Source organism: Saimiri boliviensis, chromosome 7, assembly GCF_048565385.1.
Source record: "Saimiri boliviensis isolate mSaiBol1 chromosome 7, mSaiBol1.pri, whole genome shotgun sequence".
NCBI lineage: Eukaryota > Metazoa > Chordata > Mammalia > Primates > Cebidae > Saimiri > Saimiri boliviensis.
The window spans coordinates 65,060,430-65,130,713 of record NC_133455.1 but is presented as its reverse complement, the minus strand read 5'-3'; the positions used below and the strand labels follow the sequence as shown (position 1 = coordinate 65,130,713).

Sequence of the window (70,284 nt, the reverse complement as noted above, 5' to 3'; positions counted from 1 at the left end):
AGGTGGGGGTTGCAGTGGGCCCAGATCGCTCCATTTCACTGCACCCTTGGCGACAGAGCAAGACTCTGTCTCAATAACAATAATTTTAAAAATTTTTTGGCCGTGGTGGGATCTCACTATGCTGCCAAAGCTGGTATGGAACACCTGGCCTTCAGCGATCCCCCTGCCTCGGCCCCTGAAAGCATTGGGATTACAGGTGTGAGCTACCGTGCCTGGCCCAACCTTTTTAATTATTTATTTATTTTTAATTTTAAATTATTTTAAGGTAATTTACAGAACCCAGCCCAACCTTTCTATTTCCCAAAAAAAACTTCCCTGACCATGACCATATGGTGATAGTTGTACTTTTGTTATCTTTTGACTGAGAAAATACATAATGATTGAGTTCTGGATTGCATCATTAAAGCTCATTTGGATCTCATCTCCCAGTAATCACACAGTTACACAGTCAGTTACACACAGATGGGCTACTCAGACTTTATGGAGGCCAGGGGCTGAGTCTCTCATGATCACTCCAAGGGTACTACAGTTTGGGAACCACAGATCTATATTGCTTCTATGTCACAGATGAGACCTAGAGAGAGGAAGGGACCCGGTAAAATTCACTCAGCTAGAGAAGTTGTGCCAAAATTTGAATTTAAGGTAGATGTTTGTCAAAGGGACTGCAGGGGCTTAAATAGGAAGGAAGGTGCAGATAGGGTTGGGAGGAGGGAGCAGCAGGACAGGGTTGTCTCCAATAGGGGCAGGGAGCCCCCACCTTATTTCCTTACCATTCAGATTCAGGCAAAATATGCCTGAAAATATGACCTATGGGAAGGGGATGTCAAAAGAACAAATACAGGGATGAGTGGAGAGGAGCATCCAGCTCTGCTTAAAGCCCCTTCCCTACATATTCAGGCCATGCAGGTCATTTAACCTCCAGGTTGAGAGTCATTTAACCTCTAGGTTAAATTACCTCTAGGTAAGTTTGTTTGTTTGTTTATTTATTTATTTAGAGATGCAGTCTTGCTCTGTTGCCCAGGCTGGAGTGCAGTGGCAGGACCTCAGCTCACTGCAACCTCTGCCTCCCAGGTTCAAGCAATTCTCCTTGCTCAGCCCCTCGAGTAGCTTTGATTACAGGCGCCCACCTCCATGCCTGGCTAATTTTTGTATTTTTAGTAGAGACAAGGTTTCACCATGTTGGCCAGGCTGGTTTTGAACTCCTGACCTCAGGTGATCCACCCATTTAGGCAAGTCATTTAACCTCCCTGAGACTCAGGCTTCTCAATGGTAAAATGGGAGAGAACCATAATGTCTTTCTTACTCCTCGTGACTGATGTGAAAATCCAATTAAATATGTATGGAAGTTTTTGTTCACAGCAAAGTGATGGCAGGTGTGGTGGCTCACCCTGTAATCCCAGCACTTTGGGAGGCCGAGGTGGGCAGATCACCTGAGGTCAGGAGTTTGAGACCAGCCTGGCCAACAAGGTGAAACCCCGTCTCTACTAAAAATACACAACTTCGCTGGGCATGTTGGCGCATGCCTGTAATCCCAGCTACTCCAGAAGCTGAGGCAGGAGAATGGCTTGAATCTGGGAGGTAGAGGTTTCAGTGAGCTGAGATTGCCCCAGTGCACTCCAGCCCGGGTGACAGAGTGAGACTCTGTCTCAAAAAAAAAAAAAAAAAGCAAAGTGACTGGGGAAAGGAACTTGGCGCCCATAATCTCTTTTTTTGAGACAAAGTTTTGCTCTTGTTGCCCAGGCTAGAGTGCAGTGTCGTGATCTCGGCTTTTTGCAACCTCCGCCTTCCAGGTTCAAGCGATTCTTCTGCCTCAGCCTCCAGAGTAGCTGGGATTATAGGCATGCATCCCCATGCCAGGCTGATTTTGTATTTTTAGTAGGGATGGGGTTTCTCCATGTTGGTCAGGCTGGTCTCGAACAACTGATCTCAGGTGATCTGTCTGCCTCGGCCTCCCAAAGTGCTGAGCCACCATGCCCAGCCCCATAACCTCTTTCTTTCTTTCTTTTTTCTTTTTGTTGAGACAAAAAGGTGTCTCTCTCTGTCACCCAGGCTGGAGTGCAGTGGCACGATCTTGGCTCACTGCCCTCTGCCTCCTGGGTTCAAGCAATTCTTCTGCCTCAGCCGCCTGAGTAGCTGGGTCTAATTTTTGTATTCTTTAGTAGAGACAGGGTTTCACCATGTTGGCCAGGCTGGTCTCAAACTCCTGATCTTGTGATCCGCCTGCCTCGGCCTCCCAAATGTTGGGATTACAGGCGTGAGCCACTGTACCAGCTATAACTACTTATTTAATCTTCAGCTCAACCCTGTGAAGTAGGTTACGTTCACACTGGAGGTAACAGAAGCAGAGGGTAACGGAGGGAAGCTGAATAGGGAGGGAGAGAGCTGAATTTGACTCCGGGTCTGACTGGGGAGAACTGGCTCCTAGCTTGTCTTTCAGAGTTAACAGTTAATAGAAGTGGCACTTGTTGCAATTTACATGAATCTCTGGTCTGCTTCTTAGAACCAGCTACTTTCCTCTCACTCTTGGCAGCCCATCTCTCTATAGTTTCAGCCATTGTGAACCCAGAGCAGCAAAGTGTGTCCTGAATACAGTGCAGACAGGCGGTGTGGCCTTTGCTTGGAGCAGGAGTTAGCTGAGGCTGGCAGAGTACAGGACTGTGTGTGGCAGTAGAACGCCAAACCTATTTGCACATCAGAATCACCTGGGAAGATAATTTTTAGAAAATTCCTGAGTTCCACACCTCATGATTCTAAGCCTTGGAGCTGTATTTTCAATGCTGATGAACAGCTGAGCTTGGGAAGGGGATGGTGAGGCTACTTTACCATCTCGGATACAGCCATTCAACATGTTATAGAGCAGCAGTTCTCCAGATGCGGTTCCCAGATCTGCAGCATCAACATCACCTAGCAATTCATTCAAAATGAAAATTCTTGGGACCCATGGAAGACCGATGGAATGAGAAACTCCATGATGGCCCCCAGTGATCTGTATGTTACCAAGCTCTCCAGGGGATTCTGATGCATGCTAAGGTTTGAGAATCGCTGGTATAGAGCAGGGACTTACTGTGGGTGAGACACATTGCTAGGTAGAGGACAGGATGGGATGAATAAGCTACCATCTCTTTTTTTTTTGTTTGTGTTTTGTTTTAGACGGAGTCTCACTCTTGTTGCCCAGGCTGGAGTGCAGTGGCACGATCTTGGTTCACTGCAACCTCTGCCTCGCGGGTTCAAGTGATTCTCCTGCCTCAGTCTCCTGAGTAGCTGGGATTACAGGAGATATGTGCCACCACATCTAGCCAATTTTTGTATTTTTAGTAGAGACAACGTTTCTCCATGTTGGTCAGGCTGGTCTCAAACTCTCCACATCAGGTGATCTGCCCACCTCAGCCTCCCAAAGTAGTGCTGGGATTACATGAGCCATTGAGCCCCACCATTTTTTTTTTTTTTTTTTTTTTTTAGATGGAGTCTTGCTCTGTCACCCAGGCTGGAGTGCAGTGGGGTGATCTCGGCTCACTGCAACCACCACCTCTGGCTTCAAGTGATTCTCCTGCCTCAGTCCCCTGAGGACCTGGGATTACAGGCATATGCCACTATACCCAGCTAATTTTTGTGGTTTTAGTAGAGATGGAGTTTCGCCATGTTAGCCAGGCAGGTCTTGAGCTCCTAATCTCAGGTGATCCGCCCACCTTGGCCTCCCAAAGTGCTGGGATTACAGGTGTGAGCCACCACGCCTGGCCTACAGTCTCTGCTTTTATTTCTTTATTTATTTTTGAGATGGAGTTTCGCTCTTGTTGCTCAGGCTGGAGTGAAACGGCAGGATCTCAGCTGACCACAACCTCTGCCTCCTGGGTTCAAAGGATTCTCTTGCCTCAGCCTCCTGAATAGCTAGGATTACAGGCATGTGTCACCACTCCCAGCTAATTTTGTATTTTTAGTAGACACAGGGTTTCTTCATGTTGGTCAGGCTAGTCTCAAACTCCCAGCCTCAGGTGATCTGCCCTCCTAGGTATCCCAAAGTGCTGGGATTACAAGTGTGAGCCACCACACTCAGCAGTCTCTGTGTTTAAAGAGGTTGATCTCTAGTAGAGATGAGTTCAGCATGTCAATAACTACACCCCTTCCTCCAAGCAGGGCTCCCCAGAGCCTGGACACCCAGGAGAGACACAGGTGTTTTCCTGAAGGGGAACCGGTTTCTATTTGTTTCTATTAGAGTTTTGTTGCTGTTGTTTTATGGGTGATTTGTTTTGTATTTTTTGAAACAGAATCTTGCTTTGTCTATTATGGTTTGATTGTTACAGATTGGCTATTACAGTTTGATTTAGTTTGACACTTTATTGAGTGTGAGAGGGTGATTCCTAGGGGTAGGGCAGGGAAGCCAGATTATGAAACATCGTTTTTTATTTTTATTTTTTTGATGAGAGAGAGATATTATCAAAAGAAAGAGGAAAGAAACAGAGAGGAAGACAGAGGGATACAAAACAATGATAAGTAATACTCATGGAATTACTAGGTGGCAGGCACTGCAGTAAGAGTTTTGCAAACATCATCTCATTCATTGCTCCTAACAGTGCTTTACACTGTTAGTGTTATCCTGTTTGATAGATGTGGAAATGGAAGGACAGAGAAGTTAAGTTGCTCACCACACAGGTCATAAGTGGTGGAAGGGCCAGCATAACTCCAGGCCTGTGTGTTTACCCACTATGCTTACTGCTTCTCTTAGAGAAATAAGAAGAAAACCTTCAATGGGTCACTAGTGCCTAGGAATTACACTGAATTTATCTGGCCTGGTATTCAAGGTCCCTCAGCTCTGCTCTCAAAAGTCCTTCCAGCTGGTGGGGTGTGGTGGCTCAAGCCTATAATCCCAGCAGTTTGGGAGGCTGAGGTGGGCAGATTACCTGAGGCCAAGAGTTCAAGACCAGCCTGGCCAACACGGTGAAACTCCATTTCGACTGAAAATAAAAAAAATTAGCTGGGCGTGGTGGCGCACGCCTGTAATCCCATCTACTTGGGAGGCTGAGGCAGGAGAATCGCTTGAACCTGGGAGGCAGAGGTTGCAAAAAAGCCGAGATTGTGCCACTGCCCTCCAGACTGGGCTACAGAGCGAGACTCTGTCTCAAAAAAAAAAAAAAAAAAAGTCCTTCCATCCTTACCGGCCCCCCAACCAAGATCCTCGCGCTCCAGTCAGGATGGACTGACTTCCCCATTTCTCTCAGCACTTCCTGCCTACTTCAGTCCGCAGCCTCCTCCCTGTTGGGGTCCTATCCATTCTTCAAAGCTCAGCTCAGAGGTCTCGTCTTGGACAGTCTTGATTCCCAGCCGGAATCCCTGAACCGCCACAACACAGCCCCCGCCTCCGCACTCTGCGCTGCAGGCCCTGGCCTAGCACCCCGCCTCTCCCCACATCCGCCCCAGGGCTTAGCGCACAGCCTGGGAGGCAGAAGGGCCCGAAACTTCTCGGTGTAATATGCAGCGGGAACGATAATCCTGGATGGGAAGTAATGAGAAGGCCCTGGGAGGCAGAACCCAGCGAAGGTGAGAGAATGAAGACACGCACCGAGCTGTGGCCGGACGGGTGGCAGCCGGGGACCGAGCCGAGCCTCCCAGTCCCCGACGCCCGCGTCCAGGGACCGACGATGACAGTTCCTCCGTCGGGACATCGGGTCAGGCGGCCTCCCCTGGGCAGATGGGGGCACGGGCGCGCTCGGGAGGTCACCCGCCATCCCTGATCAGCAGCAACCTCATCACGGGCGCGGGAGCAGGTGGAAGGAGGCCGCCCCCGCTTGCCGCCCCTGTTGGTGATAACAGCAAGTCCTCCGACGGCGCGTTCCAGCCCGACCTCTCCCGCACCTCGAAAGCACCCAAGGGGCGGTCTCGCCAGAACCCAAGCTTTCTGGCACCAGCTCTCAAAGCTCTCAAGCTTCTTCGGTTACAAGTGCAGCCTTAGGATCCCTCCCTACCCAGGGAGCTGCAGTTTGGGAAGAAAAGGAGTTAGGAACCCGCGCCGCCCCTCCCGCCCCTCACTTCCATCTTTTCCTTTGCTGCCATCTCGCCTCCCCTGCCGGCCAGTGCAGCAAAGGAGATTGACAGGGATTGGAAGGGTGTGGTGGTATTTTGGGAAGAGGGAGGTGTAAGAGAGACGGCGTCTCCAACCCCCATCCTTTATTGGGGATGCCATCCTACTGAACTTAACTCACCTCCGTTGTACAGCTATTTATTGGAGCTGCAAAAACAAGACTAGTACATGAAAGGAGTACCATCCCTTCGTCTCTGGAAGTTCATAGTCTTGTAGAGAAAATAGGCATTGAAGGGTGCTTACTGTGTGCCAGGAACTGTGCTAAGTGTTTTATAAGGATAACTCATTTATTCCTCTCAACAACCCTAGGAAATAGGTATTATTTTTTCCATTTATCAATGAGTGAGTCAGGCCACAGCTGACTTGTGGAATGCCATGTGATAGTGACTGGAAGAACCAGGAAGACTAAACGAATGAGGAGGAGGAAAGGGAGAGAACGCATTGCTGCGGGAGTTTATAGCAATGGCACAGAGCCAGGCATCGGAGTTTAAGCTGTCTAGAGGGTGAGTAGAACTTATCCCAGTGAAAAGGCAGTGGAGGTTCGGGAGAGTGCTGGGGCACATGGAAGGGTGAAGGGCCCAGGTGGAAATGGTAGGTAGCCTGGTGCTGGGAGGAACTGCCAACACTGGAGGGTTCGGCAGTGCAGCTAGAGGGGCGAGCAAAAGCAGCCTAGGAGGGCCTTGTGAAGGATTGTGGCCTTTATTAAGAAGGCAGTTTGGCCGGGCACAGTGGCTCATGCCTGCAATCCCAGCACTTTGAGAGGCAGAGATGGGTGACTCACAGCTGTAATCCCAGCACTTTGGGAGACCGAGGTGAACAGATCACCTGAGGTCGGGAGTTCAAGACCAGCCTGCCCAACATGGAGAAACCCTGTGTCTACCAAAAAATACAAAAATTAGCCGGGTGTGGTGGCGGTTGCCTGTAATCCCAGCTACTCTGGAGACTGAGGTAAGAGAATCACTTGGACCGTGAGACAGAGGTTGCAGTGAGCCGGGGTCATGCCATTGCACTCCAGCCTGGGTAAAAGCGAAACTCCATCTCAAAAAAAAAAAAAAAAAAAAAAAAAAGATATAAAATTGTATGTATTTATCATGTACAACATGATGTTTTGAAGTATAATGTATATATATTACATTTTTTGTTTTGTTTTGTTTTTGAGACGGACTCTCACTCTGTCACCCAGGCTGGAGTGCAGCGGCTCGATCTTGGGTCACTGCAACCTCTGTCTCACCAGTCGAAGTAATTCTCCTGCCTCAGCCTCCCGAGTAGCTGGGATTATATGCATACGCTACCATGCCCGGCTAATTTTTGTATTTTTAGTAGAGACAGGGTTTCACCATGTTGCCCAGGCTGTTCTCAAACTCCTGGTCTCAAGTGATCCGCCCACCTCAGCCCCCCAAAGTGCTGGGTTTACAGGGATAAGCCACCTTGCCTGGCCTGTATGTATATTATGGAATGATTAAATATAGCTTTTAAAAAAAAAAAAAAAAAAAACAAGGTCTTGCTCTGTCACTCAGATGGAGTGCAGTGGTTCAATCATAGTTCACTGAAGCCTTGAACCCCAGGGCTCAAATGATACTCCTGCCTCAGCCTTCCAAGTAGCTGGCCTACAGGCAAGCCCATTATACTCAGCTAGTTAGCGAAGAATTAGTTAAGTGAAAGCAAGTTTATTAAGAAAGTAAAGGAATAGACTGGGTGCCATGGCTCACGCCTGTAATCCCAGCACTTTGGCAGGCCAAGGCAGGTGGATCACAAAGTTAGGAGTTCAACACCAGACTGGCCAAGATGGTGAAACCCCGTCTCTACTAAAAATAAAAAAAATTAGCTAGACATGGTGGCAGGCACCTGTAATCCCAGCTAGCCAGGAGGCTGAGGCAGAGAATTGCTTGAATCTGGGAGGCAGAGGTTGCAGTGAGCCAAAATAGCACCATTGTACTCCAGCCTGTGTGAAAGAGCAAGACTCCCTTTCAAAAAAAAAAAAAAAAAAAAGAAAAAAGAAAGTAAAGGAATAAATGAATGGCTACTCCATAAGCACAGGAGCCTAATTTTTAAGTTTTTTTTTTTTTTTGCAGAGAGGAAGTCTTGATATATTGCCCAGGCTGATTTTGAACTCCTGGCCTCTAGTGATCCTGTCATCTTGGCTTCCCAAAGCACTGGGATTACAGGTGTGAGCCACGGCATGTCTGGCCAAATCTAGCTCATTAATTAACCTATGCATTACTTCACATAGTTATCATTTTTATGGTAGAATTACATTTTAATTTTTTTCTTTTTTTTGAGACAGAGCCTCAAATTGTCGCCCAGGCTGGAGTGCAGTGGCGCAATCTCGGCTCACGGCAACCTCCGCCTCCTGGGTTCAAGCAATTCTGCATCAGCCTCCTGATTAGCTGGGATTATAGGCACACACCACCATGCCCAGCTACATTTTGTATTTTTAGGATAGACGAGGTTTCACCTTGTTGGCAAGGCTGGTCACAAACTCCTGACCTCAAGTGATCTGCCTACCTTGGTCTTTCAAAGTGCTAGGATTACAAATATGAGCCACTGTAGGCAGCCAATTTTTAAAGTTTAAATTAAATTTTATTTTTTGAGGCAGAGACTCGCTCTGTCACTCAGGCTGGAGAGCAGTGGCATGATCTCGGTTCACTGCAACCTCTGCCTCCTGGATTCAAGTGATTTTTCTGCTTCAGCTTCCTGAGAAGCTGGGATTACAAGCATGTACCACCATGCCTGGCTAACTTTTGTGTTTTTAGCAGAGACAGGGTTTCGCCCTGTTGGCCAGGCTGGTCTTGAACTCCTGACCTCAGGTGATCTGCTGCCCTGGTCTCCCAAAGTGCTGAGATTACAGGCATGAGCCACTGTGCTTGGCCGTAATTGCATTTTTTTTTTTTTTTTATTTAAATGAGAGAGTCTCACTCTGTCACCCAGGCTGGAGTGCAATGGCTTGAACTCAGCTCACTGCAACCTCTGCCTCACGGGTTCAAGCAATTCTCCTGCCTCAGCCTCCAGAATAGCTGGGATTACAGGTGCCTGCCAGAACGCCTGGCTAATTTTTTTTTTTTTTTTTTTTTTTTGAGATGTAGTTTTGCTTTCTTTGCCCAGGCTAGGGTGCAATGGAGCAATCTCAGCTCACCTCAACCTGCAACTCCCAGGTCAAGTGATTCTTCTGCCTCAGCCTCCCGAGTAGCTGGGATTACAGATGCCTGCCACCACACCCAGCTACTTTTTGTATTTCTAGTAGAGACAGGGTTTCACTATGTTGGCCAGGCTGGTCTCAAACTTCTGTCCTGGTGATCTGCCTGCCTTGGCCTCCTAAAGTTCTGGGATTACAGGCATGAACCACTGTGCCCAGCCATAATTGCATTTTTAAAAGATCACCTGAGGAGTAAAGAATGCAAGGGAGGGTGAACAATTTCATTGGGGTTGGACTACCAAATTGGAGAAGGGGAGTGACAGGGGGAAGGAGAAAAGTGGGCACACACAAGAGATCTGTACTTAGGAGCTGCACTCAGTAATTGAGGTGTAAGCGAAGGAGGGAAAGCTGAGGCATTCTACACTCCCCTGCTTCTCTCCCTCACCGCTGAGGTCCAATCATTTAATAAGTCCATTTCAGTTCATTGATTGATTTCATGAATATGTTTCCCACCTGTCCCCTCCTTGTCATCCCCACTGCCACTGGCCTAAATAGAGGAAGATTTAGATTTTCCCCTCTCCAGACATTCCTGCTTGCCACTTTAGCATATGTTCTATCCAAAGACAAATCAGTCAGGTCAGTCCAAGTCTCACTGTCTTGTCATTAAGTTGCATTTACGATCTACTCTTAGCAATTTTCAAATGTGTTATACATTGTTATTAACTACAGTCACCATGTTGTACAATAGATCTAAATCTTCCTCTAACTAAAATTTTATCTTTTGACCAACATCTCCCCAATCTTCCTCCCCTAAATGTGTGATTTTTTTTTTTTTTTTTGAGGCCGAGTCTTCCTCTGATGCCCAGGCTGGAGTGCAGTGGCAGGATCTCAGCTCACTGCAACCTCCACCTCCCAGCTTCAAGCACTTTTCCTGTTTCCTGTCTCAGCCTCCCGAATAGCTGGGATTACAGACACCTGCCACCATGCCCAGCTACTTTTTGTCTTTTTAGTAGAGATGGGGTTTCACCTTGTTGGTCAGGCTGGTTTCGAACTCTTGACCTCAGGTGATTCACCCGCCTCGGCCTCCCAAAATGCTGGGATTACAGACACGAGCCACCGCACCCGGCTTCTTCTTCTTCTTCTTTTTTTTTTTTTTTTTTAACTTAAGGACCAATATGACAGTAAGTAGATCTTTCTTCTCAGATCTCCCTTTGGCAGTCTCTCTTTTTCTTTTTCAGGCCAAAACTACCTAAGAAGCATCACACCCACTGAACCCTCAACATTACCTGAAAATTGAGATAAATATTCCTTCACAGCCTAAACCTACATAAACTGCTTTCTTGTGTATTCATTAAATATATGCTTGCCTCATTCTTCAGAGGTCACATGATATTCCTCTTGCCAGTAATTTGGCACGCCCTTCTCTCCTGTAAATTCCTATTCACACTTCAAGACCCAGCTCAGATATCAAGTCTCTGTAGCCTTTTCTAACACTCCCACTCCACAGGTAGGATTCATTGTTTCCTTGTCTGTGATCCTAAAGCACTTTATACATGTCTTTGTCCTAGTACTTATTTCATTGTATTATAGGTGTCTAAGGAGGCACAGGCTAATGCAATCAATGAATACTCCTGACCTTGAAAGGTTGTTAGGAGGCTTAAATGGGATAATAAATGTAAAGTTAATATTTTCCTTCTTCATCCCTTTCCTAATAATACTACTAATAATTTGTATTACAGTTTACCAAGTATAAACTTTGATAGTATACCACATTGTGTCTCAGTTGATCTGGGAATAAACCTGTGAGATAGGAATGGGATTATTATTTCTATCTTATAGTTGGAGGAAATGAAGTACGGAAGCATTAAAAAGTGATAATATGGGTGGTTCAGTGGAATGCCTGGTATGTAAAAGTGCTCCATCGATATTTGTTCAAGGCCAGGTGGAACGTTCATGCCTGTAATACCAGTGCTTTGGGAGGCTCAGGTAGGAGGATCACCTGAGGCCAGGAGTTCAAGACTAGCCTGGGCAACACAGTGAGACCCACCTCTACAAAAGATAAACGAGTAAACAGAATTACCCATGAGTAATAGCATGTGCTTGTAGTCCTAGGTACGAGGGAGGATTTCTTGAGCCTAAGAGTCCGTAGTTGCAGTGAGCTATGATTGCACCACTGCACTCTAGGCTGGGTGTCAGAGTGAGACCCCGTCTCTAAAGTAAAAGTGAGGTCAAGTTTTCAGGTTACAAAATTTGTGATGTGTTTTTCTGATAAATAAAAATTTTATATATTTATGTTGATGTTTTGATATATGTATACACTGTGGAATGACTAAATCAAGCTAATCAACATATCCATTACCTCACATACTTTTTTTTTTTGAGATGGAGTTTCACTCCTGTTGCCCAAGCTGGAGTGCAATGGCACAATCTCAGCTCACCGCAACCTCGGCCTCCCAGGTTCAAGTGATTGTCCTGCCTCAGCCTCCTGAGTAGCTGGGATTACAGGCATGTGCCACCATGTCTGGCTAATTTTGTATTTTTAGTAGAGACAGAGTTTCTCTATGTTGGTCACGCTGGTCTCAAACTCCTGACCTCAGGTGATCTGCCCACCTTGGCCTCCAAAAGTGCTGGGATTACAGGTGTGAGTCACCGCGCCCGGCCGTTTTTTTTTGTTGTTGTCGTTGTTGTTTTTTTTTTGAGATGGCGTCTCAGTCTGTCATCCAGGCTAGAGTGCAATGGCATGATTTTGGCTCACTGTAACCTCAACCTCCCGGTTTAAGTGATTCTTCTACTCCAGCCTCCCAAGTAGCTGGGATTACAGGCACCTGCCATCATGTCTGGCTAATTTTTGTATTTTTGTAGAGACGGGGTTTCACCATGTTGGCCAGGCTGGTCTTAAATTCCTGACCTCAGGTGATCCGCTGCCTCATCACTGCACCAGGCCACCTCACTACTTCTTTTGTGTGTGTGGTGAGAGCATTTAAGATCTACTCTTGCCGGGCGCGGTGGCTCAAGCCTGTAATCCCAGCACTTCGGGAGGCCGAGGTGGGTGGATCACGAGGTCGAGAGATCGAGACCATCCTGGTCAACATGTGAAACCCCGTCTCTACTAAAAATACAAAAAAAACTAGCTGGGCGTGGTGGCGCATGCCTGTAATCCCAGCTACTTAGGAGGCTGAGGCAGGAGAATTGCCTGAGCCCAGGAGGCCGAGGTTGCGGTGAGCCGAGATCGCGCCATTGCACTCCAGCCTGGGTAACAAGAGCGAAACTCCGTCTCAAAAAAAAAAAAAAAAAAAAAAAAATCTACTCTTAGAAAATTTCAAATGTATTATACATTGGTATTAATTATAGTCACTGTGTTGTACAATAGATCTAAATTTTCCTCTAAATGAAATTATATATCTTTAGATCAACATCTCCCCAATCTCTCTTCCCCAAATCTGTGATCTTTCTTTCTTTTCTTTTCTTTTTTTTAAATTGAAATGGAGTCTTGCTCTGTCACCCAGGCTGGAGTGCAGTGGTGCAATCTCAGCTCACTGCAACCTCTGCCTCCCAGGTTTAAGCGATTCTCCTGCCTCAGCCTCCCGAGTAGCTGGGATTACAGGTGCCACCTCGCCCAGCTAATTTTTGTCTTTTTAGTAGAGATGAGGTTTCACCATATTGGCCAGGCTAGTCTCAAACTCCTGACCTAGTGATCTGCCCACCTCGCCTCCCAAAGTGCTGGGATTACAGGTGTGAGCCACCTCACCCGGACTTTTTTTTTTTTTTTTTTTAATTTTTTTTTTTTTTTGAGACGGAGTTTCGCTCTTGTTACCCAGGCTGGAGTGCAATGGAGCGATCTCCGCTCACCGCAAGCTCCGCCTCCTGGGTTCAGGCAATTCTCTTGCCTCAACCTCCTGAGTAGCTGGGATTACAGGCACGTGCCACCATGCCCAGCTAATTTTTTGTATTTTTAGTAGAGACAGGGTTTCACCATGTTGACCAGGATTTTTTTTTTTTTTTAACTCAAGGACCAATGTGACAGTAAGTGATCTTTCTTTTAAACCAAAGTGCTTCTTGTATGCTCCAGCCAGTGTTTTTTAAATTGCGGGTAGTCACACATTGTTGAGTAGTTCTGAGTACGTTGCATGTAGTAAGAATAAGCAGAGTTTTCATTAACTGGTTGTAACGTAAAATGTATTTCTCACTATGGGTCCAGATTTTTAAAAAAGTATGAAAGTTTTCAGAGGATGTCTGGAAAAAAAGAAAAAGTAAAGAAGAAGGAAAAAAGTATGAAAGCCCCTGTGCTAACACAATGCCATGTTCTAAATAACGTTTATTAAATGGAATTATAGTATTTTCACTTGTATTTATTTTTATTTCCTCAAGCTATCGCCTCCATTCGTAGCTACTGACAGCAGAGACCATACCATCTTTATTTTCTGATTCCCAGTGAAGTGCTTGTGATGATGTGGGCTCACTTAAATAATGAGTGTCAAATCGAAGTCTGAATGGATACATCAATGGAAGGGATAATATAGCTCAGTGAATGTGGTTGAAAATAACTGCTGTTCTAACTCCTGGCATTCTTCCTATTTTACTGAGCGATCTGACATTGTTCAGTTAATCGTTTCCAAGGGCTCTAGTCCCGCAAACAGTGAGGCTAAGAATAATTTGCACTCAAGAAATACCTCTTGCCCTTAGTCAATATGGCATCCTGAATGACTTCAGGAAAGAGCACGGAAAAAAACCCAAACCGTTGACATTAGTCAAAATGGCCGTCTTTGGCTTCGCTTTGTCAGAATGCGCATGCTCATTCCCGTTCTCGTCGCCTCCGCGTGGCCCTAAGGCGTACGTTCCAGCGTAGAGGGACGGTGTGGGAGGAATAAATTTCTCTGTGATTGGTTGGTGAAGGATTTCAAACCGGAGCTGGCGGCGCGGCGCTGCTCTGCCGTTGGGTGAGGCGCGGGGCGAATTGAAGAGCGGCCCAGGTGGGGCCAGGCTGACTGAAGTGAGTAGTTGGGGTGCCAGACCAGGTGCGTCTGGCGCTGGATTGTGGTAGGAAGCAGAGCGTTCGTGTGGTGAGCCGTGGCTGCCGCGGGGGTCCGGGACAGGCCAGCAGCCATAGCCTCTCCACTCGGACTTTTCTAGGGTGGGGGTCGTGGCAGGCCGAATGGACGGGGGCTGGGAGGGTCGGGGGCTTCTGTCTTGGCGCCGGGTCTTGTGGAAAGCCGGAGCCTCTTTTTGAGGTGGTGGCTGGACCTGGGCAGGAGTCATCCTAAAGAAATGTCTCTCGGTCAAATACAGACTTTGGGAGTGGGTGGAGTGACACCCCACGGTTTCGAAGGGAAACGCCCTGGTGCTTGAGAGCCCTGGGCCGCCTGCAGTGGAGCCCCTCTCCTTCGGGGGCCACGTCTGTCTAGGGAGGCTGGCCGAGGCCATGACATCTTGTCTGCCCTTCTCATCCTAAGTTTTTTTTTTTTTTGAGGCGGAGTTTCGCTCTTGTTACCCAGGCTGGAGTGCAATGGCGCGATCTCGGCTCACCGCAACCTCCGCCTCCTGGGTTCAGGCAATTCTCCTGCCTCAGCCTCCTGAGTAGCTGGGATTACAGGCACGCGCCACCATGCCCAGCTAATTTTTTGTATTTTTAGTAGAGACGGGGTTTCACCATGTTGACCAGGATGGTCTCGATCTCTTGACCTCGTGATCCACCCACCTCGGCCTCCCAAAGTGCTGGGATTACAGGCTTGAGCCACCGCGCCCGGCCTCTCATCCTAAGTTTTAGCCTCAGTAACAACGAGGTCTTACTTGTACACTTTTTTTTTTTTTTTGAGACGGAGTCTAGCTCTGTCACCTAGGCTGGAGTGCAGTGGCGCGATCTCGGCTCACTGCAACCTCCGCCTCCCGGGTTCAAGCGATTCTCCTGCCTCAGCCTCTTGAGTAGCTGGGACTACAGACGCGTGGCACCATGCCTGGCTAATTTTTGTAATTTTAGTAGAGACAAGATTTCACAATGTTGGTCAGGCTGGTCTCGAACTCCTCACCTCGTGATTCAACCGCCTTGGCCTCCCGAAGTGCTGGGATTACAGGCGTGAGCCACCGCGCACAGCCTTGCTTGTACACTTTGAGATACGTTACTCTTCACAGGATTTCATTCGTAGGCCGAGAGGTGGGTGTAGGAAAGTGGGGGTAGATGGGTAGATAAGCCTTTCCCCCCCACCCAAAGCATTATCTTTCTGTCGGGTAAATAAGCTTTCTGAGTTATTGTAGGTGTTTAGAGAAGGCGCCTTTCCTATAGCTTAATCATTCAATGGTATTTATTTTTTGGAGGGGATCTTTCTTTTAATTTTTTTTGTATATTTAGGGGGTACAGATGCAGATTTCTTACAGGTATATATTGCGTCGTGGTGAGGTCTGGGCTTTTAGTGTCCCCATCACTCAAATAGTGAACATTGTATCCAATAGTAGTTTTTCAGCCCTCAACACCAGCTTCCACCTTTCTGTCTTTCCTAATCTCCATTGTGTACTCTTCCACTCTGTATGTCTGTGTACCCATTGATTAGCTTCCACTTTTAAGTGAGAACATGCGGTATTTGACATTCTGAGTTATTTCACTGAGGATAATGGCCTCCAGTTCTGTCCATGTTGCTGCAAAAGACATGAGTTCATTCTTTTTTCTGGCTGAGTAGTATTCTGTGGTGTACGTCTATCTGTCACATTTTCTTTATCCAATCTGCCATTAATTAACACTTAGGTTGATTCCATGTCTTTGCTATTGTAAATTATGGTGTGATAAACATGAGTGCAAGGGTCTTTTTGATATACTGATTTCTTACCCTTTTATACCCATTAGTGGGATAGCTGGATCGAATGATAGTTCTATTTTTAGTTTTTTGAGAACTCTCCACACTATTTTCCATAGAGGTTGTACTAGTTTACTTTCTTTCTTTTTTTTTTTTTTTAAAGACAGGGTTTCACTATGTTGGTCAGGCTGGTCTTGAACTCCCGACCTCAGGTGATCCGCCCGCCTTGGCCTCCAAAGTGTTTGGATTACAGGTGTGAGCCACCACGCCTGGCCTAGTTTACTTTCTTTTTTTGAGACAAGGTCTCACTCTGTCTTCTCAGGCTGGAGTGCAGTGGTTGCGCACTGCAGCCTCCAACTCTCATGTTCAGGCGATTCTCCTGCCTCAGCCTCCGGAGTAGCTGGAATTACAGGTGTGCACCACCATGTCTGGCTAATTTTTTATTTTTAATAGAGATATGGTTTCACCATGTTGGCCAGGCTGGTCTTGAACTCCTGGCCTCATGTGAGCAGCCTGCCTTGGCCTCCCAAAATGCTGGGATTATAGGTGTCAACCACTACACCCAGTCTGTTTACTTTCATTCAACAAGTATTTCTTAAGTGCAAAGTGTAAGAAGAAGACAGTCTTATTTGGTCTTAAAGGAATGTGCAGTTAATTTGGGGTAATAGAACTTAAGATAACTGGTGAGTCTGGTAGGCCTATACACTGCTGAGAGTACTGTACATTAGTATAACACTTTTAGAAAACATTTTGGTACTATTAAGAGCCATAAAAGGTTTTTATACCCTAATATAGCATTCTTAGCCTTGGAAATCTATTCTGTGGAACACAGTCACCTGAAGAAAGATATTGTCCATAGGAATGCTCAATTCATTTATTCACCAAATATTTGTTAGTCATTTACCAAATGTCAGGCACTGTTCTAGGCATCAGGGGCTCAGCATTGAAGAAAACACAAAAATCTCTGCTTTCCTGGAACTTAAGCTAGTGGGGAAACAGACAATAAACTGAATAAATATTTAAGTATGTTAGATGGAGAGAAGTGCTTTGGAGCAAAGTAAAGCAGAGAAGTGTTAGAGAAAGTCTGCAATTTAAAATAGGATGGTTGGAAATACCTTATTGAGAAAGCAACATTTGAGTAAAGACCTTAAGGTGAAAGAGTGACCGTGCAAGAGATTCCAGGCAGAGACAAGTGAAAAACTGGAAATTACCTAAACGTCCAAAGAAGAGAATAGTAAAACAAATAGTTGTTCATCAACTCTTTAGAACTTAATGGAAATATGATAGGAAGAAGCAAAACACAAAATTTTATGTAATGTATGATTGTAACACTATGAAATATGAGTGTAAGATGGGCAAGATTAGATAAGGTGGTACATATAGTTGTTTAGGGTAGTGAGATTTTTGTTTTACTATTAATTTTTTGAACATAGAAAATTAAAAACAAATCGTATTTTTATATCTGCTAAATGAATGTTATAGATAATAATGGAAATCATTTTGGACTGAAATGGTTAGAGAAGGTTTCAGTGAATTGGTAAGACTTATTCTAGACCTTGAAGGATGGAAGACCAGAATAGGAAGAATTCACAGGGAAAAAAGAAGTATTTAGTATGCTGAACTGATAGTAATTTTCTGAAAAATCACAATTCAGATCTTCCCTTCCTTATTTTAGTCTTCATTCATGTTGGATTGAGAACATTTTGTTTACTCTTTCTGCAAGTGATTTGCTTATAAACAACATTTGGTTTCAAGATAATCCTTCTTCCCCGCCAGTTGTATTCACAGGGAATACAACTTTCGTTATGGTGAAGACGCTTTCATTACGGTGAAGCAGAAGCCGGACATTTCTGGAAAAGAATTGTCCTTACATTGTCCTCAAATGCGTTCATATGAAAAGATCTTAAAGTACTGAGATTATCTTTGAGAATGGTTTTCCTTGACAGCAGGGAACCTATATTATTGATTTCTTGGGAATCTCCAGATTTAGCAATGTTTGTGGGAAAGTTTTTCATTAAAACACTTTACTGAAAAAACTCAAGCAACCTTTCATTGCTTTGTCTTAAAGTATTTAACACCCTTGATGCATCTAAAAAAGCTGATATATAGGTCTCTTAATAATGTTGTTTGAAGGAGGAAGAAGAGGATAGAGACTTTTCCCAGGGTACCCTGCAGTAAGATCTGTAATAGTCTGTTATTCTGAAGGATGATGTCTGTCTCTTGGCTGGGTGATTGAAATTAAATTGGGGGCTCAAAGCAATCACATCCAGCTGAGATTCTTTCATGGTGTTGCCAAATTGCTCCCTTAGGGATACTCACAGATTGGGAAACTGTAACGTAGTGACTTCTCCACCTCTGGGGCTCCGCATCAATAACAGCTGAGATTCTCTAGCACCTTTTGGTTTAAAGTGCTCCACAAACTGATTTTCTTGCTGCACACAGGGATCGTTTCAGCTTTCCCGAAAGGCAGCAGTCTCTGTTGTAGAAAGTGACAGCTGTTTTACAGCTGCAAAAGCAGTGTACTACAATATGACTTTGTTTTTGTTTGCTTTCACATTAATGTATCTCCTAGCTCTGGACTAAATAATACATGGGGGGAAATAAACAAGTATTCATGAGGGTGAAAATGTGACCCAGCAGGAAAATTACAACTATTTTCAATTGACATTGAATAGGGTGAGTAAATTTTAGCTTTTTGAGTTACAATTTGGCTGAGATATCAGAGTTAGTACTGATATAGAAAGATATTTTTGTCATCTATAAATAATTCCTGAGAGTCACTTCTGTAGAATGTTAATAAAAATATATGGTCCCTCAGCATAAAAGAGAAGAGGATTATATTCTGCTAGTGCCATTTTTGGATTACCCTAAGTAAATCTATGTTAGAGGAAAAAATAACTCTCCAGAAGCAGCAAACCTCATCTAGAACAGCTTATTTAAAAGCCTAGACCAGGTCAAATTTTGCTGTTTCCTTGATTCTTCTCGGTTGATCTGGGTTGCAGCTATAATGTGTGTTGTAGATGTGTTGCTGTTTGGATGACATGTTATGATTTTGGGGGAAGTCTCTGGGTATGTCTGCAATATATATGGTCTAACTGATATTTTTGTAGCATATCATCTCTTCAATGTGTTGGGTTGGAGAGAATATAGATTTTGGACTCAGACCTGGATTTCAATGAGAGTTTGACATTTATTAGTCAGTTTAAGGTCTCTGGCCTTAGTTGTCCATTGTTTATAAAATGGAGACAATTAAGTCAGTGAGACCAGGTGTGGTGGTGCATACCTGTAGTCCCAGCACTTTGGGAGGCTGAGGCAGGCAGATTGCTAGAGGTCAGGAGTTCGAGACCCGCCTGGCCAGCATGGTGAAATTCCACCTCTACTAAAAATACAAAAAAATTAGGCAGGCGTGGTGGTGGGCACCTGTAATCCCAACTACTTGGGAGACTGAGGCAGGAGAATCGCTTGAGTCTGGGTGGCAGAGGTTGCAGTGAGCTGAGATGGCACAACTGCAATCCAGCCTGGGTGACAGAGCAAGACTCCATCTCAAATAAATAAATAAATATATACATAAGTCAGATTCATTTAAAGAAAAAGTATATGTGAAGTGTCTAATTTAGTGCTTGAGTCACTCCAAAGCACCTAGTAAATACTGGATTCCTTTCTTTCTAATTGTATAGCACTATTTTAAAAAATGGTCTAAAATTCTGAATTTAGTGATACTCTTATTGGGAGACAGCCTGGGTGGGGAAAAACACCTAGATTTGAGAATCACTGTTTTAGGATGGAAATAACAACTCTCAGACCAAAACCAAACCTAAATAAAATAAACTTACTACATGCCAACTAAAAGATATCTTGTATTTTGATAGTAAGATTCTTAGCTTACACATTAAAACATTTTTATGATCTATGAGGTAAATAGAGCAAGTGTTATTGTTTTCACTTCACTTTATAGATGAGTCTTGGAATTTCTAAGTGATTTACTGAAGATTATACTACTCGTAGATGGAAGAATTAAAGGTTCGTCCCAGAACTTTTTTATTTTTCTTTTCTTTCTTTTTTTTTTTTGAGACCGAGTTTTGTTCTTGTTGCCTAGGCTACAGTGCAATGGCATGATCTTGGTTCACCGCAGTCTTCTCCTCCTGGGTTCAAGCGATTCTCCTGCCTCAGCCTCCTGAGTAGCTGGGATTACAGGCATGCACCACGATGGCCAGCTAATTTTGTATTTTTAGTAGAGACGGGGTTTCTCCATGTTGGTCAGGCTGGTCTCGAACCCCCTGACCTCAGGTCAGCCACCCGCCTCAACCTCCCAAAGTGCTAGGATTACATGCGTGAGCCACCACATAGTTTTATTTATTTATTTTTAATACAAGAGGGTCTTGTGATGTTCAGAGTGGTCTCAAACTCCTAGGCTCAAGTGACCTCCCACCTCAGCCTCCTGAATAGCTGGGACTATAGGCAAGCACCACCACACCCAGCTTGTCCCAGGACTTCTGCTCCCTTTCCCCCTTTTAACTATTTTTTTTTTTTTTTTGCTTTAAGCTATATTACACATTGATGTTGAAGTAGAATGGAGATTCTTTTGACCATAGCGTCACAGATATGTGTGTGTTTGTTCTCTGACTTAACATTTATCAAATACTTTTTTTGTGTGTGAGCATCATATTAAATTCTACATGTTTGTGTGTATAATAGAGTAGCACCACATGTAAGATTTCTCCCCTCAAATTTACAGTCTACCTGGGACGCGGCAGAATCATCTAGTAAAGTTTAATTCAAGTACAAAGTGTATGGATCTGAGTGGCAACTGCCTGAAGCAGTGGGGGAAAGACTGGAGGCAGGGGGCACAGTTGAAGTGAGTGATGACAACCTACAAGTGATGAAGTGGTGGGTATGGTAGATACATGAGAGAAGAGCACCCAAGGTTTAATGATTATGCTGTGGGAAAGGGAGGAACCAGCAGTGATTCTGAAGCTTGGAACTGAGCCACTGAGACAATGATAAAAGTAGGAAAATCAAAATTGGAAGTCAGTAGGATATGGGATAGGGTAGGTCAGTGAGTAGGGTGGTTGATGGACATGAGCAGGAAGGGTAGAACAATGTCTGGAGGATGAGGCAGGAGAATCACTTGGACCAGGGACGCGGAGGTTGCAGTGAGCCGAGGTGGTGCCATTGCACTCTGGCCGGGTGACAGAGCAAGACTGTCTCAAAAAATTAAAAAATAGGCAAAAGAACAGGTTATATTGTAATTTAAGACTTAAAAATCCTCCTTAAAAAAATTTTTTTTTTAAACAACCAGTTTTCAATATCCTAGTACCATGAAATTTTCCTTTTTGAATTCTTGGACAGATATAGAAGTTTTGCTGTGGTACTGAGCTCACTGTCTTACAGTCTCACAATATATAAAAGAGTGCCTTTTATCAAATGAAATTACAATAAATATTGCCAAATGCTTTAAAAAAAAAGTGCCTAGATGATAGAAAACAATACCTTATATTAAAGCTACGAATTAAAGTCTTCCATTTTTACCTCAGGAGAGCCAAAGGAAATCAACATTTGAATCGACTACCCAAAGTCCTGCCCATGTTTCTGTCTTGTAGCAATTGGGACATGTTGCTTGTTTCGTTATATTGCTAAATTCATGGAGTCTCTGAATTCCACAGCTCTTCCTGCTGGTTTTAATGCTATTCTTTTTCTTATTTTTTGAGACAGTCTTGCTCTGTTGACCAGGCTAGAGTGCAATGGTGCGATCTCAGCTCACTGCAACCTCTGCCTCCTGGTTCAAACGATTCTCGCTGCCTCAGCCTCCCCATTAGCTGGGATTTCAGGCACCCACCACCATGCCTGGCTAAATTTTGTGTTTTTAGTAAAGATGGGGTTTTACCATGTTGACCGGCTGGTCTCCCAACTCCTGACCTTGTGATCCGCCCACTTGGGCCTCCCAAAGTGCTGGGATTATAGGCGTGATCCACTGCACCCAGCCTTTAATCCTATTCTGTTAGTTTTGTTCTTAGTTTAGAGAAAGATCTTTGTAATAAATTTGTTGGTCTGGTTGCTTAGCAGCTTGCTGTGATTATGTAGTTTGGAACAGATACTTGCCATTTGAAAATCTTGGTTTTCATCCCCGATTCAGGTATATGTTGCATCCAAGCTTGGAACTGAAACCTTTTTTTCTATTACAGCAATTATCATATGAATATAAATGAATAATTCTGCACAGCATCTAATAGAAAATATCTTTATATTCATATATTCTTTTTTTTTTTTGAGACAGAGTGTTGCTCTGGCATGCAGGCTGGAGCTCCATCTCAGCTCACTGCAACCTCTGCCTCCTGGGTTCAAGTGATCTTCCTGCTTGAGCCTCCCAAGTAACTGGGATTACAGGTGCTCACCACTGTGCCCAGCTAATTTTTGTATTTTTAGTAGAGACAGAGTTTCGCCATGTTGCCCCAGGCTCGTCTTGAACTCCTGACCTCAAGTGATCTGCCTGCCTTTGCCTCCCAGAGTTCTGGGGATTATAGGTGTGAGCTGCTGCATGCAGCCTATGTTCATATATTCTTTGTCCTTTATACTTTTGAATATATTTTTTTCTTGCCCTCATAGTTTGGAGTACAATCTTATAAACATTGCAAAATCACTAACCCTTCATAAGAGTTCTTAAAATTTTATTTAGGAAATAAGGGCCTGGACTAGAATGTTGAAGCGGTAGTTGAGAGAAACATAAGAATCCTTTAATGGTATTCCTGAGGATGTTAAATTTCTAATGAAATTTGACTTTTTATTTAATTTTCTTGATAGTTTTCATAACATCCAGTTAATAATGTCTTTCTTTCTTAACTGTTAAGTGAAGTTCTTATTTCCTCAAAGTGTTCCCAGTTAAAGTCTATTTGGAATAGAACCGCCTGTAAGGACACTGTTTTTACTACGATATCAGCAGGCCTTTGGGGGAAAATACGAAGCCTGAAATTCGCTCTACAGAACACAGTAGCAAATGATTTTTGCTTTGCCCTTCTGACTCTGAAGGTGGTGTATTGTCTCTCTGATGCCAGAATGTGGTACAACATGATCCTTTGCCTCTACTTAGTATAAATTTATTAGACGTAGTTCCTGCACACAGCCCAGCAGAGGCCTGCATTACAGAAATAATTCTTGTGCTGCTGAGCTGGCGATTTTCCCACTTAATCACTTGTGTGACGTCATCTGTGCTGTTGGTAGGAAATGTGCTGACCATGTCCTGCATTTTAAAAGGCAGTTGCAACGGGAGCATTAGCTAAAAATGAAATTAAAAATAAATATTTTAAGTTACATTGTAGGTCTTCAAAGCCCACAAGGAATAAACTGGAAAAAGTATTATTTAATCAATAGGCTTGACCTGAAGAACCATATTTTGTTGTTGATCAGTCACTTAGTAATCAACTGACGTACTCTTTCCTAATTGTTTTCTTTTCTGCTCCAAAGTGATTGGAAGGGATGTTATATTCAAAGGTCTGAAATGGTTTTCTAATTTTCAGATGAGTCCTAAACATTTCAAGTTTGTTTTTATAATAAGAATCACACAAAACATCTGTTGTTAGCTTAAGATTCTTATAATGGTGGTTATAAATGGAAGAGTCCAGATGTTGGTCACTGATGGCTGGATTGCTGTAGAATCTTTTGTCATTGGGTAGAAGGCAGGACCCCTAATGTATATTTGATTTCTTGGCAGAAAGATGGATACTACGATGCTGAATATGCGGAATCTGTTTGAGCAGCTTGTGCGCCGGGCAGAGATTCTCAGTGAAGGAAATGAACTCCGTAAGTCATTCTGAGCTGACCTGTACAAAAGGAAAAACAGATTTCAAATTTGGGATTTTTACAAAGCTGAAGTATGTTCCAATGTTAAAGTTGTTTTTCATTTGGGTTACCAAAAAAGAAACCAGTGGTCATTTATGTGGTCAAAGCCTAATGGGCGCTCAATCTAAATGGTCACTAAAATTCTTTTCTATAACTACTCTTAATAGGTTTTAGCCAGGCTTTTTTATTTTATTTATTTATTTGAGATGGAGTCTGTCTCTGTCACCCAGGCTGGAGTGCAGTGGTGCCATCTGGGCTCACTGCAACCCCCACCTCCCAGGTTCAAGCGATTCTCCTGTCTCAGTCTCCCAAGTAGCTGGGATTATAGGTGCACGCCACCACGCCCGGCTTATTTTTGTATTTTTAGTAGAGATGGGGTTTCACCATGATTGCCAGGCTGGTCTTGAACTCCTGACCTCAGGTGATCTGCCCACCTTGGCCTCCCAAAGTGCTGAGATTACAGATGTGAGCCACTGCACCCAGCTGCTTTTTTTTTTTTTTTTAAATCAAGATTCTTTTTCCACTAAATAGTTGGCACTATTTTCTGTGCCGTGAACTGGGGAAAATTTACTAGGATGTTGCTTTCTTCTTTAGAGTAGTAGTTGTCTATATTTTTTATCCTGGATTTTCTTTGTGTTCTATAAAGTATTTTCAGTTGAAGTGGGAAAAAAGTCATAATTTCTTTCTTCTTTCTTCTTTTTTTTTAAGAATCTCACTCTGTTACCCAGGTTGTGCCACCACACCCAGCTACTTTAAAACAAAATTTTTTTTTTTTTTTTTTTTTTTTTTTGAGACGGAGTTTCGCTCTTGTTACCCAGGCTGGAGTGCAATGGTGCGATCTCGGCTCACCGCAACCTCTGCCTCCTGGATTCAGGCAATTCTGCCTCCTGAGTAGCTGGGATTACAGGTATGCGCCACCATGCTCAGCTATTTTTTTATTTTTTATTTTTTTGAGACGGAGTCTTGCTCTGTCACCAGGCTGGAGTGCAGTGGCGCAATCTTGGCTCACTGCAACCTCCACCTCCTGGGTTCAAGCAATTCTTCCGCCTCAGCCTCCCGAGTAGCTGGGACCACAAGGCGCATGCCACCACGCCCAGCTAATTTTTTTGTATTTTTAGTAGAGACAGGGTTTCACTGTGTTGGCCAGGATGGTCTCAATCTCTTGAACTCATGATTCACCCACCTCGGCCTCCCAAAATGCTGGGATTACAGATGTGAGCGACCACGCCTGGGCTAAAAATACTTTGTAGGGACAAGGTCTCATTTTACCCAGGCTGGTGTCCAATGCCTGGCCTTAAGCAGTCTTCTCACTTCTGCCTCCTAACGTGCTGGGATTACAGGCATGAGCCACCAGGCCTGGTCCATAATTTCTTTTTGAAGGAGATACTAGCATCTGCTTTTACCTACTTTATATATTTGATGCTTAGTAATAAAAGATTGAGAGCCAGGTTTGGTGGCTTGCACCAGTAATTCCAGCTGCTCAAGAGGCTGAGGCGGGAGAATTACTTGAGGCCAGGAATTTGAGACCAGATTGGGCAACATAGCAAGACTGTCTCTAAAAACATTAGCAGTTGGGCACTGCTAATGTTAATTAGCAGTTGGGCACAGTGGCTCATGCCTGTAATCCCAGCACTTTGTGGGGCTGAGATTGATGAATTGATTGAGTCGAGGAATTCAAGACCACCTGGGCAACATGGCAAAACCCCATATCTCTTTTTTTTTTTTTTTTTTTTTTGAGATGGAATCTCACTCCATTACCCAGGCTGGAGTGCAGTAGTGTGATCTCAGCTCACTGCAACTTCCACCTCCTGGGTTCAAGTAGTTCTCCTGCCTCGGCCTCCCGAGTAGCTGGGATTATAGTCATCTCCCACCACGCTTGGCTAATTTTTGTGGTTTTAGTAGAGGTGGGGTTTTGTCATGTTGGCTAAGCTGGCCTTGAACTCCTGACCTCAAGTGATCTGCCCACCACAGCCTCCTAAAGTGCTGGGATTACAGGTGTGAGCACCCAGCTGCAAAATCCCATCTCTACAAACAAACAACAAATTAGCTGGTGTGGTGGCATGCTCCTGTGATCCCAACTACTCAGGAGGCTGAGGTGGGAGGATCACTGGGGAGGCAGAAAGTTTCAGTGAACTGAGATTGCACCCCTGTACTCCAGCCTGAGACAGAGCAAGACCCTATTTCAAAAACAAAACAAAACAAAAATTAGCTGGGTGTGGTGACACATGCCTGTGGTCCCAGATACTCAGGAGGCTGAAGGATTGCTTGAGCCCAGGAGTTTGAGGCTACAGTGAACTATTATTGTGCCACTGCACTCCAGCCTGGGTGACAGAGTGTGACTTCATTTCCTGGGGGTGGGGAAAAGGATTTAGATGGGGTGGTGAGCTGGGGAGGAAAAGGAGGTGCTGATAGACGAATAGTCTGGGAAATAAATTAGCAAGAAAGAAAAATGGGGCTGATGGTATTGACATGTGATCTAAAAGTAATGCAAGAACTGTGTCTTGACTTTTTTTATTTCTATAGTACTTACTGTGGCATCTTGCTTACCCCATTCAATATTTTCTTTGAATTGATTGATGTTTTTAATAGCTCTTATCCACTTAAAGGCCTTTCAAAACAATATTCTATTTTCTCTCTCTAATAGCTGCTGCATGACCCTGTCATCTGGTACCAGCTCAGTAACCACAATGGCATACTAATTAGGCTTCTCTTTGAGGTCACATCATCTCAGAAGATGGATTACTTTAGAGTGTGGTGGGGACTAGAGTGTGGAATAAGAGATCTTAAAACTCAGTTCATTCAGCAAATATTTTATGAGAACCTATCAAGGCTTCTAGCATTTTTGAGTTCAGGGAAAGGGATGACTAAATGGTTTTATGGAGGACAGGTTTGAGCTGAGCTTTAGATGTAGAGTAGAATCTCAGCAGGCAGAGATGAAAGCGGGTATTTTAGATCAGGTGACACAGCCTGAGCAGAGACCAGAGGGTATGGGAATTGAGGGAAATAGGAGTAAGGGGGAGTGACATAATGAGAATTGTGCTTTGGGAAGATTACCCTGGCAGAGGTGTAGGCTGCATTAGAGGTGGATGCTGGGAGACTGACTAGGAATGACATGGTTGTCATAGCTCAGGAAAGAGGCAATCACAGCCTTAATTGGAATGGTGGTTGTGAAGAGGGAAGTAGGGAGAAATGGGTGAAAGAGATTGTGATCATAAGGCCTCTAGAAGGAGGCAGCTGACAGAATGTGGGGGCAGAGGGAAGAATCTGAGGTTTTGAGTGTTGATAATTAGTGCTGGCTTTTACCTGTTACTTCTGTGTCTGTTTCTCCACCTATAAAATAGGAATTTAAACATCTTTATTTTCTTTGTGGAAGCGCTGTCAGGATTTAGGCATAAATTGAGATACTAGTTATGGAAATACTTTGGGAAGTGATTATGTCAAAAATCTCCCCCCAAGATACTTATTTTTACAGAAATCCTGATTTTGTTACATAAGCAAATTTTTATCTTCCCATTGATTTCTATTATAAAATAGAGGTACATTTTACCTCCTTCTCCAGATCTCTAATTTGGAATGTTGGCTTTTAAATTTTTTATTTTTCATTTATTTATTTATTTTTGAGACAGAGTCTTACTCTGTTGCCTAGACTGGAATGCAGTGGCACGATCTCGGCTCACTGCAACCTCACAAGTTCAAGCGATTTTCTTGCCTCCGCCTCCTGAGTAGCTGGGATTACAGGCATCTGCCACCATGCCTGGCTAATTTTTATATTTTTAGTAGTGATGGGATTTCACCATGTTGGCTAGGCTGGTCTTGAACTCCCGACCTCAGGTGATCCACCTACCTCGGCCTCCGAAAGTGCTAGAATTACAGGCATAAACCACCATGCCTGGCCTATTTTTTATTTTTTTGGAGACAGGGTCTCACTCTGTTGCTCAGGCTGGAGTATGGTGGTGCAATCATAGCTTACACAATATTTATTTATTTATATTATTATTATTTTTTGGAGACAGAGTTTCACTCTTGTTTCCCAGGCTGGAGTGCAATGGTGTGATCTCAGCTCACTGCAACCTACGCCTCCTGGGTTCAAGTAATTCTCCTGCCTCAGCCTCCCCAATAGCTGGGATTATAGGCACACACCACCACACCGAGCTAATTTTTGTATTAGTAGAGACGGGATAGTACCAAGCTAAATTGTGATTCACCAACTAATAAAAACAGTGCCATGATTATTGATCTTCAACATCAAAAGTGTTTCTGATCTATAGTCTGAAATGCCTTCCGATCCACCTAGCAAACTTCACTCATAGCAGAATTGTACATAAAAGTAGTATCTTTTGGCCAGGTGCAGTGGCTTACACCTGTAATCCTAACACTTTGGGAGGCGGAGGCAGGTGGATCATTTGAGACCAGCCTGGCCATCATAGTAAAACCCCATCTCTACTAAAAATACAAAAATTAGCCGGATGTGGTGGCACACGTCTGTAATCCCAGCTACTCAGGAGGCTGTCTGGGTGACAGGAAGACTGTCTCAAAAATAAAAAGTAGGCTGGGCTCAGTGGCTCATGCCTGTAATTCTAGCACTTTTGGAGGCCAAGGCAGGTAGATCACCTGAGGTTAGGAGTTTGAGACTAGCCTAACCAACATGGTAAAACCCCATCTCTACTAAAAATACAAAATTAGTCAGGCGTGGAGGCACATGCCTGTACAGCCAGCTACTCAGGAAGCTGAGGCAGGAGAATCTCTTGAACCCGGGAGGTGGAGATTGCAGTGGGCCAAGATTGCACCATTGCACTCCAGCGTGGGCAACAAGAGTGAAACTCTGTCTCTAAGAAAAAAAGTAATATCTTTTTTTTTTTTTTTTCACTCTTCTTACCTGCACACACAAAAAGTAATCTTAGGTATGTAAATCCTCTGTTTTGGGTCTGACGTAAACTAAGTTGAAGCAGTAATTTAATAAAAGAAGTATCCTAAAGAACAAACAAACCAGCAAAATTAGATCAGATGAAGATCTTTTTATTCTCAAAATTGTTTTTTAGTTCAGTAAATATTTTGAGTGTATGCGTACTGTATTTAGTTTGCAAACGGATATGTTTTTTTCTTAACCTTAAAAAAAAACCCCACAAAAATGTAGTATGTTTGACTAGCCCAGCATATTATTTCTTAAAACTATTTGAACTGTAATGCTTTTTTATCATTGATATTTGCATTGTTTAAGATAACTAGGTCATAATAACTTATTTGCTGAAATTTGTTGTAAAAACTGAAGTTTCCTTATGACTTGGTTTCTCTAGAATGAATTGATATCCTAATTTGTAAGTTTGATATTTGGTCAAATGATTAAAATTGCTTAAAAAGGACTATATATTGTTTCTATGCTTTTAGGTTAAATTCATATGGGAAAAGTACCCTTACTACCTAAGAATCTGCTAGCTGTGTGTGAATTTGGCCTAGTTTCAACTGTAAACTGGGTTAGTTTGACCAGCAGCAGTTGTATACCTTGAAACCTTCTTCCTTGATGTTGGTGGAGAGTGATCCTTAGAGATAAATGGAGGTTAACTAGAAAATTGTAAGGCACTTTTGCAAATACGTTGCAGAAGAACAGCTTTGCCAATAGCAGGAGATAAGAACGAATGCCACCAGGGTTATCGTCTTCCTTTGAAAATGCTGCCTTGGAAGTGATGCTCTCTTTGCAGACATTTGAAGAGTCTTCACAGTCTGCTATCAGGGATGTTCCAAAAGCTAGTATGATCTTCTCTTCCTGTTTTTTTTCAACTGGAATGTTTACATACCCTTCAGGGCAGTGTTAAACAGCAAAAGCAAATCAGTTTTTTGCTTTCAAATCAATATTTGTATAATTATATAGCCAAACGAAATTGTAGATCTAGACATCTGTAATATTAATCTACATCTACTGGAGCATATTACAGCAGTTAAACATTTGAATTTGCTGTTTAACATCTCTGGTGCAGCAATGCGTGACTGTAAAGGAAGCTGTTTTTGTTTTATAGCTGTAACTGTCCTGGTGCGTGACAGCTGCCCCAAAGGTATCCCCCTTTGATTGCCTTCTGTTCAGGAGCTTTTCAGTGTTAGTGTTACATCTGGAGCCAGGTGACTAATGAGTTACATATTCCATAGCAGATGCCACTGGCTAAGCCAAAAGTAAGTGGCCTATTGAAATAGGAATTGCTCCTCACAATGTTCTCCTCAGAGTGACAAACATATCCAGGATCTGCTCCTGGTTATTTTCAACTGAATTTGCCCATTGTTCAGCTGGTCCCTTAATTATGAATTTCAAATAAAGCTAACTGCAGAACTCATTTATTAGAGCAGTTATACGCTATTTAATGCTTGAATTATTAAAGATTCCCCCTTTCCTCAGAATTTATCCAGTTGGCGAAGGACTTTGAGGATATCCGTAAAAAGTGGCAGAGGACTGACCATGAGCTGGGGAAATACAAGGATCTTTTGATGAAAGCAGAGACTGAGCGAAGTGCCCTGGATGTTAAGCTGAAGCATGCACGTAATCAGGTGGATGTAGAGATCAAACGGAGACAGAGAGCTGAGGCTGACTGCGAAAAGCTGGTGTGTATTGTTTTCTGTGCTGGAACAGTGATGATGCAGGAGGGGAAAGCAGTGTCTGACAGTTTTCACTTGCCAAATATACCTAGTTTCTTCTTCCACATTAAAAAACTGAAAGTGACCTGTTCTTTAACAACTTGCCCATGATTAGAGCTAAAATTGCAGACTAGGAATCTTGTTCTTTATAATTTGAAATTTAAATGTTTTTGTCATTTAGACTTGAAACTGTTACTTAATAGACAGATTTCAAGTGAGAATTTAAAGAATTAGAGGAAAAGGGAGGGAGACCCTAACTTGTTTGATCTCTTACAAAATATTGACCATCCTTCATTGTTTATTTTAAGTGCTACCCAGAATATCCATCCTTATATGAGTAGCTGATACTTTGTCATTCACAGAGGCAAGACAACTCTGACTCTTCCTTTCATCACTGCTCTCTAATTCAGGGTAAAAGGCTAGATGTATTCAACCAGTTGAGCAATGTGACTGACACAGAACACTATCATTTTGATGTGCCAGGATGGGTCATGGTACCAAGGAAAGCCTTTACTGGGAGGGACTAATCCATCTTGGTATACAGTGTTAGATGCCTCAGTAAGCTCAAATTGTCTGGTTCCAGTGCATTATAGCTTTGTACCTATTTTAATGCATTTTGCTACACTACTTAGAAAGGTGGGTGGCTGCTTTGATCCATAGAAACCAATATTTGTCCTGATAAAATGACACTAAAGTGTTTTTGCTATGTGAAATCTATTTTAGGACTCTCATTTTGCATTATTCTCCTCTTAGATTAGCAGGTTAATCCAAAGGTCTTGTAGCAGAAACTTCACTGTTCTAGATGTAGTTTATTTTACCAGTCAGAAATCAGAGACACAAGGCTGGGCGCAGTGGCTCACGCCTGTAATCCCAGCACTTTGGGAGGCCAAGGCAGTGGATCATCTGAGGTTGAGAGTTTGAGATTAGCCTAACCAACATGGAGAAACCCTGTCTCTACTAAAAATACTATATATAGAGAGAGAACCGGGTATAATGGCACATGCCTGTAATCCCAGCTACTTGGGAGGCTGAGACAGGAGAATCACTTGAACCTGGGAGGCGGAGGTCATAGTAAGCCGAGATTGTACCATTGCACTCCAGCCTGGGCAACGAGAGTGAAACTCTGTCACACACACACACACAAAAAAAAAAAAAAAAAAAAGAACGAAATCAGAGACACAATCTGGGTTTGATGTGAATTAATATGTATTGGTGTAGCAGCTTTCTTGAAGGCCCATTTGCATAATACTGTATTTTAATGTCTTCTGGTCTGCCCGTCCCATAAATTTGAGGTGAAGCTTTCTCCTCTGGCTAGTTATGATGTTTTGCTCTGCTTTGGTCTGTAGGAACGACAGATTCAGCTGATTCGAGAGATGCTCATGTGTGACACATCTGGCAGCATTCAACTAAGTGAGGAACAAAAATCAGCTCTGGCTTTTCTCAACAGAGGCCAACCATCCAGCAGCAATGCTGGGAACAAAAGGTGGAGGAACTGCATCTGTTATCTGATCATAAGCAACACAGCTGTCAGAAATTCTTGTTATCTGAATTCTTAAATATACTGCTTCTAGAATGTGTGCTGAAAAAAGCAGAAAAATATTTTTGGGGGAAGAGTAGGTGGGGAATAAAGGCACAGGGATGTTCCTATTTATTTTATTTTGTTTTTAAATCTTTCCTAAGGATGTTGTTTAACCACGTATAAAATTTTGATGTTAGTGCTAAATTGCACATCAATAACTAATCCTGTACATTGCTAAGAAACCCGCAGGTGAAAGTGGCAGTTCAGCAATACTTTCAGTGTTTACTCTCCAGAGAGCTCTTAAAGCTCTTCTGGTTTAGAAAGGCCTCTGGAAGCCAAGACCAGACAATAATTTTGGTTCCACTGCACCACTGTTTAAAATAGTCTCAACCAGGCTTTGAATTTAGCATCCCCAGTACAGTATGTCAGGAAAGGTCAGCTATTTGTTTTGTTGCCTGGTTGTTTATGGGGAATCTTTATAAGTAAGAATATGTATAGGCTTAATTTCTTAAAAAGTCAGTACTGGGTAATACTCTCGATTGTAGAAACCGGCACAGTTGGGATCAAATTAATCTTCACTCCCTTGATTTTGTGAATTTTGAGTGGCCTGTAATACAAACTCAGTAGAGAATAGCACCTATAACCCTGACTGTAACTTTCAACTGCTGTTACAAGATCTTTGCTGAAAAAGCAGCTGTGCTGTACCTGTATTCGTGCACACACACTCCTCCATGGAAAATTTTTAAAAAGTAACCTGCCACAAGATTCAAGATTGTAGTTGTCTCCATAGTGAGGATTTTTATGAAATTAACTGATGTTACCTGACCAATAGGACTTGTTCTGAATGTTGGTGAATTTTATGTTCCACAGAGTACTGTGTCTAACATTGTATTATTTCACCGATCTAGACTATCAACCATTGATGAATCTGGTTCCATTTTATCAGATATCAGCTTTGACAAGACTGATGAATCACTGGTAATAATAAACATTTGATCTCTGAGAATTATCTACTTTCCTTAACCTCTTGCTTCCCCAGGAATATCTCTCCTGTCCGCTCTTCTAAACATCCTATGTTACTATTTGATTAGTTGATGTGCTTATTAGTTGATTAGTGAGTCTTTGCTTAGATACTGAGCTAGCAATATAAATCCGCGTGAACTATAAGAGACTGGCTTATGTATTAGTTTCTGAATTGAGAATATAGAATTCAGAATTTGGCATGAGTTGAGTTTATTTAATATATCTCTGTGTACCACATATACTAATTGATTATATTTTGACTTATTAAAGCCCCAGCTAGTAATAAAAATATTAGCAAGGCTGTATATTAGCAGGGCTTATTTGCTGCTCTTAGAGTAAATTGACTTGTGCCTTATTTCTGAGTTAGTTTGGTTCTTGGGGAAAGCATAGTCATACTTCACAATTAGAAGGAAACCAAGGTCCTGGGATTTCAGCCAGAAAGGTGTGATTAGAATTGCTAGGCACTATATAATGCTTGCATCAACAATAGTTAACATGTTAAACTATTTGTTGCCCTGCTTTTATGGGGTGGCACACTTCTTTTAACTTATAGCGATGCTTCTGCATAAAAGGCCATCTCCTGATACATTCTTTGATATAGTTCATTGATTTGTGCATCTTTTCTGTTGCTAGCTGAAAACTAGCAAACAAAACAAATCAGGAAGTTTTTGGTGACTGGTTTTCTGATATTGCAAAACAAGTGAAAACTACTTGTTACATGGCTAGAGGTTTTCTGTCCAAATTCAGTGTTGGACTAGCGAAAATATAGCCATTTTATAGATACAAATATTAGGCATCACCCTTTTTCAAATAGGGAATGATATAGTGGAGGTCTGGTACATATAATAAAACTAGATCATATTCGCAATTGATTTTTGAGCTAGACCTATGTATGATGTGATATTTGTTGTAAATGAAGCTGAATCAAACAACCAGTGACTAAATTACTAGACCATGAATTGGGGGAAGTTAAATGTATTTAGCTAAGCTATTATTTGTGGTATGCCACTGTTTCTAGATACTGTTTTCAGGGATGATCAGGAGTAAGAAAATGAGAGGTAACTACTAAAATGAATGCAAACAGTTAAAATAGGTGAATTGAAATGAGACTACAATAAGAAACAAATAGTTCTTCTATTTGTGGTGAACATGTTTCAGGGCCCAAGTTCCTAAACTGTAGAACTTTTTAAGTGGCAATATTATATAGAGCATCTGATTAGACAGTGGCAATCCCTTAAGGGCAAGAATCGCATCTGACGTGATCAGTGTAGTGCCTAACATTCTGTAAGTGCTAAAACTAATTACAAAAATAATCAGAAATAAAGGATCAGCCACCGGAAATAATCACAGCAGAAGGTGATTCTTTAACCTTTTCTTGCCTCTGTGGCATTGATTCCTGTTTTTATTATAATAGCTTCAATTTTTGAGAGGCAGTACATTAACTTGTAGCTCTATAGCTATAACACTTGAGACTTTCCTTTCTTCCCCCACCCCAATTGTACATTAGGTAGCCTGGCTGAAGAAGCCTTTAAAGTTCTCCGTAAATTTATTTGCGTAAGGTTTAGGGAAGGCCAAACCAAAAAAGAAACTAATACAGTGTAATTGTTAATAGGATTGGGATTCTTCTTTGGTGAAGACTTTCAAACTGAAGAAGAGAGAAAAGAGGGTATGTATGGTTTGTTTAGTCTTTTGTTTGTTTGTTTGAGATGGACTCTTGCTCTGTCACCCAGACTGGAGTGCAGTGGTGGGATCTTGGCACACTGCAACCTCTGTCTCCCAGGTTCAAGCGATTCTCCTGCCTCAGCCTCCAGAGTAGCTGGGACTACAGGCACATGCCACCACGCCCAGCTAATTTTTTTGTATTTTTAGTAGAGACAGGGTTTCACCATGTTGGCCAGGCTGGTCTTGAACTCCTGACCTCAGGTGATCTGCCCACTTCAGCCACCCAAAGTGGTAGGATTATAGGCATGAGCCACCGCTCCCGGCCAGTATTGGTATTCTTTGAAATAGTAACTTAGGACAGGATCCTGTCCTATTTCACTCTTTAGGCTGCATTTCAATTCATTCATACAGTGGAAAAGGATAAATGTAAGTTTGTTTTGAGTTGTCATGTGAATTTTTTTTTTTTTTTTAATTTTTTTTTTTTTTTTTTTTTTTTTTTTCAAGACTGGGTTTCACCATGTTGGTCAGTCTGGTCTTGAACTCCCGACCTCAGGTGATCCTCCCGCCTTGGCCTCCAAAGTGCTTGGATTACAGGCGTGAGCCACCACACCCAGCCCATCATGTGAATTTTTACACAGGATTTTTGTGCTCTAATATAAGCTTCAGATGAAATGTGTGTATAATGGGATATATAGAGATCTATCTGTGTATGCTTGTTTAGGGTACTTAATGTATTTCCAAGACTTCATGTCCTTAGTTAGGATTACAGCTGTACTTTTTCTGGTGGTGTCATCTAAATTTCTCCACAGCTTGCTCATTTTTTCTAGGGCACTGAGAGCATTTTTATACAACATATTCTTTTCGTACAGCTTATGCTTCATGTGGAAATAGGCAGAGAGAGAACACATTGTTTGTTATTTACTGTAGCCCTAATCCCCAGGACCTGTATCCAAGTTGTCTGATGGAATAATTTTATCTTCTGTGCTTCAGATCTGCTTGGCACTAAAGTTTTGGGTCTTTGTCTCCTTTCTAGCGCTCTAGTAGCCGACAGTTTGTTGATGGTCCCCCTGGACCTGTAAAGAAAACTCGTTCCATTGGCTCCACAGCAGACCAGGTAAGAATAGTTAGGCCAAGATAACAAGAGATTACTGGCCCCAAGCATTAAAACTCCTGTGAGTCAGCATTGCAGCGTTGTTTTGAGACAGATGTTTGGTTAAAGTTTTTTTTTTTTGAGATGGAGTTTCGTTCTGGTAGCCCAGGCTGGAGTGCAGTGGCACGATCTTGGCTCACTGCAGCCTCCACCTCCCAGGTTCAAGTGATTCTCCTGTCCCAGCCTCCTGAGTAGCTGGGATTACAGGCGCATGTTACCATGCCCAGCTGATTTTTGTACTTTTAGTAGAGACCCGGTTCCATCATATTGGTCGGGCTGGTCTCTAACTCCTGACCTCAGGTTATCCGCTTCCCAAAGTGCTGGGATTTCAGGCATGAGCCACCACACCCAGCCTAGCATGAGCCAAGTCTTTGGTTAAAGTGTTTCTATGCAGTAGGATCCTTATCCATATGAATGGAGTTACCCCGATTAAACAACTGGCTGAGTGAATCTTGGTTGTTTGAATATATGCCCCCATAACCTATGTTTATCTTGTTAAGTATGAGATTTCTTTATTTTTATTATTTATTTATTTTTGAGAGTCTCACTCTGTCACCCAGGCTGAAGTGCAGTGGTGCTATCTTGGCTCACTGCAACCTCCACCTCTCAGGTTCAAGCGATTCTCCTGCCTCAGCCTCCCGAGTAGCTGGGACTACAGGCACATGTCACCATGCCTAATTTTTGTATTTTTAGTAGAGACAGGGTTTTACCATATTGGTTAGGCTGGTCTTGAACTCCTGACCTTATGATTTGTCTGCCTCAGCCTCCCAAAGTGCTGGGATTACAGCTGTGACCTACCGTGCCCAGCCTATTTTTATTTTTTAAAGTAGAGCTGGAGTCTCTTCTTGCTGCCGAGGATGGGCTCAAGTGATCTTCTTGCCTCTGCCTCCCAAAATGCTGGCATTACAGGCATGAGCCACCGCACCCAGCCAAGCATGACATTTCAACATAAGAATGTTTCAGGTCGGGTGCAGTGACTCATGCCTATAATCCCAGCACTTTGGGAGGCTGAGGCAGGCAGATCACTGAAGGTCAGGAGTTTGAGACCAGCCTGGCCAACATGGTGAAACCCCGTCTCTACTAAAAATACAAAAATCAGTCGGATGTGGTAGCATGCGCTTGTAATCCCAGCTACTCGGGAGGCTGAGACAGAGGTAGGAGAATCGCTTGAACCTGGGAGGTGGAGGTTACAGTGAGCCAAGATTGCGCCACTGTGCTCCAGCCTAGGTGATAGAGTGAGACTCTGTCTCAAAGAAAACAAAAAAAAAGTTTCAGACTGGGGCCTTAAGTTTTGACTAAGACTAAGGAATGTTTTACCTCTTCCAAAATACCCTATAGTGGAGGGTAAGTTAGAGTCTTTGTCTTTCCCTCATTACTACTTTTGTTGCAGGGGAATGAATCCATAGTTGCAAAAACTACAGTGACTGTTCCCAATGATGGCGGGCCCATCGAAGCTGTGTCCACTATTGAGACTGTGCCATATTGGACCAGGAGCCAAAGGAAAACAGGTCCATTGAATTTGTGACTAAACTGGCCTGTGTAAAACAACTAGTAAAATTTTGGAGAGTTGGTTTCTTAGAACCCTCCTGAGGCAGGGATTAGGTGTAGTGGGTAGTTTTGGACCAGAGAACTATTTGTGTCATGCTTTACCTTTGGATTGCTAGCCTGCTTCCATAACCAGTTTTTCTTGAAACTTTTTTTGTTTTTGTTTTTGTTTTTGAGACAGTCTCGCTCTGTTGCCCAGGCTGGAGTGCAGTGTCTGCAGTGTCATGATCTCAGCTCACTGCAATCTCTGCCTCCCAGGTTCAAGCAATTCCTCTGCCTCGGCCTCTCGAGTAGCTGGGATTATAGGTGTGCATCACCATGTCTGCTTAATTTTTTGTGTTTTAGTAGAGACAGGGTTTCACCATGTTGGCCAGGATGGTCTGGATCTCCTTACCTCATGATCTGCCTGTCTCAGCCTCTCAAAATGCTGAGATTATAGCCGTGAGCCACTGCACCGGCCAAATTTATTTTTATTTTTATTTTTTGAGGCAGAATCTTGCCCTGTCACCAGGCTGGAGTATAGTGGTCCAATCTTGGTTCCCTGCAACCTCCACTGCCCAGGTCCACAGGATTCTCTGCCTCAGCCTCCTGAGTAGCTGGGACTACAGGTGTGCACCACCTTGCCTGGCTAATTTTTTGTATTTTAGTAGATACGGTGTTTCAGCATGTTGGCCAGGATGGTCTTAATCTCCTGACCTTGTCATCCATCTGCCTTTGCCTCCCAAAGTGCTGGTATTACAGGCATGACCCACTGCGCCCAGCCCAAAACTTTTGTATTACATAGCCATTGGCATTCACTTTTGGCTATGATGACAGATTACTGTCTATCTCCCCATTAAAATTGGAACTAAAATTTAGAAGGAGCAAAATACCTAAGACACAAAGCTTGAAGTTGCTTGTTTTCTAGGTACTTTACAACCTTGGAACAGTGACTCCACCCTGAACAGCAGGCAACTAGAGCCAAGAACTGAGACAGACAACGTGGGCACGCCACAGAATAACGGAGGGATGCGCCTGCATGACTTTGTCTCTAAGACGGTAAATCTGTGATTGCTCCTTTTTGGTTTAGGCATGTTTTGATTTTTTAATTGTGAAAGTAATAAATACCAGGAATAAAGTTAAATACCTTACTGTTATAAAGTTAAATGTCAAATTTCCTTCCTCTTTCCAATTTTACTCTCCAGAAGTAACTATTGGTTACAGAGGTAAGTTTTTTTTCATTCTGTGAGTAATACTAAATTAAAGAGAGCAACTTTTCTGAAACAATTGTTAGTACTTTTTTTTTTTTTGAGACAGAGTCTCACTCTGTCACCCAGGCTGGAGTACAGTGGCGTGATTATAGCTCAATGCAGCTTTAACTTCTTAGGCTCAAACAACCCTCTCATCTCAGCCTCCTGAGTAGTGGGGATACAGGTGTGTGCCACCATGCCTGGCTAATTTTTAATATTTTTGTAGAGACCAGGTCATGCTGTGTTGCCCAGGCTGGTCTCAAACTCCTGGGCTCAAGTGATCCCCTTGCCTCAACTCCCAAAGTACTGAGATTGTAGGCATGAGCTACTGTGCCTGGCCCATTGTTAGTACTTTTAGTGACACATGTTTACATTTTTTCTTGAATATAGCACATACATTTTAAAAAAATGTTTTGCTTTTGTACCGTTTGATTTCCTTATAAAAATCCAAGCAGGCTGGTGCGGTGGCTCATTCCTGCAATTCTAGTACTTTGGGAGGCTGAGGCAGGCAGATTGCCTGAGCTCAGGAGTTTTAGACCAGCCTGGGTAACATGATGAAACCTTGTCTCTACTAAAATGCAGAAAATTAGCCGGGCATGGTGATGGGTGCCTGTAGTCCCATCTACTTAGGAGGCCGAGGCAGGAGAATCACTTGAATCTGGGAGGCATAAGTTGCAATGAGCAAAGATCGAGCCACTGCACTCCAACCTGGGCAACAGAGTGAAACTCCATCTCCAAAAAAAAAAAAAAGAAAAAAGAAAAAATCCAAGCAAAGTAATGGAGGCTTAGAGGAGTTCATTGACATTTTTGAGCCACATGATAGTAAGTAAAAGATTTAACATCAAGGTTTTCTTTTCTTTTCTTTTTTTTTTGAAAGAGAGTCTCACTCTGTTGCCTAGGCTGGAGTGCAGTGGCACAATTTCGGCCCACTGCAACCTCCACCTCCTGGGTCAAGTGATTCTCCTGCCTCAGCCTCTCGAATAGCTGGGATTATAGGCGCCCACCACCACACTTGGCTAATTTTTGCATTTTTAGTAGCGACGGGGTTTTAACGTGTTGGCCAGCCTGGTGTCAACCTCCTGACCTCAGGTGATCTGTGGTGATCCACCAGCCTCAGCCTCCCAAAGTGTTGGGATTACAGATGTGAGCCCACCATGCCCTGCCAACCTCCAGGTTTTCTGCTTCTTGTAAACAAGTTCTTTTCATTACCACACACTGCTGCCTTCCAGCTGGATGGCCTTAAACAAATTACTTAACCTCTTTTTGCTTCTGTTTCCTCAAAATGAAGAACACAAAACCTATCTTATGGGATTACTGTGAGAATTACATACGTAAATACATGTAAAGGGCTTAGAAAGTTTTTTAGCGCATACTAAGTGCTCAATAAATGTTAGTTCATTACGGTGCGGTGGCTCGTGCCTATAATCCCAACACTTTGGGAGGCTGTGGTGTGTGGATCACCTGAGGTTGGGAATTCCAGATGAGTCTGACCGACATGGAGAAACTCCGTTTCTACTAATAATAAGAAAATTAGCCAGGTATGGTGGCACATGCCTGTAATTCCAGCTACTTAGAAGACTGAGGCATGAGAATCACTTGAATCCAGGAGGTGGAGTTTGCAGTGAGCCGAGATGGCACCATTGCTCTCCAGCCTGGGCAACGAGCAAAACTCCATCTCAAAAAAAACAAAGAGGCCGGTCACGGTGGCTCACACCTGTAATCCCAGCACTTTGGGAGGCTGAGGTGGGCAAATCATGAGGTCGGGAGTTCAAGACCAGCCTGGCCAACATAATGAAACACCCATCCCTACTAAAAATATAAAAAATTAGCTGGGCATAGTGGCGGGCACCTGTAATCCAGCTATTCAGGAGGCTGAGGCAGGAGAATTGCTTGAACCTGGGAGGTGGGGGTTGCAGTGAGCCAAAGTCGTGCCACTGCACTCCAGCCCAGGTGACAGAGTGAGACTCCGTCACACACACAAAAAAAGTTTAGTTGATTATGTTAATTATTTTCTAATTTATATCACTCTGTTCCTTTTGCCCTATGTTATCCCAGGTTATTAAACCTGAGTCCTGTGTTCCATGTGGAAAGCGGATAAAATTTGGCAAACTATCTCTGAAGTGTCGAGACTGTCGTGTGGTCTCTCATCCAGAATGTCGGGACCGCTGTCCCCTTCCCTGCATTCCTACCCTGATAGGAACACCTGTCAAGATTGGAGAGGTATGACTTATGTGAGCCATCATTGTTCTATGGCCTCTTTATTAGCCTTTCAAAGACTTAGTGTCAGTTTTTGTTCTAAAATTAATGATCCCAGGCCAGCGGTGGCTCATGCCTGTAATCCCAGCATTTTGGGAGGCAGAGGCCAGCGGATCACAAGGTTAAGAGATCAAGATCATCCTGGCAAACATGGTGAAACTCCATCTCTACTAAAAATGCAAAAAATCAGCTGGGCATGGTGGCACGTGCCTGTAATTCCAGCTACTTAGGAGGCTGAGGCAGGAGAATTGCTTGAACTTGGGAGGCAGAGATTGCAATGAGCCAAGATTGCACCACTGCATTCCACCCTGGTGACAGAGCGAGAGTCTGTCTCAAAAAAGAAAAGAAAATAAAATTAATGATCCCAAATATATTTCTTTCCACAAATAATGAATAGAATTGCAAAATATTTACTTGTAGAAGAGTCCTGTTTGGGTATGTCTGTCCTTTCTAAACCAAACTTCTTTCCCCTCCCCCTTTTCCTTCTTCTTCTTCCCTGCTTTTCCTTTCTTCCTCTTCCTTCCTTCCCCTCATCCCGTTTTAGAAGATTTTAGACATATAGAACTAGAGAGATGAGTATAACTAACCCTTGGTTCTTACAACTTAACTTCCATGATTACTAACTAGTTTCCACTCTCTCTCTCTCTCTTTTTTTTTTTTTTTGAGAGAGTCTCACTTTATTGCTTAGGCTGGAGTGTAGTGGCATGACCTCAGCTCACTGCAACCTTTGCCCCTCTGGGCTCAAGTGATTCTCTTGCCCCAGCTTCCTGAGTAGCTGGGATTACATGCACCACCACCATGCCTGGCTGATTTTTTTTGTTGTTGTAGTTTTAGTAGAGATGAAGTTTCACCATGTTGGCCATGCTGGTCTTGAACTCCTGACCTCAAGTGATCCACCCACCTCAGCCTTTCAAAGTGCTGGGATTACAGGGGTGAGGCAGCATGCCTGGCCGTGTCCATTCTTTTTTTAAAGTTTTTTTTTTTTTTTTGGAGACAGTTTCCTTCTGTTGCCCAGGCTGGAGTGAAGTGTTGCAACCTCGGCTCACTGTAGTCTCTGTCTCCTGGGCTCAAGTGATTCTTGTGCCTCAGCCTCCCAAGTGGCTGGGACTACAGGCATGAGCCACCGTGCTCGACTAATCTTTTGTATTTTTAGTAGGGATGGGGTTTTGCCATGTTGGCCAAGCTGCTCTCAAACTCCTGACCTCAAGTGATCCGCCTACCTCAGCCTCCCAGTGTTGGAATTACAGGTGTGAGCCACCGCACCCAGCCTTTATATCTATTCTTGATTTATCAGTAGTGTTGTCACCTCCTCCTACTGTCCAATGAATTACTTTAAAGCAAGTATCAGCTATCATACAATTTATCTGTGAATATTCTTGCTCTTATGTTAGACATACTCCGTAATAGGGTATCAAGATTAAGTTGCTTATTTCCAAATATTTAACCAGTTTAAACTGACTAAATCCATTAAGAAATTATTTATTGCTGAGCATGGTGGCTCATGCCTGTAATCTCAACACTTTCGGAGGCTGAGGCAGGAAAATCACTTGAGCCCAAGAGTTTGAGACCAGCCTGGACAGCAACGCAAGACTCCATCTCTCCAAAGAGTAAATTAAGTTAGCCAGGGTGAGTAGTGTGCACCTGTGGTCGCAGCTTCTTAGGAGGCTGGGTTGGACTCTTACTTGAGCTGGGGAGATTGAAGCTGATTATGTTCCTGCCTACCCCTCAGCAAATCAAGTGTTATTTTCCCCTAATCTTATAAGTTCTTATCCATCCCTGTACATTTTTTTTTTAACCACATGTTCTGTACTGTAATGTAGAACCATGAAGTTCTCCCCTATAGGTAGGTTTGTGTCATGATCAATTGTGATAAGATGTATTAAATACTTTTTTTTTTACTTAGAATAATGAAAGTATAAAACTGTTTTTTCTCTTATGCCAGCTCTCTTCTGTTAGAAAATAAAAAATCTGTTTAGAGTAATAAATTAGTTTATATTAAAGTACGTGTAACCTCATTATTGCTTGTTTTCTGCTGCCCTTGAGTGGATGAGAAGGAGGTAGTTATAACTAGTGGTCTTACTCCTTGTTCACATAAGTGTGTGGTATATATGAAAAAGAAATAAAGTGTCGTATACGTGATCATAAATCAGTCCTAGTGTGGAGGTAGGAAAAATAATTGAGAGTCTCTGTTTTAATATAGGCTTTGGTAATAGGAATTTAAAAGTAGACATGATGTCCCATTCTGAGAATTAAATTGGAGATGGTTCTTTACATATGGTCTTCATCTATTGGTCTACGTGGTGTAAATAATAATTTAAAGCTCTTTTTTCCAGGGAATGCTGGCAGACTTTGTGCCCCAGACTTCTCCAATGATCCCCTCCATTGTTGTGCATTGCGTAAATGAGATTGAGCAGAGAGGTCTGACTGAGGTAAGAGTCAACTCTAGGAGATGGTGAATTTGTTATTTGTGTTAATTAGGAGGTTTTTAAATAAAAATGTCATCTTGAAAACAGACAGGCCTGTATAGGATCTCTGGTTGTGACCGCACAGTAAAAGAGCTGAAAGAGAAATTCCTCAGAGTGAAAACTGTACCCCTCCTCAGCAAAGTGGATGATATCCATGCTATCTGTAGCCTTCTAAAAGACTTTCTTCGAAACCTCAAAGAACCTCTTCTGACCTTTCGCCTAAACAAAGTCTTTATGGAAGCAGCAGGTAAGGGTAGATGTAATACTTGAATATGAATTCCTCCACAGCAGTAGTTTTCTTACTTTTTTTTTTTTTTTGAGACCGAGTTTCACTCTTGTTACCCAAGCTGGAGTGCAATGGCCCGATCTCAGCTCACTGCAACTTCTGCCTCCCATGTTCAAGTGATTCTCCTGCCTCAGCCTCCCTAGTAGCTGGGATTACAGGCATGCACCACCACACCTGGCTAATTTTTTGTCTTTTTAGTAGAAACAGGGTTTCACCACGTTACCCAGGCTGGTCTTGAATTCCTGACCTCAGGCCATCTGCCCGCCTCTGCCTCCCAAAGTGCTGGGATTATAGGCGTGAGCCACTGCACCCGGACTTCTTACTCTTTTTTTAGTTCCTGCCTAGTGCAGTACCTGAAACATAGTAGGTGCTCAAGTAGTTTGATGGATGGGTAACTGTGTGCATGTCACCCTTGCCTGTTCTCTTCCTTTCTCATTACCTATTGCACACAATAGCCTTCCTTTCTTTGTTCCCTCTCCAGTTAGGCTGGAGCTTTTTCAATTCTTAGAATATACCAAGCCAGCACATTTGTTGTCTCAACTTACATTAGGTACTGTATGGTTTGCTCCTTTATTTCTTTCATATTTCTCTTCATATATGTTGTGCCCAGAAAGACCTTTCCTGACAACCTTGTCTAGATTAACAGCTCCTGCCGGGCGCGGTGGCTCAAGCCTGTAATCCCAGCACTTAGGGAGGCCGAGGCGGGTGGATCACGAGGTCGAGAGATCGAGACCATCCTGGTTAACATGGTGAAACCCCGTCTCTACTAAAAATACAAAAAATTAGCTGGGCATGGTGGCACTTGCCTGTAATCCCAGCTATTCAGGAGGCTGAGGCAGGAGAATTGCCTGAACCCAGGAGGCGGAGGTTGCGGTGAGCCGAGATTGAGCCATTGCACTCCAGCCTGGGTAACAAGAGCGAAACTCCGTCTCAAAAAACAAACAAACAAAAAAAAAAAACAAAAACAGCTCCTGTTTCTTTCTAGCTTCTGGCCTGCCTTGTTTTCTTCATTTATGTACCACTCTACTTGATAGGTATTTGCTTTTTGACTGACTCCACCAATAGAATGTAGGTTCCATAAGGCAAGGGCTTTGTTTTTTTCTGTTCTGCTTTATATCCCCAGCGCTTAGAGCAGTACCTGGCACATAGTAGGCCCTTAAATAAGTTTTACAAATGAATACCTTCTTGGTAATTGTAGTAACTGCAATTGTATGCCTGTCTTCCTAGCACGTCTGCTGCCAGATGCTTTCCCTAACTGCAAAGGCCGATTTTTTAAAAGTTCTGACTTCTAATATTGAGCTGTTGGCCAGTATCCTGCTTGTTAATGAAACTAGAGTCTGATGTAGTCATGAACTAATCAGGAGTTTCAGAAGCTTACTGTATAGATGAGACTTTGTGGTCGATAATTTGGAAGCCCGCTGTCAAGGGAAAGGAGTCTAGGCCTCTTGGTGCTTTCTTTTCAATTACAGAAATCACAGATGAAGACAACAGCATAGCTGCCATGTACCAGGCTGTTGGTGAACTGCCCCAGGCCAACAGGGACACATTAGCTTTCCTCATGATTCACTTGCAGAGGTGAGTACAGCAGAAACTTGTTCCAGGAGTTAGAGAATTTTTTTCCAAGGAGAAGATAGTGTGGGTTGAGTGTTTGGGAGTACAAGGGGTGAATTGTTTTCTTTTATATTTTGGTCTGCGTTTAAGCAAGGAGCAAGACATCTAATTCAATATTCTTTTGCTTAGCGTGGCACAGAGTCCACATACTAAAATGGATGTTGCCAATCTGGCTAAAGTCTTTGGCCCTACAATAGTGGCCCATGCTGTGCCCAATCCAGACCCAGTGACAATGTTACAGGACATCAAGCGTCAACCCAAGGTAGGCAGGTGCGTGTGTGTATGTCACACGCACATGTATGTGTGAACTTGTGTAATGTGATAACATGAGAAAAAGTTGAGAAGCCCTGAGCTTTGGAAGTTTGCTAGCAGATTTGCTGGCTTTTAGGTGGTCGAGCGCCTGCTTTCCTTGCCCCTGGAGTATTGGAGTCAGTTCATGATGGTGGAACAAGAGAACATTGACCCCCTACATGTCATTGAAAACTCAAACGCCTTTTCAACGCCACAGACACCAGATATTAAAGGTAAGGCCCAAGCTGTGCTTCTTCATGGACTTGACGCCCTCTTGAGTTTTAGTCCGGCCTTTGCTAGAGCTGTTTGAAAATTCTAACATTAAAGGAAAATTTGTATGATTCTACCATCCTAATTTTTTTTCACTTTTCCATGTTCTCCTTTCTTTACCCATATGAATATATGTTCTTTATAGATATAATGGGCTGGGCGTGGTAGCTCACACCTATAATCCCAGTACTTTGGGAGGCCGAGGCAGGCAGATCACGAGGTCAGGAGGTCAAGACCATCCTGGCCAACATGGTGAAACCCCATCTCTACTAAAAATACAAAAATTAGCTGGGTATGGTGGCTCGTGCCTGTAATCCCAGCTACTCGGGGGGCTGAGGCAGGAAAATTGCTTGAACCCAGGAGGTAGAGGTTGCAGTGAGCTGAGATTGCACCACTGTACTCCAGTCTGGTGACAGGGCGAGACCCCATCTCAAAAATATATATATATATAATAATAGTTTAAATATAATTCAGTCTTATTTAACTTAGCATACTGTGAGAACTTTTTCTCATATAATCTTAACATTTTTACGATTTAACTAAATGTTCTAGTTGATATTTACATTATTTTTCAATTTTTCATAATTGAAAGTAATGCTATAGCCAATACTCCAATACTATATGTATATATCTTTTTTCCCCTTAATGATAAATTTTCAAGAATGGAAATCACTGAATTAAATGGATTGAACATTTTTATGTATCTTGATGTATTTTATCAACTTGATTTCTTAAATTTCTTATAGGCTTTTGCCAATTTATATTGCTAACCAACAATTTTATATGAATAGGCTGGTTTCACTCCAGTCTTACTGGCATTGGAGACCCATTCTTTCATTATTGCAAGTTCCTTCTAAGGGAGCATATTGCTTCTTCTGCTGGTATAGCTAAAAGTCAGATGTTTAGATGTTAGATTTGTGAAGTTTAGAGTTAGAGAATGGCATAAATCAAAAAGTGTCAGCTATTCACTGAGTTCAGAAGATACACTACTGTGTTACAAAGTGATGACAAAAATGATCTCTGGGACTTTGCTAGGTGTCTAACCTTAGCTCTTAAGTGCTTTAGTGGATAATCAGCTTAAAACTAGCCATCTAAAAAGATGCCTTCTTTTCTCCCACCTCTCTTAAAAATATATCTGAACTTTGATTCAAGTGAGTTTACTGGGACCTGTGACTACTCCTGAACATCAGCTTCTCAAGACTCCTTCATCTAGTTCCCTGTCACAGAGAGTTCGTTCCACCCTCACCAAGAACACTCCCAGGTATGCAGAATTGGCCTTCTTAGGAAATAAACAGCTGCTCTCTTAGACTTTACATTGAAGCTTGTTGAAAGAAAAATTGAATTACATTTTAGCTAGGAACTAGACTTTAAAAGGGAACGTGGAGCTATAAGGATTCCTTCTTTAAAAAGGTTCTGAAAGTCTTTACTGTTTCTCCTCTCTCACTGTAGGTGACTAAGAGTACCTCGTAAAATAGTTGTCTAGGGTTTCTTACTTTTACTGGGTTACATCAAGTAATATTATAGTTGTTTATTCAACCTTTTTTTACAGACTACTTTTCCAGTTCATTCTCTTTTTATTGTAGATTTGGGAGCAAAAGCAAGTCTGCCACCAACCTAGGACGACAAGGCAACTTTTTTGCCTCTCCAATGCTCAAGTGAAGTCACATCTGCCGATTACTCCCCTGCATTGACCGACTGTAAGAAAGGGCACACCTGTACTCTCTGCTCTACAGCCTCCTGTACTCAATAATACTTTTAGTATTCTCCAGGCTTTTAATCAAGTTTAATTGTGCATGAGGGCTTTATTAAAACTCGATGTATCTCCCCTTCCTTCTCCTCAAGTCACATAATATCAGCACCTTGTGCTCGTCATTGTTGGGAGCTTTTAGATGAGAGATCTTTCCAGGGGTAGAAGGGTTAGTATGGAATTGGTTGTAATTCTTTTTGGGGAAGGGGGTTATTATCCCTTTGGCTTAAAGCCAAATACTGCTCATGGAATGAATGGTCTTTCTCTAGTTTTAGAACTAATTTCCATGAGACAATGACAGAAATCCTACCTATCTGATAAGATTGGCTTGTCTCAGGGTGGGAAGTGGGAGGGTGGGGCAAAGAAAGGATTAGACCAGAGGATTTAGGATGCCTCCTTCTAAGAACCGGAATTTTTCATTCCCCATTATGAACTGAGCTATAACATGGAGCTTTGATAAAAATGGGGCTACACTGAGGGCAGAACTAGTGATGGGAGTATGCATAGCTTTAATTTGGATGATTAGTTCTTAATAGTGTTGAGTGGCACAACCTTGTAAATGAGAAAGTACAACTTGCATTTATCGCAAATGTGCTGCTGGCTGAACTTTGGGTTCATTTGGGGTCAAAGCCAGTTTTTCTTTTAAAATTGAATTCATTCTGATGCTTGACCCCTATGCCCCCAACCTTGTTCAGTGGAGCCCAACTTCAGTCATTTTTTGGCATCCCAACCAACAATAAAGAGTAGGCTATAAGGGAAGATGGTCAATATTTTATGTGATAAGAAAAACCACATTCATTTTTTCTTTGCACTTTGGATGCTGAAATTTTCCCATGAACATGGCCACATCTAGATAGATGTGAGCTTTTTTTTTTTTTCTGTTAAAATTATTCTTAATGTCTGTAAAAATTTCCTTCTATAGAATGTTTGACTTCATATTGACAGTTGTCTGTAAAACACCTATTTGGGATAATATTTGGAAAAAAGTAAATAGCTCTTGAAAAATGAACCTGAGGCTGGTTTTCTTGTCTTGGAATGTAACTTTCAATGCCTTTTAGAAAATCATTTCTGGGGCCAGGCGCAGTGGTTCACATCTGTAATCCCAGCACTTTGGAAGGCTGAGGCAGGCAGATCACCTGAGGTTGAGAGTTAGAGCCAGCCTGACCAACATGGTGAAACTCAGTCTCTACTAAAAATACAAAATTAGCTGGGCATGGTGGTGCATGCCTGTAATCCCAGCTACTCGGGAAGCTGAGGCAGGAGAATCGCTTGAACCCTGGAGGCAGAGGTTATGGTGAGCCAAGATCGTGCCATTGCACTCCAACCTGGGGAACAACAGCAAAACTCTGTCTCAAAAAAAAAAAAAAGAAAAAAAAAAAAAGAAAAGAAAATCATTTCTGGGCTGGGTGTGGTGGCTCACGCCTGTAATCTGAGCACTTTGGGAGGCTGAGATTTGTGAATCACCCAGGAGTTTGAGACCAGTGTGGGCAATATGGTGATACCCCGTCTCTCTAAAAAAAAAAATGGAAGAATTAGCCAGACGTGGTGGTTCACGTCTGTGATCTCAGCCACTTGAGAGGCTGATGTGAGAAAATTGAGCCAGGGAGGCGGAGGTTGCAGTGAGCCAAGACTGTGCCACTGTACTCCAGCCTGGGTGACAGAGTGTGAGACCCTGTCTCAAAAAATTAGAAAAATTATTTCCTTCAAAGTGTCTTGACTCTGTTGTTCATCTCCATTTCCTACTCTCTGGACCCACCCCAGCCTTACCACCACCAGGAGTTTGTTTCCATTTCTCATTCAGTCTTTGTCCAAACTGGAGTTGTAGAGTTGTCCTGTGCCTGTTGTCTTGTCATTATCATTATATTATTAACAGTCATGATTTGCATAAATGACTGGGATACATTCTGAGAGATGCTTCATTAGATGATTTCATTGTTGTGTGAACCTGAGTGCACTTAGACAAACCTGGATTGTGGGGCCTACTACACACCTAGGCTATATGGTATAGCCCACTGCTCCTAGGCTACAAACCTGTACAGCATGCGACTGTTCTGAACACTGTAGGTAGTTGTAACACATGGTAAGTATTTATGTATCTAAACAGAAAGGGGACAGTAAAACTATGGTTATCATAATCTTATGTGACACTGTTGTATATGGTGGGATCCATTGTTGACCAAAACGTTACGTAGTATGTGACTATACTTAAAAAATGAAACAACTTTTTTTAAACAAGTCTTTAGGGACCAGAATGGTTGCAGATTTAAAAAAAAAAAATTGCCTCTGGCTGGCCGACTGCCTAGAACATCCTTCACTGCTGGAAGTGACTCTGGAGTGAGCTGGGATGATTAACTGAGGGCACCTGCACTTGGAACTCTGAAGCTGGTGAACAGAATGTATCTGAGATTGAACGTAAACAGTTGCAGGCTTAATATGTAACTGTGGAGAGAGGAGGCAACCTACTGGCTTTTTTCCCAGGAGGGGGCAGCTCTCACAGCAGGGCCCATCTGCCTTAGCAAATTGACAGAGGATGGGTCCCATACCCACTTTCACACACGCCTGCTAGGCCTTTTTTTTTTTTTTTTTTTTTTTTTTGAGACGGAGTCTTGCTCTGTCGCCCAGGCTGGAGTGCAGTGGTGCAATCTCAGCTCACTGCAACCTCTGCCTCCGGGGTTCAAGTGATTCTCCTGCCTCAGCCACCTGAGTAGCTGGGATTACAGGCGTGTGCCACCACACCCGGCTAATTTTGGTATTTTTAGTACAGACTGTTTCACCATGTTGGTTAGGCAGGTCTTGAATTCCTGACCTTGTGATCCACCCGTCTCGGCCTCCCAAAGTGCTGGGATTACAGGCATGAGCCACTGCACCTGGCCAGCTTTATTTTTTAAAACTCTGCCCTAGATGCTACCTCTTTTCTTATGTCTTTGCAATCCTAGCATTGGCCTGGTTCCATATTTGCTGTTCTGTAGTATCTCCCCAAGGTACATTTTAAGTCACTAATGTAGAAGAAGTAAATGGATTGTGTAACATTAGTGAAGGCAAGGCTACCCTATGCAGGAACCAATGGTCCATTAACGGAAAAGGAAATGGTCCAGTGTGTCAAATGTTGGCAACCATTTGCTCAGTTTTTGGGCTAGGCCAAGATACCTTAGTCATGAAAATAATTCTGATAATAGCAAAGGGAGATATATACCACCTTCAACTTCTTCAACAGTACTTCCTGTGGAACAGCCTGATTTTCCAGAGCTTAATTAATTAAATTATACCTACTCAATGTGAGGGCCATGGAAGGGGGTCCAGTGCTTCAAAGGGACTATCACCCCATCTCTTATTCCTAACCCTTTCTGATGTTCCTCTCCTTTAATGCAGTTTAATTTTACTGTTGTAGTTGCTAATAAACAATCTTTAAATTGTGACGTTTACCGCCATTCTCCCTGATCTATGTAAGACTCCCGAGTTTGATGTTTACCTAACAGGGCAAGCATTACATGGTTGCATTCACCCACAACAATTTGAATTTATTATTGGGTGTCTAACAACTCAGCCTTCTTTAAGAAGGTGAATTCACTGCTTGCAGAGATAGGAGAAGGCATGTGAGTTTTAGTTAGAGGATGTTTAGGGTGTACAATTTATTTACCAGGGGAAATAGTACTCATTTTTGGCTATGAACTCAACCAGTGGCATTGAAAGTGGTCCTGTGTTCTTTTATTATTCATTTTATGCCTCCTAAGTAGCTGGGACAACAGGCATGCCCCACCGTGCCCAGCTAATTTTTAGGGTTTTTTTTTTTTTTTTTTTTTGAGATGGAGTTTCGCTCTTGTTACCCAGGCTGGAGTGCAATGGCGTGATCTCGGCTCACCGCAACCTCCGCCTCCTGGGTTCAAGCAATTCTCCTGCCTCAGCCTCCTGAGTAGCTGGGATTACAGGCACGCACCACCATGCCCAGCTAACTTTTTGTATTTTTAGTAGAGACGGGGTTTCACCTCGTTGACCAGGATGGTCTTGATCTCTTGACCTCTTGATCCACCCGCCTCGGCCTCCCAAAGTGCTGGGATTACAGGCTTGAGCCACCGCGCCCGGCCTAATTTTTAGTTTTTTTATAGAGATGAAGTCTCACTATGTTGCCCAGGTTGGTCTCAAACTCCTGGACTCAAGTGATCCTCCTGCTGCAGCCTCCCAACAAAGTGCTGGGATTACAGGCATGAACCGTTGTGCCCAGCCAGTTCTTGCAGGCTTAAATTATTAGGCAGCACAAAATGACAAGGAGAGGTGAGTGAGTACAGGGACCAAAGATAGGCTTCCTGTTTTTGTTTTGTTATGGTAGGGTCTACCTGTGCACACCTACCTAGCTTCAGATGGATTGATACGGTTTGTGTCCCCACTCAAATCTCATCTTGAATTGTAGTTCCCACAATCCCCAAGTGTTGTGGGTGGGACCCAGTGGGAGGTAATTGAATCACGGGGGTGGTTACCCTCATGATGTTCTCGTGATAGTGAGTTCTCACGAGATCTGATGATTTTATAAGGAGCTTTCCCCTCTTTTGCTCTGCTACCATGTAAAGGATATGTTTGCTTCCCCTTCTGCCATGATTGTAAGTTTTCTGAGGCCTCCCTAACCCTGCCAAACTGTGAGTCCGTTAAACCTCTTTCCTTTATAAATTACCCAGTCCTTTGTATGTCTTTATTAGTAGTGTGAAAACAGAATAATACATAGATACATACACACACATAATACATTGCACGTGGTAAGTGATTTCTGATTGGAAAAGCATTTAGAGGCCCCACTGCTACGCCTGGCATGCCAAGTGGTTCTCTCAATCATGTATCACCTTTTCCTAGGCTCTCAGCATGGGCAGGGGAAGAGCTGGTGTGGATACCCAGATGTGAGAACTGAGGGTGTCACAGCTCACACAGTAGGTTCTTGATCAATGTGCTTTGATGATAAGTCCACGTGATAACTCAGGTTTCAGCCACTGATGCAAAAACTTTCAAGCCTGCAGAGTTGGGGCACATTAGCCATTGTGCTTATAGTGTAAACAGGGTTTGGAGAATGGCCACTTAACCTAAGAACTTGGTAATTTTTTTATATGCTCCTGTAGGGGGTATATTTTGTAAATAAGCAAAGGCTCCAGGCCAGGAGGTCCCTAACTTGGGTAATTTATTATACATTGGTTCTCAGAGCTGTTTGTTGATCGTTTGTGTTCACAAAGTCAGGTAGAAGACAGCTTGACGTCACCAGGAATAACCTTGTAGCATGTGGGAGCTTTGTCCTCTGCAATTGCGTGGGATGGGAAAAGGAGGCTACTTTTCAGGGACTCCTAGTTGGAAGCAGGAATTTTTCCTTTTTTCTACCTTTCTCTCTCTCTAACTCTTGCCAGGCTTCATTTAGCTGCATTGTTTTTTATGCAGCATTACTCTCATATCTTACACAATTGGATACCATCTGTGTGCTAGGCTCAGACACACGTAAATGGGTATTTAGACTTATAATAAAGCACCAGTCAAATCTTCTCTGGTCATCACTGAAGATGGAATTAAGAACTGATTCCTCATAAAGTCTGTAGGGAATTTAATATGGTAATTTACCAGATACAGAGTGCTTTCATTTATTATCTTACTTGATCTCACTTCACCCATGTGAGGTGGGGCAGGACAGGTGATATTCTCCCAGTTGACAAATTCAACTGGGTGATTTGGCCCAAACTCCCACCAACTAATGTGTAGGTTACCTGTGGTTAGAATCTGGGAGTTACAGCTTAGTCTGAAGGTCAGCCCTGGCGCTTGCTATATCAGACTTCTTCAGCGTTTTGGGGCCTGTTAGTGTATTATTAGATACATAAGTACTAGTAAATGCCCTTTGCTTGGAGCCAGTGTTATTCACATTCTATACAAGGAAAGATCTTGTTCTGCAAAGTGAGCAAATATTAAATGAGCAGCACTGTGGAAAGAGATGATCGTTTACGTTGCAGGAGTTCTCCCGATAATCCTAAGAACTTTCTAAGTCACACCCAACCTAGAGCCACAGAGTGCACTGAGGACTGTATGTATGTGGATTTAGTGTGCATTCTCATTATGCATTCTCAGCAGGTGACCCAGAAAGAGCAGCGAGGCCCAGACTGCTGGAGAAGGCATGTGGGGCAGAATTTCCTAATGGTTGCCTGGGAGAATGGATGACCTGGGCTTGGTGATCTAGAGCTGTTTTCTGTGTGGAAAGAGCAAGAAGAGCTGTATGAGCGCTTGAGGTTGCTCCTGGTGGCAGTCTGTTTTGAGGCCACCCCTGTGTGTCCTGTGTGCTCTGAAGCTCAAAGCCAAGGACAGGCAAGTCTCAGAGCCAAAGCCATCAGCCTGCTTCCAGAAACGTGTCAGTGGATTAACGTACTGGCTTTCCCCCTGAGTGGCATTAGCTCTCACCCTGTCTCGTGCTTACCATCTGGCTTTGAGTGAGAAGTCTTCAAGTGATCTCTCTTCACAGCCTGCTCTGTGCCAGGGCTTTCCAAGGGCCGCGCAGTGTTCTCCTTCATCAACCCTAGGGCCCAGGGCTGTGAGTGGTCAGTCTGCTGTGTCCACACATAAGCATACCTGGGATCTGAAGACTACTTTAGACCTCAGAGGGGAAAAAACCAGCTCAAAGGAGAATGACTCTCCATGGTTAGTGGCCTAAAGTCTTTTTGTTGTGAAAACTAACAAGTGAATCTGTTGTTAGGTTAGTTTTTAAAATAGAGTTGCTTCCACCACAGAGAAAGCTCATTTTGCCTGTGAGATGATAGTTTGTCCAGATTTTAGTAGAGACAGAGATTCAAAGGGGCTGGGATTTTTCTTTCTCATTAGAAAGCAAAACCAGGGGGTGGACAGATGCTTAAAGGAACCACCTCCCTTCCTCCCAGGGAGCTGGCTGGCTGCTCTCTCCTCCTAGGTTAACATACATTGAATGGGGTTAAACGCCTGGTGCTTCTGGACAGAGTCCAGCCCCTCAGCAGAGCAGCCACGCTGTGGAGATACAGCTGCAGGCATTAAGGGGCTAAGCCCTTTCCAGCTGCTTTGCTTTAACGGGAATCACCTGCAGTCGGCAGCTTAACCGAGCTGTCTTAGCCTGATTAGGAAGAAATGACTAATCTCTGCATCTTCTCATGACACTGCTCTGGAGGCTCCCGGGAAAACAACCCAGTGGGGTGGGAAGTGGTTGGATAAATGGTGTTGAAGTGCTAGGCTGTATCTCCTTAAAACTGTGGTCTCATTTTGGTGTGGTTTGTGTTTGCCTCTGAAAAAAGAGGGCTTCTCTTCAGCGGACTTCCTGGCTCTGAGGGAGAGGAGACATTCACGGCAAGGGGTGGCTTGGGTACTTAAAAGCTGGTACAGCAACAGATGTGCAGAGTTGAGAGCATATGAGGGCAATGTATCCATCCCCTTGGGAGGGAGAAGACACCTAAGATGGTCCCCACTTTAGCCCTCCATTCCTCTTTTCATTAAAACCCGATGTAAAGAGCCAAGATTTAGGCTGGGTGCAGTGGCTCATGCCTGTAATTCCGGCACTTTGGGAGGCCAAGGTGGGTGGATCCTTTGAAGTCGAGAGTTCGAGACCAGACTGACCAATATGGAGAAACCCCGTCTGTACTAAAAATACAAAATTAGCCGGGTGTGGTGGTGTATGCCTGTAATCCCAGCTACTCGGGAGGCTGAGGCAGGAGAATCGCTTGAACCCGGGAGGTGGAGGTTACGGTGAGCCAAGATCGCACCATTGCACTCCAGCCTGGGCAACAAGAGCGAAACTCCATCTCAAAAAAAAAAAAAAAAAAAAGCCAAGATTTGAAGAGGAAATGATCATTTCATTGATTGGAAAGATGCACTTTGGAAATATATTGTTAATATATCTGAGAATTGGGACATCTAATAATCAATGGCATTTTACTAATATAATGCAGTGTTTCCCCATAGCTCATAAAGTAGTAGTGTATCTTATAATCAATGTTATTTGGGTTGGAAGTGTTAGCTTTTCATGTGAGATAGGCTGTTGGATGAACCAGCTGTGCAGGCCAAGAAAATAGCGACTTTGCTGTGGTCAAAGAGAGATTTTTTTTTTTCGAGATGGTGCTTTTTGTTCTTGTTGCCCAGGCTGGAGTACGATGGTGGGATCTCAGCTTACCACAGCCTCCACCTCCTGGTGATTCTCCTGCCTCAGCCTCCCGAGTAGCTGGGATTACAGGCATGTGTCACCACGCCCAGCTAATTTTGTATTTTTAGTAGAGTTGGAGTTTCTCCATGTTGGTCAGGCTGGTCTTGAACTCCAGACCTCAGGTGATCTGCCCACCTCGGCCTCCCAAAGTGCTGGGATTACAGGCATGAGCCACCATGCCCTGCCTTAGAGAGATTCAAACAGGAAGTTCCCCCTGGTCTGAAAGGAATCTACAGTATAGGACAGAGAAACCAAGGCTCAGTCCAAGACACATGGCATGAAGAAGCAGACAGGCAACGTGTGGGGCAGGATGAAGATCGGACCCAGTCATGACCCCAGAGCCATTAGGGGAAAGCCACTGTAAATCAGTGATCTCACCAAAATAACAATGACACCCTGGTGGGCACCAGGCTGCTTTAACACATGAGAGATGAGAGGTTTTAGACATTCTGTTTGGGCAGGGTTTTGGGAGCGTGTGTTGCACTCCTTTGACCAACTTACTCATCAAGTCTAGAATATCAGAGGAAGGTGTTTCCTCTTGAAACTGAAAGGCCATGATTTGGGGAGCAACAAAAAGAGAAGGCTGTCTCATAGGACAGGTAATAAAGATGAGGAATATGCTGCCCTGATATGAGAAGTAGACTAAAAATATGATTTTGTTTAAGGAGATATTCTTGTTAGAGACAGATGTTCAAATAATTATGAAGTCAGGTGTTCAGTGCCGGGATAGAGGTGGTGCAGAGTGCCGGGGACCTCACAGAGCCTCCAGGTCCTGACATGAGAGCTGGTTCTCAGGGTGCGCCAGACCTCTAGGGAGGGACTGAAGCATATTTCCAGACAGAGGACACCCCTCCAGCCTGCTGCTCCAGAACCAGACGCCCCTGACTGCTGTCCCGGCCTCTTCCCTGACCACAGCCTCGGCCTTTGTTCCCAGACCAAACTGAGGATCCGGCTGCTTATTTTCATGGCCCTATAAGGAGATGCAGGTGAGCTGGGAGAGAAAGGAGTTTTTATTTCTATAACTGGTTACAGGGAGAAGGCCTGGAATTTATCAGCAGAGCAACTCAAAATCACAAAGTTCCCAGAGCTTCTATACATTCTTCTTCTTTTTTGAGATGGAGTCTCACTCTGTCACCCAGGCTGGAGGGCAGTGGCTCGATCTCGGCTCATTGCAACTTCTGCCTCCTGGGCTGAAGAAATTTTCCTGCCTCAGCCTCCCAAGTAGCTGTGACTACAGGGCGTGCCACCACGTCTGGCCAATTTTTATATTTTTAGTAGAATCGGGGTTTCACCATATTGACCAGGCTGGTCTTGAACTCCTGACCTCGTGATTCGCCCATCTCGGCCTCCCAAAGTGCTGGGATTACAGGCCTGAGCCACTGTGCCCGGCCCTTAGAGTTCTATACCTTCTAAGCTAGATGTGTATGTGTAAGTATGCATTCATCCAAAGACATAACTTCTTTTAATCTATAACTAAGATCTGAGTCCTGAAGACCTTCCTCTGGAAACTCAGTAAATTTACTTAATCTTAATGGGTCCAGGTGCTGGGGTGATTACCCTTATCTTGGGTTCTGCCAAATCATGGAGGTTTGGGGAGTTCCTTCAGACACCCAATAAACTTGTTTAATCCTAAATGAGTCCTGTTAAGTATTCCTTCATTATCTTGTCATGCTTTAAGACCCAGGAAAGGCCCAGGCAAAATTCTTGTGGGCGTTTGTTATATTCCAGCCTTTGTATGCGGGCACTGTCTCTCTCAGTTTTTAGTATTTAACTTAATCACGCAGTCAATACTGAAATAGTTGCTATGGAGGCCTGTGTTAGTGAGACCTCGCCTGCCACTCCCTGGCCTGGCTGGACCTTGTTTCATCTGTCCATGGGGTGAAGTAGGGATTATTCGTCCCTGCTTCTGTCTCTGGCCTCTTCCACCTGCAGCTCTGGCAATAGCTGCCCCTTTATTGGTTTTAATCGGAGCTCTACATTGTTTTTCATTTCGCTCTTTTCCGCTAATTAACTGCAGCCTATTAATTAGTGCTATTGGACTCCCCACTCCCATAAATCCCATTCACTAACCATGCCCTGCCTCCCCAGCTTTTGCTAAATACGTGACTGCGCTGCAGTGTAGCTGCCTCTCCCCAAGAAGTGATTACAGATCTTGGCTGGGCTGACCCCCTGCCACAGCTGCCCAGAGAGGTCACAGCTTGGCCGGATGCTTCATCTTGATTAGCCTTTAACTTCTTCCCTCCCCTCTTCCCTCCCCATCTTCCTCTCTGACATTGAGAGGGCATGGCACTAAGCTGTGGGTTAAAATCCCTCCCAATATCAAGAATCGAGCTCTTCTCCTTGGGCCTGTTTCCTGCACTCCTTGGTGCTGCTCTGAGTCATGGATAACAGCATTGTGGGGCCGGAGGGACTGAGCTGATCCCCTCCCGCGACCTGGACCCGGCGGAGTCTCCCATCAAAACCCAGATCAGCTTTCTTCAGATCACTTGACCTCATTATCGATCACAGTGATTTTGGTCTGCCCTGCCCCTTTAACTCTCAGCCCTGATGTCGGCTCCCTTTTTGTTTACTTAGCTTTCATGTGAAATTCCCCATCTTCAAAGCTCTGCTTCTTTTCACCCCACCCAGACTTCTTACCCGATTCCCGGAATCTCCCAACTCTCCCAGTGTGATCACTTCATTGCTCCCTTTCTCCATTGAGAATGCCCTTCTTTTTCTTTTTTTTTTTTATTGTTGAGATTGAGTCTTGCTCTGTTGCCAGGCTGGAGTGCAGTGGCGTGATCTCAGCTCACTGCAATCTCGGCCTCCAAGGTTCAAGCAATTCTCCTGCCTCAGCCTCCTGAGTAGCTGAGATTACAGGCATGTGCCACCATGCCCAGCTAATTTTTGTATTTTTAGTAAAGATGGAGTTTCACCACGTTGGCCAGGATGGTCTCAAACTCCAAGCCTCAAGTGATTCACCTGCCTCGGCCTCCCAAAGTGTTGCGATTACAGGTTTGAACCACAGAGCCCGGCCTCTTTCTTGTGTCTGTTTAATTCTTTTTTTTTTTTTTTGAGACGGAGTTTTCGCTCTTGTTATCCAGGCTGGAGTGCAATGGCGCGATCTCGGCTCACCGCAACCTCCGCCTCCTGGGTTCAGGCAATTCTCCTGCCTCAGCCTCCTGAGTAGCTGGGATTACAGGCACACGCCACCATGCCCAGCTAATTTTTTGTATTTTTAGTAGAGACAGGGTTTCACCATGTTGACCAGGATGGTCTCGATCCCTTGACCTTGTGATCCACCTGCCTCGGCCTCCCAAAGTGCTGGGATTACAGGCTTGAGCCACCGCGCCCGGCTGTTTAAGTCTTACAATTTTTTTTTTTTTTTTTTTTTTTTTTTTTTTTTTTTTTTTTTGAGACGGAGTTTCACTCTTGTTACCTAGGCTGGAGTGCAATGGCGTGATCTTGGCTCACCGCAACCTCCGCCTCCTGGGTTCAGGCAATTCTGCCTCAGCCTCCTGAGTAGCTGGGATTACAGGCACTCGCCACCATGCCCAGCTAAGTTTTTGTATTTTTAGTAGAGACGAGGTTTCACCATGTTGACCAGGATGGTCTCGATCTCTTGACCTCGTGATCCACCCGCCTCGGCCTCCCAAAGTGCTGGGATTACAGGCTTGAGCCACCGCACCCGGGCTAATTCTTATAATTCTTGACTCTTCTGTGATTTCACCTTTCCCCCAAACACATGCATATACTCTCCCTCTTCCTCTCCCCACTCAGCTCAAGCTAAGCCTGGAGTATAGGAAGGATGTGATCCCTTCTTAAGTAATAGCCCAGGCCTCATTAGAAACTGCAAGGGAAGTAGCTGAACTCATAGTAGGCAGAATGCCATCTACCATGATGACGGTGGTGGTAAAAATAGCTGCCACTGATTGAGATCTGACTGCACATCAGTCATGGTGCTAAACGCACACACATCTCATGTAGTTCTTCCAGCGCCCTTTGGACTGTACTCCGTCTTCCACATGAGGAAAGTGAAGCTCAGGATCCTTAAGTAACTTGCCCAAGTGCACACAGCTGGTAAGTGCCTGAGCCTGGCCTGTATGTAAACCCTGTCAACCTCTAGTCTACGTTTATATGGTTGTGTGTTTTTTTTTTAAGCTTCGGCCCACAAAATCTTTTAGGTGAAAGCGGTTTTCTTTGGAAAGTGAAAGTGCCCAGATCATTGTGTGACTCTGCTCTTCCTTCGGTCCTAGGAGGCCAATGTGGCTCAGAGCCTAACCCCTTCCTGGCCTTTTCCTCCTTGCACAGTATGGCCCCAGATGAGGCCTGTCCTCTTTATACCTGGAGGTAGCAGGTTAAAGATGTGCAGTGGGGGTGGGAAGCAGAGAGGGGCCTCCTGCCAGCCAATCGGGAGGTGACCGCCTAGGCTCCCAGCACAGCATCATCTGCTCCTGCTAAGACAATCATCCACATAAAAGGCTAATTGTATTAATCACCAAGGCACCCGGCCCGAGTCCCCCTCCCTTTTGGGAGAATTATGAATTGCAATTGCAGATGGCTCCACTGATTGAAGGCAGTGCTCAGCAGGGAGAAGGGTCAGATCAGATTACACACCATTAATTAAAAACTTCCCTGACAAACAGGAGGAAGGGAATGCACACCCAGGGCTGGCCTGGTTGGGTCTCTGTCCTCCCCATGTCCCCTGCTCCCACCCAGGCCCAGGGGCTAGGCCAATGAAGCCTGCTTCCCCCAGCTGGAGCCACTGAGATTCAGCTCCCCAAAGGCCAGCCCTTCCCTCATCCAAACAGATGGCCTGCTGTCCTATTAAACGGCTCCAGAGGAGGGGAAGCAAACCTTTGGTTACTTATTTCCACATCTAACCTTGGATGCTCTTAGAGGCTAACCTAATTCCCCACTTCTCAGGAACCTTATTTCCTCCTGCTCTGTCCTGATAGAGAACTGCTTTGAAGAACTGTTGGTGAAAATAGCCCCCCAGCTTCCTCTTCAAGCAACCCCCCTGTATTTTGGCCTGTAAGTTCCCGGGACAGGCGTTGTGAAGCCTGCTCTGAAATTGTGGGTGGAACAGCAAATGTCTGGTGATGCACCTTCTCCCCAGCCCCTACCTGGAAGCATAGGCTTCTCAGCTGTTGTCATACTGGCTTATTTGGAGCTGTAACTCCTGAAAATTTCTCCTCTTGATCTATTACTGCTTCCCCTCACTCCCAGCTGCCCAGCCTTATTATTCATCAAACTTACATTGAGCACCCAGTGTGTGCTTGGTTCTGGGTACAAAAAGCAGTGATGATTTGTCAAGGAGCTTAAGGGAGCTCCACACCCCTATCCCTCTAGTTCCCGTTTCCTTCCTTCCTGGGACTGCAGCTTGTATGAGACCCCCTGGAGCTCTATTTTGGAAAATTCTAAACTGGGAGCTGGGGACACCATAAGTGTTCATGCTCCGGACCCGGGTGACTTTTAGCAAGTCAATCATGTCCTCTGCATACATATACGCTCTCATACATGCATGCATATAGATAGACACTCAGCTGTCCCTGCTCATAAAAGGGCATAGGCAGCCTTGGGCTGTGAGAGATTGCGAAGATGGATGAGTGGGGACCAGCTTGGAGGGATGTGAGTGGTATCTACACTGATATTACAGAACGCTGAGCACAGCCACTGGGGCCATGAGCACCAGGGATTCAGCTACTGTCCTGGCCCCAGGCTGGGTCTGTCATGCTGCCCTTGAAGACTTAGGCAGCCTTTCCCTCATCCCCAGTCCCTCAGGAGATACCATTAAAAAAGATCTATCTTTCATTTGTATTTTAATTTAATTTTTCATTTTAAATAATAGAGATGGAGTCTCACTATGCTGCCCAGGATGGTCTAGAACTCCTGGCCTCAAGCAATCCTCCTGCTTTGGCCACCCAATGTATCGGTGATTAGAGGGGTAAGCCGCCACGCCTGGCTAAATTTTTAGTTTTTTGTAAAGGCAGGGTTTTGCCATGTTGCTCAGGCTGGTCTCGAACTCTTGGCCTCAAGTGATCCTCCCACTTTGGGAGGATCCCAAAATATTGGGATTACAGGCAGGAGCCCCTGCACCAGGACAGGACTCTTTTTTTTTTTTTTTTTTTTTTTTTTTTTTTTTTTTGAGACGGAGTCTTGCTCTGTCTCCAGGCTGGAGTGCAGTGGCACGATCTTGGCTCACTGCAACCTCCACCTCCCAGGTTCAAGCGATTTTCCTGCCTCAGCCTCCCCAGCTCGGATTACAGGTGTGCACTATCACGCCTGGCTAATTTTTTGTATTTTAGTAGAGATGGGGTTTCACCATGTTGGCCAGGATGGTCTTGATCTCCTGACCTTGTGATCCACCCACCTTGACCTCCCAAAGTGCTGGGATTACAGGCGTGAGCCACCATGCCCAGCTGCCAGGACCCATCTTTTATATGAATTTGGCTGCTGCATCTTAGGGTACCATGGTGATGGGCGTCATAGAGATGAGAACTGACTTTATTGGCTTGCCTCTACATTCCAGGACCCTCTCACAGTCCCTCACACCCACAAATCCCCAATGTTGGCAGACCCAGGAGAAGAGGAGACAGGGTCCCTGGGAAGTAGATGAATGATGTGAGAGAAAACCCACTCTCTTCCCTCCCTCTCAGTCATCTTCCTCTCTCTCCTTCCCTCCTCCCTCTCATTGCCAACAGCAATTGTATTCAAACCCAAGAATTACAGCAACAGCAATAATAACCATCATTTATTGGGGTTGTTTTTCTAGCATTTTAACTTCCAAAAGGATTTTCCAATTTCTTGATTTCACAGCAGTCCTCGGAGGAGGATCGTGTCCATTTTACAGCCAGAGAAGCCAAGATCCAGATAGGACCTCCAAGTTGTGGGCAGAATAAATCTACAGCAGCCTTGAAATATTAAACCATTTAGATTTTGGTAGTCTTCCAGAGGCAATGAATCTCAAATCTTAGTTTGCTGGGTCACTCCTGAGTTCCTACCACCCTTAGGGCTTATTCACAGCTTTTTGGGGATCCTGTAAATGCTGACAGAGAGGCAGGAGACCCCAGGTCATGAGTCAATGGCTGGGATGGGCACTTCCCCTCTAAGGATTGTTCCCGCCTACCAGTGGACTATGGGGTGGTAGCTGGAGCAAGCACCTGGGAGGAGGCTTCCCTGGGAAAGGCCTGTCTCGCTCAAACCTCCCTTCCTCTATCCCACCCCTCTGCCAACCTGAAAAAATGTTCTTCTCTGTGTCAGCTCTTCTCAAGGGTGGGGGCCTCGGAGGAGTGAAGAATAAAGAACTATTGGGAGAGGCCAGACGCAATGGCTTATGCCTGTAATCCCAGCACTTTGGGAGGCCGAGGTGGATGGATCACCAGAGGTCAGGAGTTCAAGACCGGCCTGGTCAACATGGCGAAATCCTGTCTCTAATAAAAATAAGAAAATTAGCTGGGTGTGGTGGCGGGCGGCTCTAATCCCAGCTACTCGGGGGGCTGAGGCCGGAGAATCCCTTGAACCCTGGAGGTGGAGGTTGCAGTGAGCTGAGATCGTGCCTCTACACTCCTCTGTCTCAAAAAAATAAAAATAAAAACCCAAAGATTTATTGGGAGAGCAATCTCTGTCCTCAGGAAGCCCCCAGTCTGAGGGAGGAACTATGCCCCCCAAAACCACACCCAAGGGCATAGAAATCCCCCCCACCCAGAAGCTCAGAAGCTGTCCCAGGGCCTGATTCCTCCAGACAGCCTATCCCCTCCACCCCAAGGGTTTCCTGGGTGGGTAAGAAGTTGGGCTTCCTGAGGTCCCTGCAGCTCCCATGTCTAAGCAGAGTGGCTTTCTGGGCTCTCATTCCTTTCTCCCCCAAGACTCGGGCATCTGGAGGCTCAGGACTCCTATGGGGTCTAGCGGGTGAGAGGGGAGGAGGGTGATCCCAAGTCCCTTGCCTTCCTCTGCTTTGTCCCACAGAGAGATGGGGAGGCCCTAGGGAGAGGGAACGAGACACATTCACTCCCAGATTCTTTTTTTTTTTTTGAGACGGAGTCTTGCTCTGTCACCTGGGTTGGAATTCGGTGGCATGATCTCGGCTCACTGCAACCTCTACCTCCTGAGTTCAAGCGATTCTCCTGCCTCAGCCTCCCAAGTAGCTGGTTTGACAGGCGAGAGCCACCATACCCAGCTAATTTTTGTATTTTTAGTAGAGACGGGGTTTCACCATGTTGGCCAGGCTGGTCTCAAACTCCTGACCTCATGATCCGCCCCTCTTGGCCTCCCAAAGTGCTGGGATTACAGGCGGGAGCCACTGCGCCCAGCTTACTCCCAGATTCTATCCAGAAAGGTAATGCCAGGGATAGGGCTTGTCCCCTCCAGCCCACCTGGTCAGGACAAGAGGTCAAGCCTCCCCCTCCCGCCATCCCCAGGGAGAACTTCCAGGCAGGCCCTGCAAGGCAGGGAGCCCGAGGGCGCGGCCAGGCCTAGGCTGTTTCACACACACTCTCCATCTCCACGGCTCCCGAACAGGGCTGGGATTCCTTCTTTGGGGGCTCCACCCCTGTCCCTCTCCCTGTCCCCACCTCTGCGGTGCCTGTGAGGATAGCCAGCCGCTGGGTCAGGGTCTTGGTGTCGGGGAACAGGATGAAGTTGTAGATCAGTGAGGCCAGGAGGGCTCCCGTCAGGGGCCCCACCCAGAAGACCTGAGGAGAAGGACGTGGTCACCCCACCCAGGAGCTGTCAGGATGGCAGGGCAGCTCTGGGACCTCTGCCTGCTTCCCTAGTGCTGGCTTGGTCTCCCAAGTCTCCCTCAACTGTCTCTAAGGTGCTAAATGTGAGAACCACAAGTTGTGCTTCCCAAGCCCGAGAGCTGCGGGGACCTTGCCTTCACTGGGGCTGAGCCCGGCTCTGCAGCCGTGGCTGGGGGCTGGGGCCCGGGCTGCTCTCCTCACCCACCCCCACCTCTTTTCTCTCACTTTCCCCGTTTTAGCCATGAGTCCTGGCTATTGCTGTTTCTGTCTCTGCTGGTGTGTGTGTCTATTTCTGTTTGTCTTTCTTTATCCAAGTTTGAAAATTGGTCCAGCTGGAGAAAGTGAATAAGGAAACAGCCAGAACTTAAAAGTCTGGGCCAAGGCTGCAGCTCCTGCCCTGGCCCATTTCTTGCCAGTCCACTGGGTACCCCGGGCAGCTGAAGCCGAAGAGAAAGGAAGTCCCAGCCAGGACACCTGCCCTCGCCATCGGAGCGTAGGGAAGTCTGCGCTTCAGGCTCAGAGTGGTCTGGGGGCCCGTCTCCCCATCCGCGTGGACCCACTGCGAGTGAACCCCACCGTCTGTTGCCAGCTCAGGCTCCCTCCCTTCCCCAGGGCTGCTGGCAGAGGGGCTCACCCAGTGGACTGTGAACTTCCCAATGATGACGGCAGGGCCAAAGGAGCGGGCAGGGTTCATGGAGCAGCCGGTGAAGTGGATCTGGGGAGCAAGTGTGGGGTCAGGGTGGGAGAAGGCTTGAGGCAGGCCTGAGAGGGGACCGTTTCTGAGTCCTGGCTCAGAGCCATAGTGCCAGCCACGGCCTCCGTAGCACCATATCCTGGCCCTGCGGTGCAGGGGTTATTGCTTTGGCTCCAAGGCACGAGGGGCTCAGGGAGGGACGCTGCCTGGGCTTCAGGGTTCCACAGTTTCCCTGGGGACAGACCCAGTGTGTGGATGTGCACGGTGTCCCCTCTGCTCCTTACCCCAATGAGGTGGCCCAGTGCCACAGAGATCCCAATCATGGTGGCGGGGGAGCCGGAGGTCTGGCGGCTGTCGGTGGAAGCGAAGACACAGAGCACCAGCTGCAGGGTCAGAAGCAGCTCCACGGCCACCGCCTGGCCATTTGAGACGCTGTTCCGGACCTGGGTGAGGGAGTTACTCTGGAACAGACGCCGGTAGGCTCTGCCCTCAGACAGACAGAGACACCCCTGGCCCTGGGCCTGTCTCCTCAGCTGGAAGGGGGTGACACCACACTGCCACCCAGCTTCAGGACTTCAGGAGGTCTGTGCAGCGGGGTCCATATCTGCTCTGGACCCTTGCCCTTGCAGAAGTGAGTGGCCCTCCTCCCACCCCACCAGGGGGCTGGCTTGGCCCGTGGTTCAGGAGGCTTGCTTGAGAGGAGGCGGGCAGCAGGTGTGGGAAGAGGAGATTTGGGGAAGAGGGTAGAACACGGTTGGTCAGGAAATAGGGTAGGGACGTGAGGCAGGCCTTGAGGTGGAGGGAACAGCCTGGGAACCACCAGAGTGCAGAGGACGTGGGTGAAGGCTGGGGAGGAAAGTGAAGCCCCCGGGGGGCCCCTTCCTCTGCCTTGCCGCAGTCGCCCTTGGCCATGTCTACCGTTCAAGGCCAGGTCCTTCTATTCCTTCTCCTTTGTGTGGCTTCCTCCTTCCCCGCCTGTTCTTCCTTCCACTATCACATTTCTATTCTGCCTAGACAGAGGTCAAGGCTCAGTCCTCTGGGTCCTGGGGCCCAGCCCGGGCAGGTGCGGAGTCTGCAGGCAACTCATTTCCTCCTCTGCTCCCCCACCTCCGTTCTGGCCTCTGCCTTCACCACCTGTGCGCCTTCCCGCCTCCCGGCCCTCCAGGGTGCCCCTCCCGGCACCTACCACATTGATCCCAAGGGTCTCTCGGATGTCTCCCGGCATGACCCCATACAGCAGAGCAGCCCCCACCGTGGCCCCCACCAGCTGGGCAGCCACATAGGCCACAGCTCGGGGCAGAGAGATGTGGGAGCCTACGAGGAAGGCCAGCGTCACGGCGGGGTTGGCGTGGGCCCCGCTGGCCTTCCAGGTGACCTGCACAGCCATGGCAGTGACCAGGTTGAAGGTGATGGCGATCTGCAGCACGGAAGGAAGCGCTGTGGGCCAGCGCATGACGGAGCCCACGCCGAAGAACACATACAGCCCCGTGGCCAGGAACTCTGCAAACAGCGCCCTGCTGATGGCTTTCCAAAGCCTGCACACTAACATACTGGCCCAGCCGCGGCCGCCTAGCTGCGCTGCATCCAGGTCCTGGTGCCTTGGCTCTTTCCTGCTTTGCTCTGGGGCCTCTTCTCTGCTCCTCTGGTCTCGGATCTCCTCTGTCTCTTCTGGTCTCCTGTCTTTGGCTGACTCTGGCTTTTGCTCTCTGTGAAGGCTTCTCTGGCTCCCACCTCAGCTCCTCCACCAAGCTGATGTCCCCAGGAATGTGCTGGTCAGACTGGCAGGGAGCAGGTGGATGGGGTTATGTATGTGTGTCGGGGGGGTGTTGTGAGGGGTGTTGCTCACATGCCTGCTCCAGCCTGAGCTCACCTGATGGGGTGGGATGTGGGGGTGTCTCTGGGCACTGAGCTGGAACTTCCTAGGAGGATTTCTAGGACAGGCTGGGCCTGACTTGGCTAGGCCGAGGTCTAGCCTGAGGGTCACAGGTGTAGGGCAGCAGGGGTCATGGGATTTCAGAGTGCTCCTGTTCCAATGTCAGTGAGATAAAGTGAGATCACTCAGATCCCCAAGTCCAAGGCCTGCTTTGGGGGGTCCTATGCATTCCCAGGTCCTGTTCGTCGGGCCCTCTCCATGACTAGGCTTTGCTTCCAGATGGGCACCATGCTGTGCCTGTGAACCCAGATGTGAAAGTAAGTCCTCTCCCCCACTCCCACCTATGCCCACACTCACAGAATGCAGGTGTGAATAGAGTCGACTTTACCAAGGACACTGGACACTGTGGCCTGTGGGGGTGCAGAGGGGCAGATGGAGAAGGGGTTTATTCCACAGGGACTCAAACTGTGTTGGATCACACAAGGCCACACAGGTCACGCCAGTGGGAACCTCTGCGGTCCACCACTGCTGTCCACCAGTGGGAATTTCCACTGGCCCTTCACTCACTTCCTCCTGCTTCTCTGCCTTCCCCCGCGCTCCTCTCCCTTCTCAGCCCCTCCCTCTCTGCTCTCCTCCTCTCAGGGCGGAACAGATTTCACTCCTTTCTCTCACAAGGCAGCGTAACCATTTTTGTGGTTACGCTGGCCCTACGGTCACCCATGCCCTAGGTTTCCTTTTTTTTTTTTTTTGAGACGGAGTTTCGCTCTTGTTACCCAGGCTGGAGTGCAATGGCTCCATCTCGGCTCACCGCAACCTCCGCCTCCTGGGTTCAGGCAATTCTCCTGCCCCAGCCTCCTGAGTAGCTGGGGTTACAGGCACGTGCCACCATGCCCAGCTGTTTTGTATTTTTAGTAGAGACGGGGTTTCACCATGTTGACCAGGATGGTCTCGATCTCTTGACCTCGTGATCCACCCGCCTCGGCCTCCCAAAGTGCTGAGAGTACAGGCGTGAGCCACCGTGCCCGGCCTTAGGTTTCCCTTTTTAACTCTAGCAGGTAGCAAGGTATTTTCTCAAACAAGAGTATTCCTCCCTAAGAAGAGTCTGTCAAGCTGTTAAAATAATAATCTTCCCCTCTGAACCACAGCTGAGTGCCCTGACCTCATCCCTGGCGTATGTACCTGCCCACAGATGTCTCCTGGTTGTTCTCAGCCTCCTCAAATGCAATCTGTCTCAAGATGAGATCCCCCTCTCTCCTGGCACCCCACCCCTGCAACCACCCCATGTGCTTCTCTTGTTTTCTCCAGCTCAGCTGGTGGCATCTGAGAAGCATCCTTGACCCTTTCCTCCCTCCTTCCCCCATCCAGGAGAAGCATCAAGTCCTGCTGATTTTGAATCCTAAATATCTCTTGACTGTACCCTCTTTTTGCCACCCCTGCCCGCCCCCCGCAGCCTTTAACCAGTCTCTGTCTGCTCCCTTGCTCCGCTCCAATCAATTTTCCATACTGCAGCCTGAGTGCTGAAATGCAAATCTGATCATGCTGCTCCCCTGCTAACATCCCTTCCAAGCCTCCCTCTGGAAGCTCGGTGCCTGCCTTCAGGGACCCTGCTGCTCTGCCTTGCCTCTCCCCACTCTGTTACCCTCAGGTTTTACCAAATGCATACTCCTACTGACCTCTCCTCGGAGAACACTCTCTCCTCTTCTTGGAGATCCCTTGCACTCCGTTTGCTTGGGTAACTCCCACCCCAAAGGCTCAGCTTTGACATTGCTTGCTCCTTTCCTGGGTGGGGACCCCTCTGCGTGCTCCCACCATACGTTGGCATTCTCCCACACTGCAGTCACCACAGGGTGCTGTCATGGTGTGAATGTATCTCCCCAGTGAGGCAGGGCGGGGAGGCCTTAGGGGTCAGGAACCAAGTTTTGTTCACCCCTACATGTAGTGTCTTGCACAGAGACTGGCATAGTAAATGCCCAATAAATATTTGTTGAATGAATGAATAAAAACTTCTTGTCAGGTGCAGTGGCTCACGCTTGTGAGCCATCCCAACACTTTGGGAGGCCAAGGCAGGTGGATCACCTGAGGTTGGGAGTTTGAGACCAGCCTGACCAATGTAGAGAAACCCCGGCTCCACTAAAAATACAAAATTAGCCAGGTATGGTGGCAGGTGCCTGTAATCCCAGCCACTCAGGAGGCTAGGCAGGAGAATTGATTGAACCAGGAGGTGGAGGTTGCAGTGAGCCGAGATCATGCCACTGCACACCAGCCTGGGCAGCAAGAGCAAAACTCCATATTAAATGAAAAAACAAACAAACAAACAAACAAACAAAAAAAACCTTCTTGACTTCCTGGGTCAGATGACTATGTCTGCTCTATTTCAGCCTCAGACCTTCCCCTTCCTGGGACTGGGCCTTCTGATATTTTCAAGAGAAACATCTCAACTCTGGAACCCAGGCTCTATTCCTCCCCAATCCCTGTCTGAGTCCCAGTAAAATTCCTCACCTATTCCCTTCTGTTCTCCCCGCTGTCTCGGCTTCACCCTGTCCTCTCCAGGGAACCTCTGGGATCTCACCCTGAGCAGGCTCTTGCTAGTGCCCCACCGTCCTGGCTCCCTGTCCTCTCCACCCCGGCCCTGCTGCGTGTGTCTGTTCTCATCCTCTTCCACGGCTCTCTGCCCTGCATCTGCACTGCTGAGCACTGCTGGAGAAACTCGCCCAGCCGCGCAGACTGCTGCCATGACAAGCTCACGGTCTCTTGCCTCAGTGGGGATCGCAGCTCTGCTCAGCAATCCTTCTGCAGCTCTCCCCGATTCTTTAAACCTCCCCCACTCTCTTCAAGTACTCGGCTCACTCTGGCTTTCTCTTAGCAGAGCACCCAACCTTGCCTCCCACCCAAACTAGAAAGCCAACCTACCAGGCAAAACTTCTTCCCGTCTTTCCTCCCAGCCAAACTCACCTGCAGCTGCCCCATGCCCTCACCAGCTGCCCTGTGGCCTTGAAGTAGAGGCAGCCCTTCTCAGGTGTACAAGTCGGGGTCCGGGGACCCTCCTTGGATTTCTGGCTCACTTGAGTGACTGGGGCCCTCTCTTGGCCATTCCCACTCTCACCTGTGGCTTTCAGACCTCCGCTTCTCCTGACTTCTTCCCTATAAATGTGCCTGTGTAGTCGCGGAGCAGTGGAAGATGATCGTTTGGAGTCAAGGTTCCAGTCACCCATCCACTACCCAGTAGCCCCCGGCCCCCCGCTACTGAAACGGTTCTGGCAAAAGGCAGCACGATCTCCTCTCCAGCCCGCTGTGGCGCCTGGGCTGCCGGCCCTCTCCCTCCTGATGCCTCTTT

General features: G+C 45.3%; 2 protein-coding genes across 6 annotated transcripts; one reads left to right on the top strand and one right to left on the bottom strand.

The window, feature by feature from the left end:
- Window positions 1-14,071: 14,071 nt before the first annotated feature.
- Window positions 14,072-48,502, top strand: RACGAP1 (Rac GTPase activating protein 1). 5 transcript variants are annotated; one of them, XM_010349801.2, is made up of 17 exons: window positions 14,072-14,196; window positions 23,694-23,782; window positions 30,204-30,406; window positions 31,786-31,922; window positions 32,867-32,936; window positions 34,594-34,647; window positions 35,677-35,757; window positions 37,184-37,301; window positions 38,246-38,376; window positions 40,623-40,787; window positions 43,157-43,252; window positions 43,337-43,535; window positions 45,044-45,149; window positions 45,315-45,447; window positions 45,574-45,709; window positions 46,899-47,007; window positions 47,330-48,502. In XM_010349801.2, the coding sequence occupies exons 2-17, from the start codon at window positions 23,698-23,700 to the stop codon at window positions 47,403-47,405; spliced, it is 1,899 nt and encodes a 632-aa protein (XP_010348103.1). In that variant the 5' UTR covers window positions 14,072-14,196; window positions 23,694-23,697; the 3' UTR covers window positions 47,406-48,502. The 5 variants fall into 5 exon arrangements, with proteins under 5 accessions (XP_010348103.1, XP_074258719.1, XP_074258720.1 ...); XM_074402618.1 differs by having other exon boundaries at window positions 14,072-14,221; XM_074402619.1 differs by having other exon boundaries at window positions 14,072-14,266.
- Window positions 48,503-62,385: 13,883 nt separating this feature from the next.
- On the bottom strand, window positions 62,386-66,715 carry AQP6 (aquaporin 6). The gene is made up of 4 exons (XM_003939147.4): window positions 66,264-66,715; window positions 65,362-65,520; window positions 65,018-65,098; window positions 62,386-64,335 (listed from the first exon to the last, which is right to left on the bottom strand). The coding sequence occupies exons 1-4, from the start codon at window positions 66,624-66,626 to the stop codon at window positions 64,117-64,119; spliced, it is 822 nt and encodes a 273-aa protein (XP_003939196.3). The 5' UTR covers window positions 66,627-66,715; the 3' UTR covers window positions 62,386-64,116.
- Between the last annotated feature and the right edge of the window lie 3,569 nt (window positions 66,716-70,284).

Excerpts from the sequence above, each read along its gene's own strand:
- AQP6 (XM_003939147.4), bottom strand. The coding sequence starts at position 66,626 with ATGTTAGTGTGCAGGCTTTGGAAAGCCATCAGCAGGGCGCTGTTTGCA. Across the intron at positions 65,521-66,263 it reads AGACCCTTGGGATCAATGTG|GTCCGGAACAGCGTCTCAAA; the intron begins GTAGGTGCCGGG and ends TCCCTCACCCAG. Across the intron at positions 65,099-65,361 it reads CACTGGGCCACCTCATTGGG|ATCCACTTCACCGGCTGCTC; the intron begins GTAAGGAGCAGA and ends CTTGCTCCCCAG.
- RACGAP1 (XM_010349801.2), top strand. The coding sequence starts at position 23,698 with ATGGATACTACGATGCTGAATATGCGGAATCTGTTTGAGCAGCTTGTG. Across the intron at positions 35,758-37,183 it reads TTGGCTCCACAGCAGACCAG|GGGAATGAATCCATAGTTGC; the intron begins GTAAGAATAGTT and ends CTTTTGTTGCAG. Across the intron at positions 45,710-46,898 it reads ACAGACACCAGATATTAAAG|TGAGTTTACTGGGACCTGTG; the intron begins GTAAGGCCCAAG and ends CTTTGATTCAAG.